We start from the raw sequence: 70,619 nt of genomic DNA on the forward strand, positions 1-70,619 counted from the left end.
TCATCCATAGAAGGCCGCAGTGGAATTTTCCACTGAACCTGAACTAAAAGGGAAACTTGAGAGAGAAGTGGAAGTAAGGAGGCAGGGAGCCAGGACCACCAACTTTCTTTTGGATCTTAGGAAATAAGAGGAGAAATCATTTTAGACACTGGAGAAAGAAATGAAGCAGCAGAGTCTGGAAACAGGGCACCCAAGAGAGCACATACTCCAGCATTCAGAGAGAGATGGGCTCAGGCACTCTGCACAAGAGAATCCTGGAGAAAGATGGGCCAAAGGGAGTTGCCATTGTCTTTGCTAAGATACACCTCTCAAAGTACAATCTGTATGGTCTGTGGTGGGTCTTCTCTAGACAGGTATATAAGAATAGGTCTGCTCAGTTCACAGCCAATGAAAGTATATGCCTTTAAATGTTCACTTCGATAGGCACCAAGAACGAAACCGTGATGCCTGGATTTAGAGTCAAGTGGAATCCTGATCTGAGCACTCACTAGTTTTATGACCTTGGTCATAAAATTTCTCTGTTCCTTAATTTCTCTACTCCTCCATTTCCTCGTCTGTAAAATGGAGAAAATGCCCTCTCTGTCTACCATTTAATGAGTTTTCTACTGCCAGATACCACGCGGTCTAATAATCTTTACTCTTCACTACCACCCCAAGAGGTAGGTGTTATTATCTTCTGTTGACAGGCGAGGAAAACAAGGTTTAAAGAGATTGCAACAACTTGTCCAAGGTCACAGAGCTGCGAAGTGTTGGAACCGATACTCCGTCTAACTTCAGGGTCTGCAGCCTCACGCTGGGTGGCATTGCCCGTCCAGTTGTCCCAAGACCATGGAGATGAATGAAGAGGGAGGTTATCCACATTTCTGTTTAAACACAGCTGAAGGAGTACCCCTTTCCCCCATCCCAGCAAGATCTATAGAAAACAGGGGTCCTCTCCTGCTTCTTTCTCAGTTAACAGATGGCATGGAGGCTTTTCTTCTAGCTGGCTTTGTTTTGGCTTAGTGGCATAGATCGTTCTAAACTTAAGGGCTGGGAAACATGAATCTCAGCCCCAAGGTCTCCAGTGAACAGAATTATTACGAGGAATTGCCATTTGTCAGGCTTCCTCATTACCCTCCACAGGGCGAGGGCACTGCTAAAGCATGGACCCTGTTTCTATGGACCATAGGCAACTACAACCTTGGAATTCAACCTCTCCAGCTTATTAGGACAACAAATTACCCAGGATGAGAACTGCAGTGCATTCAGATGGAAAATGGTGTCTTCTTTTTAATGAAGTGATTTAATTAGGAGCCATTTCCCATCAGCTGGGGTGTCAGAGCACAGCTCGAGCAGCCACTGAGAAAAGCACCAGGCCTCTGCCTTGCCGGCTCCCTCCTTTCTGCTGCCGCCTCTCGGAGAAGGAGGAAATTGAAATCACTTTAGGAAAGCACAGTTCAAGCTGGGAAAGGAGGCAGATCAGGCCTGAGGGCCATGTTGTACAGTCTTCGAGAGAGTCGATTGTCTCAGGCTGTGCTTCTCCAATCTGTAGCGCCCTTCTCCAGCACAAGGATTTTTCAAGCTTTTTTGCTTCTTGTGCTTCTGCATTCTGCTCCTTGCCCCTAGTCATGACCTCCTGCAGCTCTGGTGGCTGAGAAAGCAAAACAATTCGCAAAGAGATCCTTGCTGAAAGCCTATGACTCTGAAGGATGTTCAGGGTGGAGAACTGTGGGAGGTTGAATCAAGTTTGGTCTGTGCTGTCCAGAGCCTGAAAAGTCTCTAATGGCATTGGCAATCTAATTATAAGTACATATAAAAGCCCATGTTCCAGGCCTTCCCTGGCAGTCCAGTGGTCAGGGATCCATGCTTCCACTGCAGGGGTCACAGGTTTGATGCCCGGATGGGGAGCTCAGATCCTACGTGCCTTGTGATGCCCCCCACCCCCAGCCCCAAAGAAAGCCCGGATTCCATTCTGGACAAGCTTGATTTGCACATTTTTGGTGCACTGCCATTGTATTTTCAGCACTCAAATATGCAGAATTTGTATCTTTAGGCTATGTCATTCTGCATCATCCATCAGAGTCTCCAGCCGTCTCTCACAGAGCTGGGAATAAGCAGGGTGAGAATCTCCCAAACCCCAGTAGGAATTTTGTTTTCTTTGCAAATTCCTAGAAGGAAGAGGATAAAGATGAGGTTTAGGATTAGGGACCGCAAAAATGTACAACAGTGCTGAGAGGCTCAGAGCTCCATGAGTTTAGTCAGGAAAGAACTCATGGAGAAAGAGAGCTTTGAACGTGGTTTGAAAATCTTTGACAGATCTGTGGCTCCCTTTATGCATATTTAAACTTTTTTTTTTTTAACCTAAGAAAACCCAATAGTCCCAATTCTTTTCTGCTCACTTATGGAATGTGGCATACACATGTAATCTTTCAAAGGGAAATATTTGCTCACACTGTTGTAAGAAAGTATTCCTTTTTGTTCGATGTGCAGCTGTGATGGCTTCTGAGTAATGCTGTCACCTAGAGCAGTGTTTATCAAAAACTGAGCTGAGCTGAGACCTTTTAGTGGGTTGTAAGGTCAACTGAGTGGGTCATGACCAGCACTCTTTAAAAGGAGATAATCGAATGGAGGAGAAAAAAATAGCAAATAGTTTAGGACTGTAGGTGCGCTCTTGCACAAATACTGACTCACATTATAAAATGCACTTCTTACAGCCTAAATTTGGCATCAGAAGACCTAGGTTCTAATTTTGGTTCTTCTATTAACTGGGCTTTTCTAGTGGCTCAGCTGGTAAAGAATCTGCCTGCAATGCAGGAGATCCTGGTTCGATTCCTGGGTCAGGAAGCTCCCCTGGAAAAGGGCATGGCAACCCACTCCAGTATTCTTGCCTGGAGAATCCCATAGATAGAGGAGCCTGGCGGGGCACAGTCCAGAGGGTTGCAAAGAGTTGGACACGATTGAGTGACTAAGCACAGCATTTACTCTGCAACCAGAAGCAAGTACCTAATATCCCTTCCCTAAACTTGACTTTCAGGATCTGTAAAATGAAGGGCTCTGGTAAAATTCTATGCTTCAGTAATTCCATAAATAGGAAGAATAGAAATTTATTCCTGCACAAATGTACTACAGCCCAAAGTCAAGTAGAAATGGGTTGAAGGTTGTTTTTTTGGAGTATAGTTGCTTTACAATGTTGTGTTCATTTCTACCGTACGGCGAAGTGAATCAGCTATATGTATATATATCCCCTCTTTCTTGGATTTCCTTCCCATTTAAGTCACCACACAGCACTGAGTAGAGTTCCCTGTGCTATGCAGTAGGTTCTCATCAGTTATCTATTTCATACATAGCAGCAATAGTGCATATATGTCAATCTCAGTTCTCCCAGTTCATCCCACTTCCTTTCCCCTCTTGGTATCCATATGTTTGTTCTCTTTATCTGTGTCTCTATTTCTTCTTTGCAAATTGGTTCATCTGTAACATTTTTTCTAGATTTCACATATATGCGTTAATATACAGTATTTGTTTTTTCCTTTCTGACTTACTTCACTCTATATGCCAACCTCTAGGTCCATCCATGGCTGCAAATGGCACTATTTCATTTCTTTTTATAGCTGGGCAATAGTCCATTGTATATATGTACCACATCTGTTTTATCCATTCATCTTTTGATGGACATTTAGGTTGCTTCCATGTCCTGGCTATTGTAAATAGTGCTGTAATCAACATTGGGGAACATATATCTTTTTGAATTATTATTTTCTTTGGGTACATGCCACCCAGGAGTGGGATTACTGGGTCATATGGTAGTTCTGTTTTTAGTTTTTTAAGGAAGCTCCATCCTGTTCTCCATAGTAGCTGTACCAACTGACATTCCCACCAACACTGTGGGAGGGCTCCCTTTTCAGTAGCAAGTGTTTTTAATTATCTGCACGTGGCTCCTTCAATGACATCTATATGGCCACTCAAGATTGGCTAAGATAAGCCTTCAGATCCATCTAGCCACACTGTCCAAGGAATGCTAAACTTACTGCAGGTTTTATGGAAAGATATCAAATTATGATAACATTTTAAAAATAAGTATGTCAAAGACAGAAATCCTAGTACAGGATTGCTTGTGGTCTAAGCCTCTCCTCTACCAAAACTTCATCTCCCTGAAAAAAGAAGTATAACAAGAAACGCAAAGCTTTGTGGAGCTGGAGACCATGCCGTGTGAGGGCTGATACACTCCCTGTTGGTCCCCTTTCACATGCAATGTCACGGATGCATTCTGGAATGAGAGCTTCCCTTTACATGTTCTGCACCCCGGGCTCCTCCTCAGTTCTCTGCAATTGACCAAGAGGCTGACTTTCACCGTCACTGGCGACCCCCAGGCCACAGTTTGTCAACCCCAAGTCTAGGTGATCCCCAAAGTCTCTTTAAGTTTCAACAGTTCCTTTAGGTTAGAAGTGAATTACTTGGATACCAGATACACAATACATTAAATGTAAGATCCTAGATGTAAGAACGCCAGCAGTTTACTTGTTTTTTAGATCGCTTTTTTCTCTGGCTGTCAGTCAGGCCTCAAGTGCAATCCGCCACGGCATTGCTCTGTGGATCAGTCCTAGCCTGAGTCAGGATTTTGCTGAGAATTCATGACCATCAGTTCTCACAGGCACACATTTCAGATGGCCCAGCCAATTTCCTGTATATCCTACACGTAGAGCATTGCAATGTCCTTGAACCTGTTCCCCTCTAACCTCTGAAAATGAAATGTAATGGAACTTGATTTAAGTCCACATAGTTGATTACAGCACAATAATTGTAATGTTTTGTAATTATGTAATTGTTTATCTCTTTCATTACACGGTGAATAACTTGAGGTGCACAATTTTGTCACTCTATGGTGAGATTCCCCTCCAGCAAGAGCAGCTCTGGGCACATTCCAGGCTCTCAATAAATGCAACTGAAACTCAGCTCATCACTGGGAAGAGAAAAAATGGGATCTGAAAGAACAAGTAGACTACTGGAGTGCCTACATCTGGGATCTTACGTTTAAATGCATTGTGTATCTGGTATCCAAGTAATTCACTTCTAACCTAAAGGAACTGTTGAAACTTAAAGAGACTTTGGAGATCACCTAGACCTGGGGTTGACTATGCCCTGGGTGTCAAATTCAGTCTCCCACTTGTTTCTATAAATCAGGTTCTGTTGGAACACAGCCATGCATTGTCCACAGCTGTTTTGTCCTACAGCTGCAGAGTTGAATCATTACAACAGAGACCGTATGACCCACCAGGCCTGAAATACTTATCTGGCCCTTTACAGAAAAGGTTTGCTGGCCCCTGATCTAGACAGAACACCACTCTAATTTTACATGCAAGGGCACTGAGGTCAGGAAGAGGAAGTGACTCATTAACAGCACGCTCTGTGTCTCCACACCCCTGTGTCATCTTCTTCATTATCTCACTCTTCCTTCACCTGAATAACAAGAACTCACTTGGGAGATTTGATTCAGAAGAGCCAGAAAACTGTTGTGAGTTCCTCTGCTTTGCCAAGGTAACATCCCTGAGCCTCTCAGAGCTGCCATGTGATGTCCTCTTTTCCCACGCGTGTCCATCTGAAGCAATGGTAGGGTTTCCACCTGAACCTGAACTCTGTCCACCCTGGATTCAGACAGTGTGAGTTTGGAGAATCACAGCCCTGGGCCTTCTAAGAGGGCTTAGAGTTTGAAGAATCATAGCATGGCCTCCCAGAAGAGAGTTCATCTTATGGGCTTCCCAGGTGGCGCTAGTGGTAAAGAACCTGCCTGCCAATGCAGGAGATGTAAGAGTCGTGGGTTCCATCCCTGGGTCGGGGAGATCCCCTGGAGGAGGGCATGGCAATCCATTCCAGTATTCTTGCCTGGAGAATCGCATGGACAGAGGAGCCTGCCAGGCTACAGACCATAGGGTCGCACAGAGCCGAACACAACTGCAGCGACTTAGCATGCATGCATAAGGAGCAAAGGGTAGAGTTGCACAAATCTGGGTCCACGTGGGAGGAATAGAAAACACAGGTGTTCTTCCCTCCAGGTACTCAGGACACCTGCCCGAGCTCCAGGGAGAAAGGCTGCAACAAGGAAAGAATTAAAACTAAGTGAGCAAGATTTCCTTGGTAGTCCAGTGCTTAAGACTCCATGCTTCTATTGCAGGGGGCACAAGTTCGATCCCTGGTCTGGGAACTAAGATCCCATATGCCACCTGGTGCAGTCAAAAGAATAACAACAACAACAACAAAACCCCTAAGTGAGTGGTTCCACAGCGCCTGGCAGGGCACCGAGGGTGTAAGACAGACGGGATTTGTGACCCCACTGCAGGAGGCTGTGGCACAACGAGTGGTGGTGTGGTTGCCTCCAGGCAGCTTCATGGGCACATGTGAGCTCTCTCACAGAACCCAGCCCAGCAGGCTGGGGCAGGACTGGAGAAAAACTATGGATGTTAGTGATCACCCAGCGGACTCTTCTATCTGCGCACATGAAACGCCCCTTGGGGACCCCTAGAACCATGGCGGGGACTCTGATGAGGCTGGAGGGTTCATAGCAGCAAATGGGACTAAAAAGGTGAAATGCTATTGTTTCTATCCCTGGCCAGAAGAGCAGGTAGCACTGAGCGTGACTACTGCCAATCCCCCAACCTGCCCCAGCTGGTGTGAGAGCGCCTTAGAGGGCGAGTCTGGACTCTTCCCAAGTCATATCTTCGGATGTGGACAGTTAAGCCTCCCGAGCTCTGCTGTTGAGTTCATTAACCCTGGTTCAATAGGGCAGGGATAAACTCCAAGTCATCTAACAAGCAATTGCCTCACTGTCAGTTGCCACTGCCTATAAATATAGTCAATGCAGTTGATGGTATTGGCACAGCCAACCTAAACTTGAGTGGGATCCAAAGGAAATGCTGTTGGCCTGTGAGGGGAAAAGCGAAAGGGAACAAACACTTGCTTAACAACCGTGATTCCCATTTATAGTAGGACATATTGGCTCATAAATAGCGCTTAAAATAAGTTATTCACTCCACTTGAGTTTTTACTGCCACAAACTAAAGACCATGGAGGGAGGTGTAAAAATGGCAAGACTGAGGGCAGGGAAAGCAGGCAGCGTCTGCAGTTTGGGTTAGATATAATTTCTTTATATAATGCCTTTATATATATATACATACGGGCTTCCCTGGTGGCTCAGCTGGGAAAGACTCCACCTGCAATGCGGGAGACCTGGGTTCAATCCCTGGGTTGGGAACATCCCTTGGAGAAGGGAAAGGATACCCACCCCAGTATTCTGGCCTGGAGAATGCCATGGACTGTATACTCCATGGGGTCATATAGAGTCAGACATGACTGAGAGACTTTGATTAAGTCTTATCTAAGACTTAATGACTTGCTTTATATATAAAGAATGTATGTTCTTTAGATATTCTTTATACATATATTTTATATTAAATAAAATATTTATTTAAAATATAGACTATGTATTTGGCTGCGCCTGGCCTTAGGTGCGGCACACGGGATCTTTAGTTGTGGCATGTCCAGATGATCTAGTTCCCTGGCCAAGGGTTGAATGTGGACCCCCCTCCACTGGGAGCATGGAGTCTTAGCCATTGGAACACCAGGGAACTTCGGGTTGGATAACTTCTGGGAACGATTTTCTAGGCTTACCCATGATCATATGTGGTGAGTGTATTTGTATGCAAATGATATGAAGAAAAATTACCTAAAAGTTGGAAATAAGACAAAAAATATTACACGTGCCCTTTAGTGTCATGCCATCACACTGTCTAACAAGCCGACCTAAGGGCCATCTGATGCTCGAAGAGAAGTAACCTAGTTAGACTTACGAATTATTAATGATCCAGGCCCAGATTCTCTAGGAGACATTAACTTCAGAATATTGCTAGGCTACAAATGGCTTGTATTCAGTAGAAATGCAAATGAATTCTGTCAGCTAGAAAATGTAACCTCAAAAGGTCTGATCTTATTGCCACACGTGACATTAACTAGCTTTATCTACTGTGCAAACTTACTTCCACATCCTTTCTTTTAAGGATCAGATGAAACAGCCCCTTGTATTCCCCTGTGATTGGGCTTTGTCATCCTGCTGATTCTCTAATGAATTATATAAATCTTTGACTATATGTCTGTATGAGAATCTTGGTTTTTAATCTATTTATTTTAATTGCAGGCTAATTATTTACAATATTGTAGTGGAAAATCCCATGGACGGAGGAGCCTGGTAGGCTGCAGTCTGTGGGGTCGCTGAGAGTCAGACACGACTGAGCGACTTCACTTTCACTTTTCACTTTCATGCATTGGAGAAGGAAATGGCAACCCACTCCAGCGTTGCCTGGAGAATCCCAGGGACAGGGGAGCCTGGTGGGCTGCCGTCTATGGGGTCGCGCAGAGTCGGACACGACTGAAGCGACTTAGCAGCAGCAGCAGCAGCAGCAGTGGTTTTTGCCATACATTTTATAGAACCGCACCCCCCCCCCAAAAAAAAATCACTGTGGGCTTCCCTGTTTGTAATTATCCATCTTACTCTTGGTGCATCATAAATTGGACTCATCTGGCTTTCATTTCTCAGCTGGCAGTTTAGACAAACTGTTTTTTTGTTTTTTTAAAAAATGAAAGTTCCTTTTATTTCTACTATGAAGCTAATTCACTTCAGCAGGTTCCTTAGTGACCTTTTGGGCCCAGCGTTGTACTGGTTACTCCATGAATTACAGAAGAAAGGTCAGAGCCCTCTCCTTAGGTATCTCACAGATCAGTTGAATAGATGAATCTTATGCATTTTTAAATAGTCATCAGCGTTGAGACATGCCTGTGATAAGCTCAGACCAACTAGCTACCTTGAGCTCTGAGGCTAATCTAATTTTACTCAAGGATCCAGAAAAAAAGGTAGCAAGAAAGATGAGTGTGGCTGTGACAAGTTTCTGCCTCTCTTGGCTCTCGCCCAACTCATCGGCCTGGGAGATTGATTTCCCCTCCAGCCAGCATCTTGTTCAGCATTTCTGCTCATCATGCCCCTGGCACTGCTTCCTCAGAGGACTGTCCATCATCCCTAAACCATCACTGGTCCTCTTGATAGATCAGCAGACAGATGCTGGGGATACAGATGGAAATTCAGAAAATATCACCTGATTCACAGACTCATTCCTTCCTTCTTGTTACTTTGCTTGGCTTCTGACATCAGAGAGAATCATCAGGCAGTCTGGCAGTGAATCAGGAGGAGTGTGTGTGTGTGTGTGTGTGTGTGTGTGTGTGTGTGTGTGAAAGATAGGGATGGGAGCACCTGGACCAAAAGGGAGAAGATTCCTGGTATGAATTTGAAGGAAGAAAGCTTCTAAATGGGGTGTCCTCTAACTTCTCTGAATTTTTATAAGTCCCTCTTTTAGAAAGGTTTTAGAGAATGAAGCTGACAGTACAGTCTCTTCAAGGTCAGAAACAAAGGCCAGTGTGTTCATTGTTGAATCAAACAGAGAAGGGGTGGAGAGTGGGCTTCGGCACCCACATGTCCATTGGGATGAAAGGATAAGAACTGGGTGGGGTTAAGTGGGGAGGAGGCAGAGATACCACAGACACTTTTGGCCAAACTTCCATTAAACAACTTTATCAATGAAACCTAGCTGGGGTCTCCCAGTCCCTTCAGATCCAGATAAGGTCTGTTTGAAATGTCTGCATTATTCCAAAGTGGGAGCCCCCTCCCAGATTTCTGTGAACTATTAGGGGCTGTATACGATCTCGCCCATCTCTGGCTCTCACTTTCTGCCCCTGCTGAGTTCGTGTTGTCTACCTACCTCTTATGACTGTTCCTTCATTTCACCCGGCTTTAACCCAAACATGGAAGCAGAACTTGGTCCCCTTTCCATAAAATAACCATTCACACAAGGAGATGAAAGAGATTTACAGGCAGCAATAGAAACTATTTAAAATTGAATAGTGAAAGTCCCTTGGCCACACTGCCCTATTGCCCTGCTAGCTCCTAAATCCTCTTGCTCTCTTATGCAAGGCAGTGTGGTATAGTGGTTTTAGGGACATGAAGGCTGCCTGCTGGAGTTCATATCCTAGTCTAACCCTCACCAGCTCTATACGTTAGGTAAGTCCCTTCACCTCACTGTGCCTCAGTCTTATCATCTGTAAAATGGAGATAATAATCCACTTACTTCATAAAGTAGTGAGAGCATGAAGGAAGATATATATGCGAAAGCACACTGAAGAGTGTATGGCATCACTGGGTACAAGATAAATGTAAATCAAAACCACAAGGAGCTGCTACTTCATACCTGGATGGCTAGAACTGGAAGTTCAGATAATAACAACTGTTGGTGAGGATGCAGAGAAATCTGATCACGTTACATCCGAATGTGATGTGAGATGGGTCAGCTGTTTTGGAAACCAGTCTGGCAGTTCTTCAAATGGTTAAACGTAGATTTACCACACGTCTCAGAAATTCTACTCTAAGAGAAATGAAAACACAATAGCTTGTACCTGAGTGTTTGCTGTTTAGTTGCTAACTCTTTGCAATCCCTTTGTCCATGGGATTTCCAGGCAAGAATACTCGAGTGGGTTGCCATTTCCCTCTCCAGGGGATTTACAGAAGCACTATTCATAATAGCAAAACGTGTAAACTATCTAAATGTCTATCAGCTGACGAGTGGATAAACAAAATATGGTATAACCACATAATGAGGTATTATTCAGCCACAAAAAGGAATGGAGTATTGACACATGCTGTAATGTGGAAGAATCTTGAAAACATTATGCTACACAAAAGAAGTCAATCACAAAAGCCCACATGCTGTATAATCTTTTCAAATGAAATGTCCAGAACAGGGAAATCTCCCGAGAGTAGATTAGTAGCTGCTTAGGGCTGAGAAGTGGTGGTTGCTAAAGGAGTTTAGAGCTAAAGGATATGGGTTTTTTTGTAAAGTTGATGAAATGTACTAAGATGACCACAGTGATGTTTCCATATAACCATTTATATTCTAAAAAACAACTGAATTATATACTTTAAGTGTGTGAATTGTATGGTATGTGAACTATATCTCAATAAAGTTTTTTAAAAAGAAAAGAGAGAGGATGTACATTTATATTTACAGCAGTACCTAGCACATAGGAGGGGCTTCCCTGGTGGCTCAGATGGTAAAGAATCTGCCTGCAATGTGGGAGACCTGGGTACGATCCCTGGGTTGGGAAGATCCCCTGGAGGAGGGCATGGCAACCCACTCCAGTATTCTTGCCTGGAGAATCCCATGGGCAGAGGAGCCTGGTGGGCTACAGTCTGAAAGGTTGCAAAGAGTCAGGCACGACTGAGCGACCAAGCACAGCACATAGGTGAGTCCTGAGAGGAAACCACGCAAACATTCAGATGAGTCGTGTGTGTGTGTGTGTGTGTGCTTGGAATTTTCCAGCTAAGAATACTGGAGTGGGCTGCCCTTTCCTTCTCCAGTGGATCTTTCTGACTCAGGGATCAAACCCATGCCTCTTGCTTCTTCTGCACTGGCAGGCGCATTCTTTACCACCGCACCACCTGGGAAGCCCCAGATGAGCCCTGAAGGACGGATTAATGACAGGTCAAATCCCAAAGACGTAGAAAGGGGAACTAACCAGGTGGGGTGTCCCGTGGGCAAGAGGAGGGACTCCAGAGAGTGAGCTGTAGCAGCAGAGGGTGGCCAACAGGAGCTGTGGTTTTCAGAGCCAAAGCAGCCGCTGCCTCCCAGCAGCCCACCAGGGAGAGTCTGGGAGAGGGAATGCTTTCTCATGGTCACTTCCCATCTGCTGGGACTCCCCGTCATCGGCACCCACAGGAAAGCCTGAGACACCCGCTGAGGAGACCACAGATGCTGTCCATCCAGACTCAACCATGTGGACCAATTTAGCCTTTCCCCCTTTCCTGGTGCCCTCGTAACAACCCCACCCTAGGACCCATCTTTTAGGACCCAGCTTTTCCCACTATTGGCTTAATAACGTAGTTTCTTAATGATTGTTTTCTTACTTGGCTACTTTTCTGCAGCAAAATACTTGCTGCCTTTTGCAAACACAAACTTGCTCTTAGAAGAGTTAGAGAAAGGAAGCGAGAGCGTGAGAGTGCTTCTCCCGGGCTAATCTCGAAGAGTGGGGCGGGGGTCGGCGGACGGAGACCGACAGGGCTGGCTGCTCGCCCACCTGGAGGCCCAGCGTGCTAAGTCGCCTTGGTCGTGTCCAACTCTCTGCGACCCCGTGGACTCTAGCCCGCCAGGCTCCTTTATCCATGAGATTCTCCAGGCAAGAATGCTGGAGTGGGTTGCCATGCCCTCCTCCAGGGGATCTTCCCCACCCAGGGATAGAACCTGCATCTCTGATGTCTCTAGCTCTGGCAGAGGCATTCTTTACCACTAGCGCCACCTGGGAAGCCCATGGCCCAGTGCAGAAGTAGCAAGCGTACCTGTTGAAAAGAGACAGATTCTCAACTTCCCCTTCTAGTAAGGGTACCTACAGAGACCTGTATTTATGCTTCCCAGGGGCTATTTTCTCCTGGAGGTGTGGCCCCTTCCAGGTAGTCTGGTGAATCTATATGTGGATTAAGGTCGGGGCAGAAAGTGGGTATGACTACCTGCTATTGCTACGGGCTGAATTGTGTTTCCCCTTTAATTTATATGTTGAAGTCCTAACCCCCTTGTCCTTTACAATGTAACTAACTTGGAGACAGAGACTTTAAAAAGCTGGTGAAGGTAAAATGGGTTTTATCAGGGTGGGCCCTAATCTACTACATTTACATCCTTATAGGAAGAAGAGATGAGGACATCGGCACAGATGGGCCGTATGGAGTCACAGAGAGAAAAAACAGTCACCCAGAAGCCCAACACAGAGGCCTCGGAAGAAACCAACCTGAAAACACCTTGATTTTGGATGTTCAGCTTCCAGAATTGAAAATAAATGTCTGGGTGTTTTTGCTGGGTTTGTGTTTTTGGCTTGTGATGGGTCTCCATGGCAGCGTGCGGGCTCTCTAGCTGTGGCTCACGGACTCAGTAGTTGCATCACGTAGGCTTAGCTGCCCCATGGCATGTGGAGGCTTAGTTCCCTGACCAGGGATGGAACCTGCTTCCCTGGCAGAAGGCAGATTCCGAAGCACTGTCGGTCCCTCCTGTCGGCCTTCATCCCTGCCTCTAACACACGCGCAGTGCGGACGCCTCACTGTGTCATCTGTTTGGAAGGCTGTTCCTTTGGCCCCTGTATATCTGCTCCCATTCTCTTCCCTCTCTCCAAGCCACCTGAGGATCTGCTACCCTCAGACTGGCACGTACGGTAGTTACTCGGAGTGACAGGATCAACTTTCCTCTGCGCAACCTCCAAGGAGCTTTTCTTGGGGGTGGGGGGTGGTTTGGAAAACGCAACGAGGAGTAAGACAGTGGTTGTCCTCAGCCTCATAGAGAGGCCATGATTGAATCTGATAGTGAATTGTGATGATTTCACTGAGATGATCATTTGAAGGGGGCCTTCAAAGAGGAGTACGAGTTCAACAGTGGTGACTGGGCATTCTGTGCAAAGGAAACAGGATGGCCAAAGATCTCAGCGCTTTGACCTTGCTCCATTTTCTTCCAGCCACCACCTGAAATTGTATTTTAATCTAGCTTCTAGTTGTTTCTTTTCTGTCTCCCGCATGCACTCTAATTCCCTGAATGCAGGAAGCAGGTCTGTCCTACGCGCCCCAAAGAATTTCGGGCACATGGTGGGTGCACGGTGCCTACGTGCAGCATGGATGAATCAACAGGCAGTCCAAGCAAAAGGGAGGGAAGAGGACTTTCATGAGATCTACAAGTACTTACGTCATTTCATCTGCGTAATTCCACTCCCGAAGAAAGACGGCATTATCTCCATATTACAAATAAGGAAACGGAGGTGAGACAATGGCAAGCAACTTGCCAAAGGTCACACACCCAGTAAAAGGTAAATCTGGGACTGAAGCCTAAGCTAGCAGGTTCCAAAGTCTGGGCTATACCAGGAAGAGGCTAACAGAGGCCTGAACTAAGTAAAAATGTGGGAAGGGAGTTGCGTTCATGCTTAGGAGGTGTTGCGCTGACAGAGTGGACCAGACATGGCCACTGGCTGGAAGAGAGAACCCTCTGCAGTTTCACCTCCATCTGAGCCGCTGGCCCTGGCCTTCTCAATCGCATGGGGATGACAGGGAAAACCCGTGGCGTTGGCCACTAAGCTGGTTCACTTTGGAAGACTTAGATATCCACCTTCTCAATGAATGTTCCCCCACAATATGGGGACAGACACCAGCTTTACAGTTGTTGTGAGATGATGCGGGTAAAGCACCCAGGCCAGTTCTTGGCCCACAGGAGGTGTTCAATAAACATTAATTCCCTTCTCTTTTCCCCATGGCCTCCTGCCATCTTTTTATCTCCTGAGAGGAGGACCAAAGAGGGAGGACGTGTAAAGAGCACATCTGCTCTGGGGCGGGTGGGGAAGCGGGCAGTCTCAAGAAGGAAGGCAGGGACAAGCCAGGCCCGGAAGAAGTAGGTGGATAAGAGACCAGGAAAATACCCCGCGGTTTTCTCTCCAAGGAAAACTCTTACCCTCTAGAAGGAAGACTCCAACAAGCCACCAGAATCCTAAATCTTGTGCTCAATCCTCCAGAGCCTGCTGCAGGAGAAGCCGGGGACCGTGTGACCTGGGCCTCATATATACAGATTTGGTTGTATTTCCAAAGGAAGTTACTCGCCAAGTTATTATAATTTGGGGTTTGTGTTTAAAATGTTAATTTTTAACAGTTTTATTTGTGAGTTTAATTATGGATTGCACCTGGCAGTGATTTTCCATTTCTTAAAACATAATGTGCACTGCTCTATAAAACCTAGTTCCTGACATAAATATGCTATTTGTGGGATCGTTTTTAAAAGGTGATAACTCATAATCAATTAAATTATAGCACAAGATTTTGTAAAATTGTTTTTGAATTTCCATATTTCCTCTGTGTTGGAAATGTTTTTGTTTTTTTAAAAAAAAAGAGGCCTGGGTTTTTCGTCTCACAGGACAGCAGCCTCTCAGAGGCCGAGAGGGGAGGCCAAGAGCCTGTTACTGGGCTTGTTTACAGCGCCACCTGGTGTTTATAACTCATTAAGCTCTAACGCCCCCTCGTCCTTAAGCCCTGAAATTTGCTGAGTAAAATCTCCACAACGACTTTTTGAAGCATTCCCTCTCTCAAAATTTTTAATTTACTTAAAAAGAGTAAGGGTTGTAAACCAAAATGACAGCTGATGCACAACGACTTTTGTTTCCTTCTAGCTGACACCCCACTCCAGTACTCTTGCCTGGAAAATCCCATGGATGGAGGAGCCTGGTGGGCTGCAGTCCATGAGGTCGCTCAGTTGGACACGACTGAGAGACTTCACTTTCACTTTTCACTTTCATGCATTAGAGAAGGAAATGGCAACCCACTCCAGTGTTCTTGCCTGGAGAATCCCAGGGACGGGGGAGCCTGGTGGGCTGCCATCTATAGGGTCGCACAGAGTCGGACACGACTGAAGCGACTTAGCAGCAGCAGCAGCTTCGTATAAAAGTGGGAGGGAAGGTCTGTTTGTACTACAAGTTAAGACTGACTGAGCAATGACTATGTGCCAGGGAGTGTTCTAAGTGTGCTGCATGGATTAAGTAACTTCACTATTGTAACAATTCTAGAGACAGGTATTATTATTAACATGCCCATTTTACAGATGCCACAACTGAGACACAGAGCATTTAAGGAATTTGCCAAAAATCACACAACTAGAAATCAGCAAAGATTTCAGGTCAGGCAGCCTTGTTCCACTGCTCATGATTTTAACCACTTTTCCATGCAAGTGCATGTTTCAAGAAAAGGTATCTTCTTAATTTTTATTTGGCCTGATATTAAAAATTTAATTTCTCTGGGTAAAGTTTGATGGACCAAGGATAAACAGAGAAACAAACAAGGTAAAAAATAATGCCTTCAATAATCCTCTGCTATATGAGATATTAAGCTTCTCAGAAGCATAGATTGCCCTTTAGAATGTCATGCAATCCAGAAGGATGGTATACAGAACAAGTTCATTAGTGTTTGTTCATAACACCTCCCTGCACCCCAGTTAGGAAAGTATTATATTCTCCTCAGTCTTTTTAAGAGTTCAACAATTTCAAATCTCTCCTTTAAAAGGGTAATAATAATAACAATAGATAGTGTATTGAGTGCTTTTTCTTGGTTTTTGCTTTAGAGAAGCAATGATCTAGTGAAAAATGATGTGGATTTGAAGGAATCGTACTATCTGGGCTCAAATCTTAGCTGTTATTGACTGCACAAGTTCCTTCACATAGCTAGGCCTTAATTTCCCCTACAGAATAGGGAAAATGATCGTGCCTGCTTCAGAAGAGTGTGTGAGGATGAACTGATTTAATTCATGTAAAGAGTTCAGAAGAGTTTCCAGCACGTAATGTGCCAGGCGCCATGCTCAACAGACGGGTGACAAGACCACCTTTTAATGCAAGGGTCTCTCTGTATAAACTGTTGGCTGTTAAAATTATTAATGCAGAAAGGAAACTGAGAAGAAACATACCAAGATGGTAATCGCTGCCACCAAGTGGGTGTACTTTCATTGGTTTTCACTGTTTGACTTGTCTGCCGAATAAGCGTGGGTTGTTTTCTAAAAAGAAGACCAAAACTAAAGATTAACGAAAGAAAAAAAAAATTCATTGAAGGAACTTAGGATAATTGACTGGGTAAAAAAAGTCTCATGGAGGACACAGTGTATGTCTTCAAATCGTCATTTCACTTCAAACTGAAACGTCTTCAAATTGCTGAGAGGTAACAAGTGGAAGAGAAAGACCTGCACTTCAGAGCGAGGACCGATGGGTGGAAGTTTCAGTCCCTAGTGAGCAAAGGGGACTGAAAAGCCACAGGGAGTAGCTCATCCTTGAAACATTCACCCGAGGCTGAGAACGCCTCTAAGAGACAAGGAACAGGCAGGCAACTCACGGTCAAGTGGCAGACTGGGTCATGAGACCTCTCTAGTCCTAACCTTTCATTTCCTAATGTTGCTCTGAAACACACCTGAAGAAACGAAACACAGGCGATCACCAGCTCGCAGAGAGCTGAAGTCTGCGTTCTTGCCAGGTATTTGTGTCCTACCATGTCTCCATAAGCCCTGTGAGAAGACACGTGTCTTCCCTCTTTCTTAAGGACCCAGTTGGATTGGAGAAGATGAAAGCGATGGCCCCAAACCAGCGACACCTTAGTGCCCATATCCCACCAAGTGCCGGACACCAGCCCTGAAGCACAGTCCCTATGCTGGTTACTGCAGAGACGAGATCAAGAAAAGAACAGGCAGGCCTTTGGCCCCCGGGACTCATGATCCCATTTCTGTCCTCTGCAGCAGTTAGGAGTTGTGGACGATAGAGCCTGGCCTCGGCGGCTGGAACAAACAAGGGTTCAGGTTTTCACAGCAGAGGCTGCAGGGAGGAGGACACGCAGAGCTGTGATGGCAGCTTTGGGATGCGGCTGGGGAGCCAGGCTCCTGCTGCCTTTCGGCGCCACCATCTGCTGGGCACAGAAGATGGGCACAGGATATCTTCCTGGGGAGCTTCGACCGTCACTTCTGTGTTCCAGGCAGGAAACAGGAAGCACAAGCGGCAAAAGAGGTGTTCTTCTCAAAGTGCTCTCCTAAGAATCTGCTCCAAAGTTGAATGCTTGCTTCTCTGGCCACACCTTACCACCACGGGGATCGGGCACTCTGGTCACCCAGTAAAACCCAGGGTCCCATTACTAGGGAAGTAGGAGGCAAGCACAGGCCAAATAGAAGCAGTGTCTGCCACCGTCTCTCTCATCCCTGTCAGGATGGCAGGGCTTGTCCCCCACTTTACAAAGACGAGACAGCTGAGAGGCAGCCAGGAGGACCTGTGCAGAGCTACAGCAGGGCGGTGGTGGTGACGGTGCTGGCACCCAGCTCAGGGCCGCTTTTGGAAAAAGACGAACACAGAAGGCAGAGACTCACGAACATCTGTGGACCAACAGCAGGTGTGAGCCCAGGGCCATCTCCCTGCGGGGAGTCCAACTGGCAGACGAGAGGGGCTGCAGAGGGCAGCGAGGACAGGGGCTGCAGGACTCCACGCTCCGTGTCATCCCCTGGTTGGCAAGAGCTAGACAGCTCTGGCCTTGGATCAGCTGGGAGAACAGATGGGCAGGGATTCAGCACAGCTTCCAGAGCAGCCAAGCGGCAAACCTGCCTTCCCTCCGTGTCAGCCGAGGTTACGGTTCCCACTGGGTCCCAGCCAGCGGCAGAGGCTCAAGCCTGAAGACCCTGACAGCTGGGCCAGGACCGTGCCATTCTCCGCCCACCGTGGAGGCCAGGACGAGGGCCAGCGAGTGCAGGGGCTCCTCCGGCAGCAAGGGGGACGCACCTGGGCGGAGAGGCTCACCAGATTCACATTTCCCTGTGCAGGGTGAGCAAGCCTGCAGCGATCCAATCTCAGCCCTAACTCCTTTGGGGCCCGGGACTCCAACCATGGAGATGGCAGCCCATTTGTGTGGCAGAGGCCTGGAGCTGTTCTTCCACGTGTTCTGGTGTCCCACAGGAAAGACGGCCATGGGGCCAGAGGTGTAAAGGGGAACCCAGGAATCAGTCTGAAAAGTCAGCAGTGCGCATCTGAAGAAAGGCGGGTCCTCACAGAAACAAGGAACACCATGAGGGGATAGGAACACATGTCCAGCTTCAGGGAAGAAAAAGACAGAAAACGCACCGCATAGAATTTTATTGCAGCTCTGGCTGGAGCGTATCGTGTAAGAGGAAGAGACACAAGTCTTTAGAAAGACATGAACTTCCTGCTGTCAGCTGGACATGGTGGATGCATGTGGAAGGAACGACTAGGGACGAAAAGAGGTGTGTGTGTGGGGGGGTTCTTTCATATTCCACAGACGACATCAATGTGGGATTATCTGTGTTACCTACTCCCAGTTCACCGGCTCTGACACTAAAAGCGGACTGAAACTTGTTTAGAATTCTGTTTAGCTGGAAAAGCTTTTTTGCATGAGACTGAAGTTTGTTTAGATTTCTATTTAGCCAGAAAAGTCAGAAAGGCTTTTTTGAATGGTATGAAAATGACGACCAGAATGCCTTTGAAGAGAGCAGCTGGGGAAGAGATGGGAAGGAGAGGGGGGGCCAGCGGCGGGCCCCACGCAAGAGGCGGCTCCCTGCAAGAAGCAGGCTGTGCATTTCCATCACACTCTTCCTCCGGGAGGTTGGGCACCCCGCAGCCACCTGCAGACTACACAGTGAGGCTCTTTGGATGGTTATAAAGAACTCCCAACCCTGTTCCCTTACCCCTGGCCTTCTGTCATCTCGAGATTCTGGACTCATCAAAGTTACGCCCTGCGGCCTGAAGGTCTGCTCGTGCAGCTGAGGGCAGGCTGGGCAGCAGGCGGCCAATCGGGCTCCCACCCCGCCCGCCTCCCCCTCTGTCCTCAGCAGCCCCGACGAGGGCACCATCAGGGCGGAGGCTCCACGAGCCCGCCTTGGCCCTCTGGGGTGAGAGGAGTCAGCAGGGACACGTACCCACCCTGCCGGGGCCATCTGCACTCAATTACAAGCCCTTTGGAAGCCGGCAGAGGGCTGTTTAGCTGCCGCTGGTTCTCTATGATTAGCTAGTTCTTGTCTTTTGAATACTGCATATGGTGCAGCCAGCTGTAGAGGGCATTCATGATTCAAAGCTCTTTTCCCCTCAAAAAGAAAAGTGCTAAGCTAGTTTTATTACCACGGGAAGAGAAAAAAAGTTTAGAACTCTTACTTTCGGGTTAAGATCCTTTTCCTTCCTTAAAATTCTACCTCTCCCCAGGATTGGGACCATTCCATGTTCTACCAGCACGATACAGGTGCTCGTTTGCTCAAGGTGAGCCTTGTGAGGAAATATCAAGATCGTGTATAATTCCAGCTTAGGCGTTTTTATCCACAGTTCAGTAGACTCTCTCCTCTCCCTTATTTTTTATGGGAGACCTGATGTGAAGGTATCCTTGTAATGAAACCACTCCAGATTCCGCCCTCTGCAATCAACTGAGGAGCCAGGGCCACTGCACAGGCTTACTTACCTTCTTTCGCAGGTGCTGAACCAAGAACAGAAGCAATACGGCTTTGTGCACACTTGATACTCTCGGTGTTCTCTGTGGGTAAGAAGCAGTTAGCTGGCTATAAGCCAGCATTAAAGTCAGCAGGAAAGCTTAATAAAATGTGTATTCCGGGGGCTACATCACAGACTCGAAATCCGGGCTCATGTGTGAGTGGAGATCCAGAGAAGACGGAGATTTGGGAGTCTTGTGACTAGTGATAACGAAAGCCACGGATCGGCTACAATTCACAGGGAAAAGAATGTGGAAATAGAAGATGAGGGTAATCAGAATCTCTTCTCCCTCATTTCTCTGAACCAGGCAAATAATTCTTTTCTCATAATACACAGGCTGTCCGGTAAACAGTGGCACAAATATGCCAGTGACCACAGGGCACTCTATGGATAAAACAGCTCTTTGTAGATAAACGTGCATGTGTAACTGAGTCTCTCTGCTATACACCTGAAACTAACAAAACACTGTAAATCAGTCTTGTGGCTCAGCTGGTAGAGAATCCGCCTGCAACGCGGGAGACCTGGGTTTGATCCCTGGTTTGGGAAGATCTCCTGGAGAAGGGAAAGGCTACTCACTCCAGTATTCTGGCCTGGAGAATTCTATGGACTGTATAGTCCATGGGGGTTACAAGAAGTCGGACACAATGGAGTGACTCTCACTTCACTTTTAAATCAACTATACACCAATAAAAATTTAAAATATATGTCTTTAAAAAAAAAGTTCTCTGTAGTATGAGTTTGGCTGGCTTAGGACTATAAATTTGCAAAACTTTAGGAGCCCATCTATATATGGAATGAATAGTTGTACTCTCCATATTGGGGAAAGAGAGACATAAAAATGCCTATATAAATATTTAGCAGTAAGAGTACCCCTTACTCTTACTAATTTTACTTTTTTTTTTTTTACTAAGAAATTTCAAGCAGGTCCAAGAGGAACAAACTGTTCCAATTGTGGACTGTTCCACTGAGGACAATGGAGCCACAAGTCTCACTATCTGAGAAGAAAATTACAAACGTGGGAAGGGAGAAAACAAAAGGCACCCTGTGCTGTCAGTCTGAAATGGAGGTTCGGGATAAATTCGTGGTTTTCAATATGGATACAGAAATACATTTAGATGTCATGGGCACACAGGTATGTGCATACATGTACTCACACGCAAATATTCCCAAACTCTGACCGCTGAGATGACCTGGGACCAGTGGCTCCACAATAGTATTGAGCACACAGCCCTCAAATCTTAGTTTTAAAACAGTGTTCCACTAAGGAAAGTAGCGGTAAAGCATCTGCCTACAATGAGGGAGACCCGGGTTTGATCCCTGGGTGGGGAAGATCCTCTGGAGAAGGAAATGGCAACCCACTCCAGTACTCGTGCCTGGAAAATCCCATGGACGGAGCAGTCCATGGGGTCGCAAAGAGTCGGATACGACTGAGCGACTTTACTTCAAGGGAAGTAGGGCCAGAGTAATGACAAGTACGAGACAAAACTGCACTGGCCTGCAGTGTCAGAAGATAAAGAGAAAGGCCACGTATAGGGGAGACATGTTGAGAAGACAGGAGTCAGCTTGAAGGGGATCCTGATGGCCACACCTGAGATGCTTAAGCATCTAAAGGAATAACCGTGATAATCAATTATAACTCACTGGATACAGAAATGATTCCATACTCGTTATATAGTATAAACTAATAAATACATGGGGAATGAGTGACCCTATAGTGACCACGGCTGGCAAGCAGCACCTTAAGCAAGTGGCTGGTCAGTGTCACAGTGACGAGACACGCGGGAGCCACACGCCACACAGCGTGCGGGGTCTGAGTCCCCACACGGGACCGGACCCGGGCCACGCCAGTGAACGCACCGAGCCCTAACCACTGGATGGGTTCCCTAAAACTGGTTTTAAAAGTGCAACTTCTCAGTATAACAGACAAGTGACTACGGCAATGACGAAGACAAGTGGTGAAGATGAATTCATAGCATCAAGAGTGTCACAAAATTATTTCTTGAAATAGAGGAGAAATTGTTATTTTATAGAATATGATTTTTAGGTACGTATTTTAACAAAAACACTTATTATTATGAGTTAAAGAAAGATCAGTAGATGAATATACTCTTCTAGGTTGAATTAAAATAGAATATGTAAGGTTTAAAAAAGTTTGGCTGGGGAAAAATAACAGTTTTGCAAAACCTGTGCGATCCAAAAGATGACATTCAACAGCAAGAAGGATTCCAGTTTCTCACCACCAGTTCTCACAAGCATAGAAATGTATGCCTCAGCGTAAGAAGGTGTCAAACAGAAACAGGCAAATCTGACAGACTTTACCAAGCAGGATAAATCTGAGGTATAATCACAATAAAACAATTTACAGCTTACAAAAAGATTCACAAGTTGAGGATTCCTTCTATCGACTTCTCAGAGCCCCCACGAGCTCCTCCTGTTCTCTCAAAGACAGGCTGTACCAAAATCTGGTCTATGCTGAACTTTTCAGGGATACATGACCTGAAAAGGAAGAAGTGTCTGGGAAGACACTGCCTGGTGCCCCTTCCTGCTAGCAGCCCTTCTCTGTAGAAGCGATCAGAGTCGGGTCCAAGCAGTGCAGAGCATCAAGCATCACGTGTCATGCCAACACTGTTTGCTGTCCGGCCAGTTCTCATCTTTCTCCGGTAATGAAGAGATGGACGTTCTTCTTGGACTGCAGCATCTGGGCCGCCCGCTCCACCCCGACCACAGCAGCCAAGCGCTGGGCGTCGTACTTGGAGTAGAGGACGGTGCAGGTCCAGGCGGCTTCCTCACCCCTGCTGGTGGCTCGCAGCATGTTACAGACTTCACTGTAGAAGTGCGGGTATGTTGGCAGCTCATAGAAAATCAGGTTCCTGATGCCTTTTATTGTGTATCTGCCAGAAGGAGAAAGAGAGGCTATGTCTATGGGAGAAATTTATGGAGAAGCCACCTCGGGATTTTACAGGGACACAGTCACTCATACCATTTCGTGCTCAAGGAGGAAGAACAATAACAGACAGACCAAGGGCTACTCTAATTTGAGCTGGAAGGGCTCATTTTTTGTGACAACATGTTTGAATTCCTAATGTTTGGTTTAAGATAATGATAAAATGAATTTGCCTTTCCTGAGCCTGCTCTGAGGAGAATGAGGTAGGCTGGGGAAGAATAGAAGACAAGGGTTAAAAATCAGTCATCCAAAATTTAAAAAGTAGACAACTTCCAATTTAACACTATCCTTATAATCAGGGAAAACAATGTTCTGTAACGGAGATGAGGTCAGATCCAGTACATAAAATAAACTGCAAATGTTCTCCCATTAAGTCTTTCTTATCACTCTGACAACATGTTAACTCCATGGCAGATGTTCCAAGTTCATCCATTTATAACACTGTGCCCAAGGACCCATCAGGCATTCTGGGAAGGCAGTTAGTTTCAGGAGCTTCCTCACTCTTTCCCTGCCCCACAGGGCTGCACCGTGGTGGTGGGAAGGCACACCCTAGGGACTCGCCCGTGGTTAGGTCGAAGTCAAGCATTCCCTAACAAAAGATTCCACAGGCTGACAAGGTTCTGATTCCGACACATCTGATGTTAGACTTCCTCAGGAATTTTATTTTATTCGTGGAGGATAAGTTTTCCTGGTCTTTTTATCCCATGGCTCAGCCTTATCTCTCTGGAGACCCTCCTCTTCCAGAATATAACTGCAGTCCATTACTTGGTTCATTTTTCCACATCCCCTTTCTATAAAGGAATTCTAGTGCTAACGAGTGAAGTTGACAAGACACAGTTCTGCCTCAGCAGTTATCAAAACAAAAACACACAAACCCGGAGTTTCGCTTCTGCTTAGTATGTAGAAAATTCAAGAGAATACTGCTTCCATGCTAACAAGAAAAAGACCATCTACAACAACATTCCTCCTCTTGAGCCTAGACAGCTGATGTCGTGAAGTAAGCAGGTGAACTGATTCAGCGGCGCCCTGGTGTGTGTTTAACTCGTTCTCAGTGGGGGAGGGAAGGTGCTGTTGGAAGCACTTGCCAATTTCTGTGGTGTAAACCCTTCATTTCAAGCGACCAATGTCATGCTCCTGGACTTGGAAACAGGGAGAGATGTGTGACCAGATCTCAAGAGCAGGTATGAGCCAGCTTCAGCCCATCACTGACTGAATTCCAGAGCAACAAGCTCATCTGAAGAAAGAAAGGGCACTTCACCTTAGGCAGAGCGCAGTGGGAAAGGGGGTGGCTGCCATAGAAGTGGGAAGGAAGAAACAGCCACACCTTCAACACGTTCTCAAAGGGCAATCATGGGTTTGCATGAGAGTTCAGGATCCCTGGGATTTCCGGACGCACCTTTACTTCATTTTTACGAGGTCCTTTCCACAGGCCTCCACTGGGAGCCCTGAAGACAAGGCAGAAGACCTGAGAGACCCTGCGGGCGGCGCAGACAGGAAAACTCACTCTTTCCCCAGACCCATACTGTGTCTGAAGCTAAAGCCTGAAGCCAGTGAACAGGACAAAGGTCAACTGCTGGGGTGGGGTCAGATGAAGCAAAAATCCACTACCCTAAGGGAGCGGGGTTTCCCTCGTGGCTCAGCTGGTAAAGAATCTGCCCGCAATGCGGGAGACCTGGGTTCAATCCCTGGGTTGGGAAGATCCCCTAAAGAAGGGAAAGGCTATCCACTTCAGTATTCTCGCCTGAAGAATTCTATGGACTGTACAGTCCAAGGGGTTGCAAAGAGTTGGACACGACTGAGAGACTTTCACTTTCAAGGCAGGGGCATTAACTCCTTCACCCCGTCCTTCCCCACAAGACTCACACCCAGTAAAAAGCAAGAGCAGTCTGTCCCTAAGCAAACGGCATGAAGCCTACGGAGCCCAAGAGCCTGCACTGATGTAAGCAGAGGTTCTCTGCCAGTGGGGAGAAGCAGGAAACTCTTTCCAAGACCCTCACAGAACAAGGCAGAGAGAGGTCTGCCGCTATGCAGGGTGGTGTAGGAACCCTGAGAAAGCCCAGGGTGGAGAGAACCTGCCTGCACCTGAGCTGGACGGGTCAGAGGGCCCCTGCCCCACTTCAAGCCTGTGTGGATGAGTGATGTGGATGTGTGGAGTGGGGGAACCGGCAGCAGTGCAGGGAGAGGCTCTCCCTGGGCACAGGGGTGCACGGCTGGGGGAAAGCTGAGAGGGGAGCCAGGTCCTGAGACAAGACCCTCCAACAGGGCCCCGCGCCGGGCCACTGTCTGCTGGAGGAACTGCAGTCTGTGGTACCTGGACAGTAACCATGGGAACAACCGAATCCTCACTAGGCTCCCAACCCCCACTCTAGTGGCCTAATGCAAGAGGTGTGTCCAGGCCAACCACCCACTCAGGAACTCCACTCAACTACATTAAAACCATGAGGTATCATTTTGACTATCAAATTACTGGCAACAGGTAGGGTTTTACAGAGAGAGGTTAATGGAGTATAAGTTATTGTATGTATTTTGGGGGGGAAAGGGAGAAGATGGGAGTTGCAATGTACAGCAAACATTAAATTGTGTACAGTTTTTGAACAAACAAGTTTTCCTTTCCATATTTATCCCAAGGAAAACACCTAGGCAACCAGGCCATCAACTACACAGATGGATGCTCATGGCATTATTGTACATAATAGCAGAAAACAACATGCCTGTTAAAAGGAAACTGGGTTAATTATATACCCATTCAAAGTACATAACACTAAGTTACCATTAAAACGGATACTATGTACACCTCAGAGATTACTTACAATTAAAAAGAAAAGGTATCTTTACAAGGCAGAGACCTAGCAGAACTACCTTGACCAGGGGATTACATTTAGCATCACCCAAAATGGGATAGACTGACACCCTGTGCCTTCATGTAGAATTCTTACCAAAATAATGTTTAAATCTGTGATTCCCAAACTTGGACGCCTGTTGAATCACCTATTTGTTTTTAAAAAATATCTATTATATAATTGGTCCCCATCTCCAACACTATGATTTAATTGATACTGGGGTATGACATGGGCATTCAGATTTTTTAAAAGCTCTACTAGGGGATTCCAATGTGTGGTAAAGTTTGGGAACACTGATCTAAATAATAAGGAAACAGGCAAATCCAGACTGTGGGACATTCTACGGGAAACCGGACTGGACTTTTCAAAAAAAAAAGTCAGTATCATGACAAAGAACAAAAGGAAGAGAATTATTCCAGATGAGGGTTTCTTAACCATAGTATTACTGACATTTTAAGCCAGATAATTCTTTGTTGTAGGGGCCATCCTGTGAACTGAAGGGTGAGTAGCAGCACTCAGGCCTTGACCTGTATGAACCACTAGAATAACCTTCCAGCTGTAACTACCAAAAATGTCTCCAGATATTTCCAAATGTCCCTTAGGGAGCGAAACTATTCCCAGCTTGAAAACTGCTAAAATAAGAAGCATGTTAACCAAATGCAATGTATGATACTCAACTAAATCCTAAATCCTGGACTTCTGGTGGGGGACAGCTGTGACAGTCACTGGAAAGCAACTAGGAAAATCTGAACGTAGACTACATTTTAGATGATGTTATTGCAATCATGTCAAGTGGAATGTCAATAAATGACAGAATTTTGTTTCTAGCCACTTTACATGCTGAAAGATCTAGAAGTTAAGTGTCATGAAGCCGCCTATAATTTACTGTCAAATGGTTCAGGAAGAAAAAAATAAGATGTGGGAGGAGAGAGAGGAGAGACAGAATGTTAGTGCATGTGAACAGGGCAAAATGCTAATAGCCGGCCAAGTCTACGTGGAAGGAGTTAGAGATGTTCACTGGGATGGCTTTACAATGTCTTTTGAAATGAAATCTTCCCAAATAAAAAGTTGGTGGTGGGGAGGATGTGACAGAACCACATATAGACTTAAAAAGACTTAAAAATCCATATCCATAACACACAAGTATACATGCCAAAATGCTAACTTGTTTTTCTTCAATGAGCACATAAAACACTTAAGATAAAAGAAAAAAAAATCCCTATGTGTATATGGGGATCTCAATTTTGGTATTTTTTAAAAATTGCCTGTGTCTGTGTGCATGTACACAAGTTTTTTGACATTAAAAAGTCAGGGAAGAAATATACCAAAATGAGTATTTGTATCAGTGGGATTATAGGTGATTCCATTTTTTTAACCTAGATTTTCCAGGTTCGCTAACAATAACACTCTTACAATGAAAGTATTTTTAAAACAAAATAAAACAAAATCGACTCCAATAGGTGTTATACTTAAGAACTAAGAAAATCTCTTAGTGCCAATTTGTCTACAATGCAGGAGATGCAGGTTCAATTCCTGGGTGGGGAAGATCCCCTGGAGAAGGAAATGGCTACCCACTCTAGTATTCTTTCCTGGAAAATCCCATGGACAAAGGAGCCTGGCAGACCACAGTCCATGGGGCCTCAAAGTCGGACACGACTCAGCAACTAAACAGTACAACAAAGAGAGGCTAGGCATCTTCTGGAAATAAGAGAACGTGAGCAGGGCCTCTTCAGAGGGGCTGCTGCTGCTGCTAAGTTGCTTCAGTCGTGTCCAACTCTGTGCGACCCCATAGATGGCAACCCACCAGGCTCTGCCATCCCTGGGATTCTCCAGGCAAGAACGCTGGAGTGGGCTGCCATTTCCTTCTCCGATGCATGAAAGTGAAAAGTGAAAGTGAAGTCACTCAGTCGTGTCCAACTCTTCGCGACCCCATGGACTGCAGCCTACCAGGCTCCTCCGTCCATGGGATTTTCCAGGCAAGAGTACTGGAGTGGGGTGCCATCACCTTCAGAGGGGCAGTCAGTACCAATTCCTGTAACCTTCTGCACCCCTTCCCCTGCCCTCCTCCTCTCCTGTACATGTTTTGTGTCTTCAATGACCCCAACAAATATGGTCTAACACTCTGACAGGACCTAAAATTAAGGACATTCCAGGTATCTATGCTACCTGCCAACTGTCAATGATAAATGAGGCACCCACAACTGACTTGAAAGGCTGGTTCTCCGTAGTCTATAAAGACTCGATCTGCTACTTCTACAGCTGGGGTTCTCACTGGGGCAAGGAGAACCCGGAAACACCCTAGGCGGCCTTTCCCAACTCTAGAAATCCCACCTCCAGAGCTTCTGAGTGTCAATCCTTCATGCTGTGCTTTCCCACTGATAATGCTCAGAGAAGGAGCTGTGAACTGTCCTCACCTCAGGAGTATCATGACCAAAGGCCAATCCAGCCCTAAGATTCTACTGGTTTCATCTCCCCAAAGAAAACAAATCTTCAGGTTGAAAATTTTTCATTAGCTCACAAATGAACTGCAGTATTTCTAACACTGTCTACTTCCTCAGAGAATACAGACACAGAATTTTAGAGTTGGTTACTAAAGTTGAAAACACATGTACTTTTCCCCACGGTCAAACTAAAAAAATCAAATCACAAAGACACTGCAGATCAAAATACCTATCATCACCTTCATGACCTCTCAAGCAAAAAACTCTACAGCAGGGAACCTTGAGACAACTGGCAGTTGCAAATTACTCAGATTCACATTTAAAACCCAATAACCGGATAAGGGTGTAAAGCAAGCGGCACGTGTCAGGTCTGTCTTTACCGTGACTTTGGGAACAAAACCGTCTGGTCAGTAAATGAACGATGTAAGACGGGAGACTGTGCCACCTACCTAAGAGAAGGGGCTCCTCTTAACACCACGCCCTCTCCTTGAAGATCTGCTCTTTGAGAGAGGTCCTCATCCCAGCTTAATTCACAGTTGTGAGAGACCATCAAGTTGGGAAGTTTTCCAATTCATCCACTTCATTCAAAGGACTTGCTCTGATGTGTCAAGCTTTTGGAAAACTAAGGGCTCTTAAGACCTGCTGAATGCAAATTCCCTCCAAAATACCACTTTCCAATGCTAATGAAAACAACAACTCCCTGGAAGGAAGCAAATAATGATGCCGGGAAGCAGGCATCTGTTAAAACTCTTGGGCCAAACAGCCAAGAATGAAGCCCCATCAACACAGATGCAGTCATGCCTCGCCTCTCCGCTGGCAGATAACCGTTGTCAGCAGAATGCCAGAGGTCATGCCTTGCCAGCCTGTTTCACCCGGCAGGCTGCTGGGTCTTCCTGGTGAGGAGAGGGTTTCTGGGGAACACCATCCAATACCAACATAAACTAAAAAGCAATGCAATGCCAAGGTGCACCAACTAATAAGCTCCAAAGCCTAGAAGATTTCTGGCTTAGCTGTTAGAGATTCTCTGAGGAAATGTGTCCCTCAGTAGTCTATGACTGAAAATTAATAAGACAGTAAAGTCAGAACTTAAACTCACTGAACATTACTGTGAATCAGGAAAGAAAAGGTTATAGGATGCAATTTCCATCTCTCTAGCTAAGGGCTTAAAGGAGGCTTTTACACTTGGCAGTAGAGAGAATTAGCAAAACAAGAAAATCGCCGAGCTCTGGGTGCACGAAGGGCTGCAGCTATCCCAAACAGTAACAGAAGGATCAATATTACTAACACTCTAATTAAAAAAAAGGTCAACCCAACATTTTTGTCAAAGTCACATGGTGGGGAAGCTAAAGCAAATGCTGAAGCTCTTAAAGATTCACCTTTAAGGCCCTCGCCTTTTGCTCTTCATAAACATCAAGTGTGCACACCATCTCTGGACACATGAGAACTTCCTGAACACTGACACTGCACTCAGCGTCCATCTCCACACAGTCCCCAATATTTCATCTGTGCTTCTACGACAGGCTCCATCCACCCTTTGCTGTACTCACTTAAGTTGTCCCTGTCAAGAGCTGCTCAACTCTGTCACATCTTCCTTGAGGGGCATACCCTCAAGAAAGCTACTTAGGAAGTACCCTAAGTATGGATCCACTCCACATCTATATATAACATGCTGCAGTCACTCATTCATTTCTACAACCTTTTCCAGCAACACCCATTTTGCAAGAAAACCAAACAACCCATCAAGAAAAGCCTGTCCAGCCCCTAGAACTCTGGCGTCTCTCCAGGAGGTGGAATAGGGAGGACCACAGCACTGCAAAGCCCCCCGTACACTCAGAAGCAGGCCCTCCAGAGAGGATGCTCGAAGCCCAGCCCTACTTCTCACCTTTTGTAGAAATGGAAGCGCTCGGTGAGCAGCAGGAACTGCTTCTCCCCTTGAAGGAAGAAGTGTCTGGCCCTGGAGACCCCAGACTTCTGGGTGTACTCGCAGATGTGAGCAAAGTTCAGTTCCTCCTTCTTGAAGTAATTTCGGAGACGCACAAAGTCAAAGTAGGAGGGGACATAGATCAGCGTGTGGGACATGACTGCATCCCGATACTGAGGCAAAATCTTGTTCACGAAAAAGTTGAACCTGATTTGGAAAGGCAAAGGGCAGAGTCAGTGGTCTGGAAGTGAGCCCGTAGGGTCACTGCTAACCGCATGGCCCTGGGCAAGTCGCAGTCTCCCTCCACCTCCGCTAAGAGGCCAATCCGGCCTACTGCACTGCAAAGAGATTAAACTTGTTCAACACGTTAGAAAGTAAGCGCTAATACTACGCATCATAAAGTATGGATGTGACACTGGTACATCCCAGAGAATTATTCTAGGAAGTATATAACCATATCGCTCATTCATTCAGTTGTCAGTCAGTCAACAAACAATTACTGAACACCTACCATATACTAAGCACCATTCTGCTACCAAGGGTCCCCTGACTAAACACAGTGAGCAAACAGGAGAAAATAACATAGAGAATTAGAAAAGGAGTTCTTGCCCTGAAGGGCTTACAATTAAGTTGCTGACATGCAGCATTAAGCAATTAATGTAATTTTAAAATGCCACCGTCTAGGGGAAAGACCCGATTCACCAACTCTGCCACTAACTAGATATCAGAACTAGGATGAGGCATCACCTCTCTGGGCTTCAGTGTCCTCCTCTGTCAATGCCATGATGGAGGGGAATCACCTCATTTCATCTGGCAAACAGTCATCGATAAAGCCAACATGGAGTCCAATTCTAAGTTTGAACGGCCAGATAAAAGCCGTGTGACTCCCAGGGTCCAGTGGGAAGGGTGGAGGATGTGGGTACCTGGCATCAATCACAGAAGCGAGGCTTTCCACTTGCATCCTCTGGAAGACGTGCGGGAGCTGCACCAGGACCCGACTGATGGAGCCTGTCATCGGGACGCTCCTCACGGCCACCTGCCAGGAGTCAGGGAGAGCATCAGGAGGTGAGCCATCCCTGCTGCTGCCCAAATGTAATCCTCCCCTTCTGCCTTGTGACCCAAACAACACCCGACACTTCCCGAAGGTTCAGAGAAAGGGGAGACCCCACCTGGCCTTGCACATTGACGCAGTACTTGTTGAACACGGAGTTGATCTGGGCATCCTGCAGGGCCCCGAACAGCAGGGTCTGGCGATAGTACTTGGACCAATTGTTGAGGCTCCACATCCGCACTCGAGAAAAGTCCACCCCATGTGAATCCAAGGGCAGCAGGTTCATGTGGTTCATCAAATGCTGCGAGCAGGAATACTACTCCATTAGTGCTTACTGAGCACTTCCCTGGAGGGCATTGCTAAGCGCTGCATAAGCCTTTTGTCTTACTTAACCCTGAGAAACGCACACTATCATCTCCCAAGTTACAGCAAGAAAACTGCGGCTCAGGCGGGAGAGTGACTTGTCCATAGTCAGGTAAACATTCCCAACACGAAAATAAAGCTCAAACTGGCTACCTCCTGGATCTTTCAAAAAGGACTGAGATAGTATCTATACAGTGTATTTCTGAAATGCCACCCTGGTTACTTTATAAGCAACCTGGCTCCAGACTTGGACAAGAAGGAAAATGACACAGAAAACAGAACTGCTGTCCTTCCGTGACCTGGTTCTCAAAAAAGCTAGGAGATTCCCGGAGTGACTACATGTCAACAAATTAAATATGACTCAACCATTAGCTTCCCTCGTAGCTCAGTCGGTAAAGAACCTGCCTGCAATGCAGAAGACCTGGGTTCAGTTCCTGGGTCGGGAAGATCCCCTGGAGAAGGAAATGGCAACCCACTCCAGTATTTTTGTCCGGAGAATCCCATGGACAGAGAAGCCTGGTGGGCTAAAGTCCATGGGATCTCAAGAACTGGACACAACTTAGCAACTAAACCACCACCACAACTATCAACATGCCTTTTCTATGTTAATCATATTTTTTACCTTGTATACTGAAGGGTAACAAATACTATAAATTGATTCCTTACTTTATAAGTACTCCCCTTTATTTGCTGCAAACTTACTCTAAGTCCTGGAGTTGTAGAAAAGGTAAGTTCTCACTTGCCTTATACTGTCAAAATGAACCTATGGTTCCATGATGGGGACTGTTCCAAAGCACAATCCTAAACTCAAAGACACTGCAGAGTATGTGGAGAGGGAGAAAAAAATCACAGCACTAATTATGGTAGGAGGACAAAAACACCTCACATTTATCAGTAAAACATCACACATTAAGAAATCATGAGCAATCTTTTCCCAAACTCTACCAAACACTGAACAAAAGCAAATGAACATAAACTGCAGGAGGAATTATTTTAGATAAAGACATCCTTGGTGAGGAGGGATTTCAACCAACCAACCACATTAAAGCAGCCTATTAGTAGAAGCCATCTTTATAAGGGGAAGAACTCTTATCTGGTGATTTGAAAAGATCGACAAGAATTTATCTTTCTGGATACTGACCAACCTGCAGCTAGCAGGGGGGACACTTCTCATTTGCAAACTGGAAAATGTGGAACATTTCCATTTCCAAACTAACTGAGTTTTAATCTGGACTTGACTAATCCTTTCAGACTCAACCCACTGAGCTTCTTGTCTCTAAATGTGAATGACCAACATTACCAGGACATGCTCCCAGTTCTGCATCAAGTAAATGTCAGCTTGATCAATGATGAGCAGTTCGATAGAAGACAGAAAGTCAAAATCTCTCTTCTTCTCTCCTTCTCCACCAATGATGGTCCTCAAGCCCAGAGGGGAGGCGATGAGGATGTCCGAGGAGTAGAAGGGGGCGTAAAGTCGGATGCTCCTCTGCAGAATCGCCACCCCTACACACGAAACAGCCAAGGACACGTCAGTTCTTTAATCACCACAAGCCACCAGCTTCCACCTTCTCAAAGTGCCGCCCGCCCTTGCACCTTCCACAGCTCCCCCTTAGCATATAACTGGACTCAAATTGCTTTCATTATTAAAATCATCACCCCTCTTTGCTTTGATGGTCCCTTCTAGCCCCCACTCTCTCTTCCTTTTCTTCATTGGCAGATCTTCTCAGAAAATCATCTCTACTTTAAAATCTCCTCTTCACTCCTCAACACACTGCAGTCTGCCTCTGATTCTCAGGACGCCACTGACATGACTCTTGCTAAGGTCACCAAAAGCTCTGGGTTACCAACTCAATGGCTCTTTGTTGTTTCTTGTCATTAATGCATAAGCACGTTCTCCTTGAAATGTTTTTTTCCTTACTGGTGGTTTCCATGACTTCAACACTTACTTTTTTTATCACTGACCCGGTCCTTATCTATCTTTCCAGATTCAGACAGCTCTTCTACAAATCCCTGGCTTCACCTGCAAGTTCTCTTTCACTCTGCATAAAGCTCTGGATAAATATATTCACTAATGATGGTTTTAACCCTACTGTCACAAAATTTTATATTTCCTGCCCACATCTCATTCCAGTTTGTAAAGAGACCAAAGCGTACGTGAAGGAGACTGACTTGCCTAACTGAAAGCATGTACCAGAGGGGCAGAAGACTGCTGGGGACTCTCTCCGGGGGTGGAATGCTGATGGAAACCACTTTTACAAATGCCCTCTACCCTGATGACACGGGTGGGCACCATTTCTGCACGCTCAGTCTAAGCTGCCCACAGTGGCGGGGGAGCGCCCCCCAGCCCACCGCCTGCACTGCTTGCGGGCCGCGCTGGCAGACACCGACAGCGAGCAGCCCCGCCGACCCCCTCCCACGCCACCTGCAGGGCACCACCAGAGCCAACGATCTCGTGCAGCCCACACAGGGGACACCCCTTGAGCGCCAGGCTCAGGCAGATGGCGGGCAGACTGCGTTTCTGGACTCCATGGGAGTGAAACAAGCAGAGAGTTCGTGGGACAACCGAGAATTAGGAAAAGGTTAAACAATACAGTTCATCTCCCACACAGAGCCACTCCTTCAAGACAGGGAGCCATAACTGCTTTGCATAATACACAGAAACAAACAGCCAAGCAAAATGAGGAAGCAGGGGAACGTGTTTCAGCTGAAGGAACCAGATAGAACCCAGAAAAAAACTGAATGAGACCGATGTCAGTAGTTTATTTGATAAAGAATTCAAAGTCATGGTCATCAAAATGCTCACCAAACTTGGGAGATTATGAATAAACAAACATATTGAGAAACTCAATAAAGAGGAAATATTAAGAAAGTTCTAAAAGAACACACAGAGCTGAAGAATACAACTGAGCTGAAAAATATACTAGAGGGAACCCACAGACTAGACGATACGAAAGAGCGTCAGCGACCTGAAAGACAGGGTAGTGGAAATCACCCCGAGAGAATGGCAAAGGGAAATAAAAGTTTTCTTTAAATGAGGACAATTTAAGGGGCAGCATCAAGGGGACTATCATCAGCGTTAACGAGGCCCAGAAGGAGAAGAGAGAGAGAGTCACTAACATCTGCATTATAGGGGCCCCAGGAGAGGGAGGAGGAGAGAGAAAGGGGCAGAAAACTTATTTGAAGAAACAATGGCTGAAAATTTCCCTAACCCAGTGAAGGAAACAGACATTCAGGTCCAGGAAGCACAAAGACATGGCATTTTATGGAGAAAACCCCAAAGACTCCACCAAAAAACTGTTAGAACAAATGAATTTAGTAAAGCTGCAAGATACAAAATTAACATACAGAAATCTGGTGCATTTCTACACATTCATAATGAACTATCAGAAAGAGAAATTAAGAAAACAATGCCATTTACAACTGTATCAAAAAGAATAAAATACCTAAGAATAAATCTAGCCAAAAAGGTAGAAGACTTGTAGTTGGAAATTATAAGGTCTTAAAAGAAACTGAAGACGACACAAACCAATGCAAAAATATACCATGCTCATAGACTGGAAACATTAGTACTGTTAAAATGTCCATAGTACCCAAGAAGACTACAGATTCAATGCGATTCCTATCAAAATACCCATGACATATTTGACAGCACTAGATAATCATAAAGTATGTTTAGAGCTACAAAACACCTTGAATATCCAAAGTGATCATAAGAAAGAAGAACAAAGCTGGAGGTATCCCGCTCCCTGATTTGAAACCACACTACAAGTCTATAGTATTCAAACTGTATGGTGCTAGCACAAACAGAACAGAAATAGAGAGCCCAGAAAGAAACCCATGTTTGTATAGCTAATTAATCTATGAAAAGCAGGCAAGAACATACAATGTGGAAGACAGTCTCATGAACAAATGGTGGTGGGAAAACTGGAGAGCTGCATGCAAAAGAGTGAAAATGGACCACAAGCTTACACCAAGTACAAAAATCGACTCAAAATGGATTAAAGACTTGAACATAAGACCTGAAAAACCACAAAACCCCTAGAAGAAAACATAGGCAGCAACGTTCTTGACATCAGTCTTGGTGATATTTTTTTTGGATCTGTTCCACAGGCAAGGGCAATGAAAGCAAAATTAAATGGGGCTACTTCCAGCTAAAAAGACGCTGCGTAGCGATGTTAAATGGGGCTACTTCCAGCTAAAAAGATTCTGCATAGCGATGAATACCAACAGCAAAACAAAAAGGTGATCTACTCAACAGGAGAAGATACTTGCATATGTGGTAAGGGCTTGATATCCAAAACATATAAAGAATGCATGTGACTTATTATCAGAAAAACAAACAATAAAACTGGGCTGCGGATCTGAACAGACATTTTCTCAAAGTCATAGGGATGACCAACAGGCATATGTAGAGATGCTCAACATCACTAATGATCAGGGAAATGGAAACCAAAAACCACAAGGAAAAAAATCAACACTGCAATGAGGTACTATCTCACTCCAGTTAGAATGGCCATCATTAAAAAGCCTACAAACAACAAGTGCTGGAGAGGTGTGGAGAAAAGGGAACCCTCTTACACTGTTGCTGGGAATGTAAGCTGGTACAGCCACTACAAAAACAGAATGGAGGTTCCTCAGAAAACTCAAAACAGAATTACCATATGATCCAGTAATCTTACTCCGGGGGATATATCTGGCCAAAACTATAATTCAAAAAGACACATATACCCTATATTCATAGCAGCGCTATTCACAATAGCCAAGACGTGGGAACAAGCTAAATAGCCATCAACAGAAGAATGAATAAAGATGCGGGGTGTGTGTGTGTGTGTGTAACAGAATACTACTCAGCCATAAAAAGAGCACAATAATGCAGGGGGTGTGTGTGTGTATATATATATATAAATAAATATACATAATGGAATACTAGTGTGTGAGTGTGTGTGTGTGTGTGTGTGTGTGTGTGAGATGCAATACTACTCAGTCATGAAAAGAGCAAACTAATGCCATCTGCAGCAACATGAATACAACCAGAGCTTACCATACTAAGTGCAGGATGAGGAAAGTTAGAAAGAGAAAGGCAAATACCAGACGACCTCACTTACATGCGCAAACTAAAAGAAGGCACCAATGAACCTGTCTACAAAACGGAGAGAGACTCACAGGCACAGAGAACAGACTTGCGGCTGCCGAGGCGGAGGGACAGGGAAGGCCTGGAGGTTTGCAGTTAGTTGATGCAAACCATTACACTTAGAATGGATGAACAACAAGGTCCTCATGCATAGCCCAAGGAACTATATCCAATCCCATAATGGAAGAGAATATTAAGAAGAATGTAAATATACCTGAGTCACTTTTGCTGTACACAGAAATCAGCACAACATTGTAGATCAACCACACTTCATTTTTTCAAAAAACAAATAATGGATCAGGTGGCTAATAAGTGCGATGATCAAAATGAAATAATATAACAGACTATGACACTGGAGTTATAGAATTCTTATAGCCATCATGTAAGTTGGTATTATCCTCATTTTACATTTGAATAAATCAAAGCACAGAGGAAAAGAGAAACACAATGAAGTATCACCTCACACCTGTCAGAATAGGTTTTATCAAAAAGACAAGAAATAACAAGTGCTGGCAAGGATGTGGAGAAAAGGGAACCCTTGTGCATGGTTAATGAGAACGTAAATTGGTGCAGCCGCTATGGAAAGCAGAACAGAGGTTCCTCAAAAATTAAAAATAGGACCATCACCAAAAAGGAAAAAAACAGAACCACAACACAACTGAGCAATTCCACTTCTGGGTACTGATGCAAAGAAAACAAAAACACTAATTCAAAAAGATATATGCACTCCTCTGTTCACTGCAATATTTATAATAGCCAAGATATGGAAGCAACCTAAGCGTCCGTAGGTAGGTGAATAGATAAAGCTGTGGTATACAGATATACACACACACACATATAATGGAATATTACTCAGCCATAAATGAGTGAAATCTTGCCATCTGTGACAACAAGGACGGACCTTGAAGGTATCACCATAAGTGAAATAAGTCAGATAAAGACAAGTATCAATACCATATGGCATCTCTTAGATGTGGATCTAAGAAACAAAACAAAAAAACTAGACTGATAGATACAGAGAACAGACCAGTGGTTGCCAGAAAATGGGGGCGGGGGGTTGGAGGGTGGGCAACATGCATGGGGGGTGATCAAGAGGTACAAAACATTCAGTTATTAAGTGAACCGGCCACCAACATATCCAACATATGAAAAGGATCCAACGTATGCCAAAAGAGAATATAGTCAATAATATTGTATGGCAACAAATGGTAACTATACTTACTGTTGTGATCAGTTTGTAAGGTATATAGACACTGAATCACCATGTTGTACATCTGAAACTAGCATGTCAGTTATACATCAATTTAAAAAAGAGTGACTTATCAGCTGCTTGCTGGCCACCTGCACATGTTTAAAACTACACATCAACTCTCACCCCCTGCACCTCACACCAGCCGTGCTAAAGCCTCTGAGTCCGAGGTCATGCTGTTTATTCATCCTGATGTCTCTGCAGTTTCCTGTCTGAAACTTTTTCCTCCACTCAGATCTCCCTACTTCATTACTGGCTAAATCCTATTTGGGTTTCAACTTAGTACAGACAGTACATCCATCAGTAGATCTTCCCAAACAGTCCTGTGTCCACTCTGAGTAGGGATATTTGCTTTAAATACTTAAAACGGCCACTGCATCCTCTAACCATAACACATCTTTTATCTCATACTGTCCGATTTGCCTTTAGGCTGGACTTCCTTAACAGTAACTTTTAATCCTTCTAATCCTATATCCCCAGCGACTTTACAGTGCTTAACATAGTAGATGCTAAATAATGAGCATATGTGACAATAAGTAGTCTTCAAGAACTTTTGCAATGTACAACCAACCAAATACATGGGAGCTGAATGCAACAGGCACACACGTGAAAAGCTGGGTGGAAGTCAGTAAGTCCGGAGTAGAGACAGCTCCCTATGGAGGCCGGAAGGAAGTCCACTATGCACAAGCCCTTCAGTTAATGCATCCTCCCCAGACTGACGCACTCTGCCCCTTCACCTCCAACTCCCTTAGGACCGCTGCAGCACTGACGATGAGCTACCAGCTATGGGTGAGCCGAGACATCTATTATACATGTACATATGCTTTCCACATATGCCTTTGGAGACGCTCCATTTCATTAGCCAAGCGTCCATCCAATTAGCCAAGGCAAGGCTCTCCCCTGGCAGAAGAGATGTCTCAAACACACCTGGTTCAGCCAGGAGTCTACCAGTGACCCTCTGACAGAATGTCTAATTCCAGGCTTCTAGCTCCCAGTTATGTGTGCCTCACACCCCAGGTCCCTCAGGGTTTCAGTCTGGACAAGGAGGAATTACCGATCCTGAAGTGGTCATCGATGTTTCCGACAAACACAGCTTCATAGTCCTCAGGCCTCTTCAGGTTGGGTGGTCTCTCCTCAGGATCGGAACCGTACTCTCCATTAAACCTCTTTTTGTTGCTGACAATGATTTTCTTCTTGCTGTCGCCCTCCAGGAGGCTGATGAAGAGCTGCACCACCCGCAAAGCAGCTTCCCGGAACGGCACCACAATGAGCACCTGACAAGGCAGAGGCGGCGGCCTTGGAGGGGCAAGGGGAAGGACGGGCAGCGCGAGCTGAGCCCGCTGGGGACCCGGAGCTGGCGAGTCCCCTGCTCCTCGGCCCCGGGCCAGGGATCACATCCGTGTCACCCCCCTTACACGGGCCTGGCTCAGTACTGCAGGCTGAGTATCTTTCAGATGCACAGCTGTGTCCTATGGACTTCCATCTCATGGCCCCTGGGGGACATTCTTAAGCATAATGTGGAAATACCTTTTAGGATAACTCAATGCCTTTAACAGAGATATCTACCAGCAAAAGCCCATGGACATAAACAGACAAAGTTCTCTGAGGACAAGAAATGTTACTCATTTCTGTCTCCTACAGAACTAGTTCAGCATTGTGATTCATAAGAGCCAAGGAATATGCTGAATAAATGAATTAGATGTATTGGTAGAGAACAAATAACCTATCATTACTTCTCTAGTACATTTCCTGGTACACTTTTCAGAAATAATGATAAAGTATTTCTAAAGTAAGATCATATTTCAATGGGAAATAGATGATTCAGTTTTCCAAACGTTTCCAAAAATGTTTAGTATTAACTGTTAAGAAACAAAAACAGAAGATGCTTAACAAATAATTTCTAACTACCCTTGTGTACATGGGTTTTTTTCCTAACTACACTTGGCTAAGGCTTCCCTGGAGACTCAATGGTAAAGAATCCGCCTGCAATGTAGGGGTCATGTGCCGGGAGCCGGCATATTGCATATTGAGTGCAGCACTTTCCACAGCATCATCTTTCAGGATCTGGAGTAGCTCAACTGGAATTCTATCACTGCCGGTAGCCAGTGTGAGGTACTCCACCCATGACAAAGGTCATGAGGAAGGAGGCTCGGCACACGCAAAGGCGGGATCGAGCCTCAGGAGTCCCCCTGGAAATTCTCGAGCATCTACCCCCAAAATCAGAGTCTGCCTACTTTCTGCTTTGTGCTTTCACCTACACCTCTGACTTTATGGGGGGCTGTCCCCCACTACCTCTCTGAAAAAAGAGTTAGCTTACAGCTCCAGTTAATAATTCCTGGGTGTGACAGTGTTTAACCTACAAACGCCTTTGGAAATCCTCTAGCCTGCCTGAATAGGTTTTTCTGGCCACATGTGATTGTTCAGAGCCTCCCAACTGTGAGAGGCAGGAGATGTTCTAAACTGTCAAAACACAGATTCTTTTGAGTAGTTAAAAGATTGATTAGAAATTGTATTGGTGAAGGGATTTTCACTTGTTGGGCCAATGTTTGCTGCTAAGTTTCCATATCCCTTACCTGCTGTGTCCCTGGCAGTGTATTGATTAATATAATTGGTGTAAATAGTAGCTTTAATGTTTGTAACCTGGGACCCTTGAGTTAATTCTTTTTCTTGTTGTAGCCCACCACACCTTTGCTCTGTAGGAATGCAACTTTATCTAATGCTTTTGGAGGGTGGCTCCTGACCAATCACCTTTAGAGAAAAATAAGTTTTCTGAAGAAAAGGTCTTAAAATGTTAACAGGCCTCCGGGCCAGAAGATGATGCAAATCACCTAAGCTTTTGCATATGATAAGTTTGCAGGAAGAAAGCCTGGCTTGCTGCATGACTCTACCCCTTCCCCCATTATCCTCTATGCATAACTTAAGGTATAAAAACTACTTTGGAAAATAAAGTGCGGGCCTTGTTCACCGAAACTTGGTCTCACCATGTCGTTCTTTCTCTTACCTTCTGGCTGAATTATTCAGCCTCTTTTCTACACTGAATTTCCTCACTGAGCTATCCTTATTTCAACCGCTTTTCTCCACTAAATTTCCTCACTGAGCTATCCTCATTCTATTACTCTTTATATCCTTAATTAACATTTAATTAAGCAATTGTCGCCTGATCTTCGCCTACGCCGTCTCTCCTTTGAATACCCTGGATCAGCCGGGGCTGATCCCCGGCAGTCATGGGTTCAATCCCTGACTTGGGAAGGTCCCTTGGAGGAGGAAATGGCAACCCACCACAATATTCTTGCCTGGGGAATCCCATGGAAAGAGGAGCCTGGCAGACTACAGTCCAAGTGGACACAAAAGAGTTAGACATGACTTACTGACTGAACAACTCAAGCCTTGTGTAAACCATACAATCAGTGGAAATAACCCCAGTCAGATCTGGCAGTTCACCAAATTCTAAATTGCTTCATTTGGGTGTTCTACCTCATACTCTGTTTGGCAGTTCTAAATGGAAACAGATAATCTTTTTATCCTGATGTTCAAGATTCTGAGGTGGTTTCCCAGAAGGGCAACCAGCACAGCCAGAGGGGTGCAGTGACTCAGTCTGGTACAACTCGGGGATGACTGATCACTTTTGAAGAAGGCCAAGTTACTGTCCTGCTGGGACACTAAGAGTCTGGTGGTTTTCCCCAAGCTATCAAACAAGAGGGCTGGACTAAGAAATCTCTTAAGAGCTGCGTCATCTTAATAGCTGAGAATCCTATTAAGCTCAATGAGAAGTATCTAAGAAGAGGAGGCTTCTTCAATACAGAGACACGGGTGAGAGGGTTGGGTGGGATGGGAGGTACAGTATCTAGCTACACGACATCATGAAAAACGTGGCAAGTCCGAAGACATTTTCTGTGTAAGCCCTCAATCCACTGGCGCTTAAGCCTATGAGCCCACATAAATGTAATCATCACTTTAAGTTGCAATAATGATACAATGGGAAAAGAGGGGTTTTGTTTTCCAAGGTTTACATATTTACGTGGCTTAGTGAAGAGAATCCTTGGTTTTAGTCCTGTCTGTGCTACTGTCTCCCTGGTTCTCTTTAGCAAGGCCCTTTATGAATCTGGGTCTGTGTCCACAGATGTAATATGTAGGGATCGAACAAAAAGTTCTTTAAGGACCTGTCCAGCTCTGACAGTCACAAAGAAGAGATTTACAGTGCAGTGCTACTTACACAGAGGATCAGGGTTTATCTTTAGGGAGAATTATCACGCAGGTGCCTCCTACTCAAGTTTCAGGCAGAGCCACTGTTAGAGACAGCCCACTGAGCTGTCTGCTGCACTACTCTAACACCACCCGGCTGATACGCTCAGTCTTGGACTTGTTCTTTACTCCAAGCATTAAAGCACCTGAGAACCTTCTAAGTGCCAGGGCCTAGATTGTGGTGCCTTACAGCCTCCTTGAGGGCAAAGTTCTGGGGCCACTCACCTTGGGCCTTGTCAGCCCTTGGTCCCTGAAGTCGTCATCGTCACCCACCCCAAGTTTCTGGCTTCGGCGTCTGCTGTTGTTGCCAAGCACCTGGGCATTGGCTTTGAGGACGTGATTTATCACATGCAGGCAGTACACGTGTCGGATCTCTTCCCCATTCTTCAGGGCCGTCCTTTCTGGGTAGAACAGGTCCCGGTAAGAATTCATAATTAAGAAGAGCTCTTTCTGGAGGGGTGTGAAGGGGCTATTTGATTTTTGGGGACCAGAGAGGAATTGGCTGTTGGTCTTGATCCAGGTGGATTCCAGGGGCTTTTGAAGATGAACTGACTTTAAGTCAATGTCCTTTGGGGGTTTAAAGGTTTCCAACTTCTGAAACTTGGATGAAAAGACAACCTGGCCCAGGATGGGCCACTGAGGGAGAAAAGAATCAAGAAGTTAGAAATGAATGACAGTACCTTACATTCATACAGTACTTCATAACTTACAAAGGCCTTTGATGACTTACAGGTTCTCTCACTTAATCCTCACAACAACTGTGCAAGGTAAATGCTATAATGCTCTTCTTACAGTTTAGCAAACGCTGAGATTCAGAGGTTACAGGATTCAGACAAACAAGAAAGAACAGAGCTAAGGGTTAGAGCCCCAGGTTTATGACTTTAGAAAACTTGTGAGCTCTTCACTCAGTGGGTCACAGACTGTGCTGTGGACCACACTGTAGGAAGTCAAAATTTATTCTAGACAAAAAAAAAGGTACAGGTACCCAATGGTCAAGTAACTTTGAAAACACTATAAAACCTAATCCCCCTCAGGGAGAGTCACAGCAGAATAGATATGAAGGTTCTGCTGAGTCCTGTAACAAGGACTCTGTTCCATTTTGTTTAACCCAGAGTTTTCCAAATTTACCTGGGCACGGAGCAAGGTTTTTTTTTTGAACAAGGTTTTTGTTTGGGATTTTTTTTGGGGGGGGGAGCGGGGATGTTTGCACTCTAACAAAACTGCTGATCTTAGCAGTAAAGGATGACCTCTGTGATAAAAAAGAATTAACTACTAAAGATATGCCAACAAGTAGGATGAATTTCCAGGGAACTGTACTGAGTGAAAAAAGCCAATTTGTATCACTGTATTTCTAGAACACTTTTGAGATAACAAGATGACAGAAATGGAGAACAGATTAGCGCTTATTACCAAGGGGAAGGGAGGTGGGTACGGTCATAAAACAGCTCCAGAGAAGAGGAGGGATCTTTGCAGAGCTGGAAATGCTCTGGCTGTTGGCTGTAGTGGTGGAAATGGGAACCTACATGTGATAAAACAGTGCAGAACTAAGTAACACACATAAATCAACAGGGGCAAAACCAAGGAAACCTGAACAAGACAAGGAGACTGGCTCAATGGAAACTTCCTAACTGCAATACTGTACTATAGTTTTGCAGGACATTACCACTGGGGTGAACCAGGCATCGAGTACATGGGTATCTTTGCGTTATTTCTTACAACCACATCTGTAAGAACTATCTCAATAAAAATTTCAACGAACACGGAGCCTGGAGGGCTACAGTCCACGGGGTCGTAGAGTCGGACGTGACTAAGCGAGTGAGCACACGCCCAGGCTCTTCCAGCGTTCCTGTGTCCTGCTCCCCAAGTCATCTGCCACTGGTGTGTATCACACATTTAGGGAGATCAGTAGAACCCAAGATCACCGCTCCTCCCCATCTGTGACTGTGATGATGGAATGACGCTTACTTTTAGCTGGTGGGTAGTTTTGGGGTTTGTGGCAACAGCCTGGATTTCTTTTTCTTTCAGTTTTGTGTTCACATGTTGTACAAATGGATCTAATTCAGAAATAAAGAAGATTAGAACAGTTAGAGCAAATGACAGGGATTTTTCGGTCTTCCCTTTTAATGACATGATGTTCTTCATGATGTTAACTCGATTTTTTCCTCCACCTACTTCCCCCATCATTTATCCCAGTCCAGAGCTTAAAAGTTTCTGACACGTTCACTTCCCTAAAGCATTTCTTTAGTCACGTTATTTCCGAGCTCAAAAACCTCTGAAGAAAATTCTCAGTCTGAAAATCAACACACATCTCTAACCTACTTCTCCAATGTAATTTTTGAATGACATGGCTCTCAAATTCTTCTGCCACTGTGGTTTTCCTTCCTTTAACTGAAAATTCTATCCTCTCCTTCACCTCATTTTCATATATCCAAACAGGATCAGTTGAGTGTTACCCCTGACTCATGGTAAACAACTACTTCCCAGGAGGTTCCTGTGTCAGGACAGCGCTGGCTCCACGAAGAGGCCACCTCTGGTCCCCTACAGACAGTCATCACTCTCCAGACCCCCACCATCCACCCCAACACACGTGTGAATGCCCTACCTCATCTAATTAGACCTTAAGATCCCTGCGGGCAGGTTTCGTGTCTGATTTAACTTGCACTGAAGACACCTAGACATGCTCAACACCCAACCGAGGCGAACAAAGGCTCCGACGGCACCACCTGCTCTCGGGGTCATCCTCAGCGCTCTGCTCTGGCACCAGTCTGCTCTTCCAGTCCCACCCATTTCAGAAGCAAAGTTCAACGACCTATTCAGGACCCAGGCAGTAAAACCTCAAATGCAATGCACCTAACAACAAAACCTAAGATAAGGGTGAACAATAGGAAATCAGAATTCAAGGTGCTAATATATCTGTACAGGCAAAACCACAAGAGAAACTTTATGATAAGCTTCCTTATGAAACATAAGGGTTTTTTAAGTTCAGAATGGGGTTCGTGCCCAAATTCTCCCTGCTATTTCTCCCTCTTCTCCAGAAGAGCTAACAGAACCAAATGAGGCCTAAAATTTCAACTTCAGTGGCAGACCTGGTTGAAGAATGGCACTGAGACCAAAAAAGGCAGTCAGGACACGGGACTGAGACCAAGCTGACTTGCCCATCCAGGCACACGCAGAGACACGGACCCCAAGAGATGGCAGAGACCTGCCTCAGCCTTCCACAGGCGGGTCTTATCCAAGAGACTGCCACAGGGGCACAGGGCGGTCAAGAGGCCGAGAGAGACTGAGCGGATAAGGCAGAGGGTGCTGGCTTCCGAGGTGCTCCCTCGTAGTAAGGACCAACTAGATCAGCCACCCCGGGGCTCACAAACTGTAAAACTGCTGCTTACAGGAATTGAGAAGTGACGGGTAGAGAGAAAAATGCAAAGTACTATTCTCCTCCTTCTCTGCTCAAGGAAAAGAAATCAGGATCTTCCCCTGATCCCAGCTGCGAGAATGTCAGGTCTGGGGAATGGGTCTTCCCTGCTATCATTCTTCAACTGTTTGTTCTCCTGAACACCCTCCCACTCCCAACAAGGCCTCAGCCCTGAAAACCAGAAAATACCTTGGAGAAACATTTCTTCCCAGTTCCACTTCTGGCCGCTAAACTATCTGTTTTTATTGCTGCCCATTCCAGTATCAGGAGATGTAACACACGTTAGCCCCTACTTGGAGAAGGCAATGGCACCCCACTCCAGTACTCTTGCCTGGAAAATCCCATGGACGGAGGAGCCTGGTGGGCTGCAGCCCATGGGGTCGCTAAGAGTCGGACACGACTGAGCGACTTCACTTTCACTTTTCACTTTCATACATTGGAGAAGGAAATGGCAACCCACTCCAGTGTTCTTGCCTAGAGAATCCCAGGGACGGGGGAGCCTGGTGGGCTGCCATCTATGGGGTTGCACAGAGTCGGACACGACTGAAGCAACTTAGCAGCAGCAGCCCCTACCTAGCATCAGGTGAATTCAAACAATGTACACCAGGCTCTGACCTTGTGATGCTTTCGGAGAAGAGTCACCGCCACTTTCCTCTTCGAGAAAATTGGTTTCTAGGCTGAAGAGTGACTCATGTTTTGCATCTGTAAACTCCTCGGGGGACTCCTCTGATGTGCCGGGTGGCCCGTGCCCGTCTTTTCCCTCAGGGTCAGCAGGTGAGGCCACACCTGCAATTTTGGGAAACATTTTATAAAATTATTTACTGCTCTTGAATACAATTACACTTCTGTTGACAAATGAAATCTAATTCCTCAGTCTATACTGACACTTGGAGAAGGCAATGGCACCCCACTCCAGTACTCTTGCCTGGAAAATCCCATGAACTGAGGAGCCTGGTAGGCTGCAGTCCATGGGGTCGCTAAGAGTCGGACATGACTGAGCGACTTCACTTTCACTTTTCACTTTCATGCATTGGAGAAGGAAATGGCGACCCACTCCAGTGTTCTTGCCTGGAGAATCCCAGGGATGGCGGAGCCTGGTGGGCTGCCGTCTGTGGGATCACACAGAGTCGGACACGACTGAAGTGACTTAGCATAGCATACTGACACTGACACCCACTGCCATCATTTACCTTTAAGCCAACTCAGGTTCGAAGACAGAAGTTTCAAAATTACACTGGACTGTTGACCCAGTACGTGTAAGGATGTTCAAAGCAGCACTAATTATAACAAATAACTGGAAAAATTATTTCATCATTTCTATTGATGGGGTACTAATTAAATTATCTTACAGTATTCACAATGGAATACTCTGTGATTAAGCTAATGTGAATCCAGAGTTACAAACATTATTAACAAAGAATAGGAAGTTACAGGAATACATGAGACCATACTCACAAATATATGTATAGACTTGTATTCACTCATATATCCATAAAAAGTAGTCTGGAAGGCTATATACAATGTTAAAGGTGTTCATCTCAGGGTGGTACAAATACGGGTGAACTATATTATATTACCCTCTTCAACTTTTACAGTAAATATATATTACTTTTACAATTAAAAAAAAACAACCAACTTTTCATCTGTAAAAACCCAAAACAAGAAAGAAAGCTGAAAAAGCAACAAAATTAAACAAGAAATCCCTAAGTCTAAGACAATGATTTATTTATCCCAGTACAAATGATGAATTAAAACACTAAGACTGGTGTGTGACACCTTAAAGTATAGAAAACAATAGTCAGGCAAACAGGTATTAAGATAATAGGGTATAAAAAGCTACCCAGACATATTCAGACAATGGACTACTACTCTAGCAACAAAAAGAAGTGAATTAATAATATGAACTACACGGATGAGTCCCAAAAACATGAGAAGCCAAAGAAGCCAGACACAAGAGGGGACTTATAGTATGCTCTCATTCATAAGAATTTCTAAAAAAGACAAAATTAATATATAGTGAAAGAAAGCTGGTCAGTGGTTGCCTGAGGCCAGCCTGGGAAGCTGACTGCAAAGGGACAAGAAGAAAACTTTTTGTAGGTATTGGAAACATTCTGTATCTTGATTTTGGTGGTGGTAATACAGACATATACATTTGTCAAAAGTTACTGAATCACATACTTGAAATGGGTATACTTTATTGTATGTAAATCATGCCTCAATAAAGTTGATTTTAAAGTTAACTTAAAAAGTCACCTAGATGCCTGAGTGAAGCAGAGTCCCTTTGGGTTTTCAATCCCAGCTCTTCTCTGAAGCCTTCCCTCATTTACTCTGGCAGCAAGTGACCACTCTGTATCTCTTCACCACCTGGTATCTATCTGTTCCACCTAGATCTGCTGCTTGAAATGTTTTGTATATTTCGTGTCTATCTTCCAATACACACAGTTCCTCTAAGGGAGGGGCAGTAATCTCTTTAATAAATTGAGACTGTTAACAAAAACAGAATTATGTTCCCTTTCCTGACAATCACGGGAACTTTAACCAGGACTGAAGTCTGGAAATCATGAGCAAAAATGTCACTTCTCCATGTTTATGGCCAGAGGGTCCTGTGTTTTCTGTCAGACCTCAAAGCCCAGACCAAGCCCAGAAAGGTTAAGAATCTCTGCTTTGAATCCATGTGCTTTCACCCAGCTTGTATAGCACAAGGCACCATAGCCCTGGGGCAATCCGTCTGTGGTCCCAGCAAAGATCTTAGACCCACACCAGAGACACTTACTGCTCTGCATGTCAGTAGACTCTGCTGCCATATCTTCCTCCTCGCTGATGTCACTATCACCATCTTCAAGATTCATTTCTGTCTCATCCATAACACTGTCTTCTTCCTCTTCCTCCTCCTCCTCCTCTTCCTTGGAAACATTCTTTAATGTGGCAAGTAATCGATGGTAACCAGACACTTGTTCTGGTTCACTCTCTGCTTCACTTTCAGAACTTGAAGTATCTGAACTCTCTGACTGGAAGGAAAATAGGGATTTTAAAAAAAAGAAGTATACTGTTCTCATGACTACCCCATCACTATCATCAGGTCCACAGGGGAACAAGTTCAGATTTTTCTAAATTAAAATTAGCTTTTCTGTAAATATGCAATATCTTGCACCAAATTTATTTAAAATAGCTAACCTAGCTATGCTTCTAAAAGCTCTTCCTCTTCTTTGAACTGCTAATCTTCTATATGGGAAGAAAGCCGACTAAAGACAGTGAGCGTTAGGTTATAAGGCAATCTCACCTGGGTCAGATATTTGGCACTTTTAAAGGAGCAAGAGAAAAAAACTACAATGCAACAACAACAACAAAAAAAATGTAGCAATTTTTCTGAGTTTGTTTTAATGAGTTAAGACCTTTGATGATTTTCCACTCTATTTTATGTTAAGTATACAAGATATTTCCTCTTAGGATTTACTAAGAGCCCTCTGGTATGCCTCCTTAACAAGTTCTAAAATGCTAATCTCTCAGGACAGTTTCAAACTCTGTACTGTATTAGTTATCACGGTGGAATTTCAACACACATCCGCATTCAGAACTAAGCAATATTATGAAAATAATAGCTTACATCTAAAATCAAAGAGCGGAAATGTATTCAAACTTTATTGTTATATATAATCTCAGAGAAGTAACAGCCCAGAATCAACTATCATAAGGAAGATATAAAGCATTACCAGTTGACAAGTCTGTGGTTTTGCTTCCTTTCTGGAAACCCTGAGAAGAAACAGGTAATGTTAAACTCTAACTACTGGTATGTAACAATTAGGAAAAAGTCTAATGATACAACTTTAAATAAGCATGGCAGACTAGCAATACATTGTAACATAAATACAGTATAACTATACATTACAAATACATTATAACCATAGTCATGTAAAAACTCCATATGCACTTGGACAGGGATTGCAAGAAAATGCCAAATAGATGATAATCGACAAATGTAAAAGTTTAACAAGATCACAGGACAAATACCCCAGTCACACAGTAACTAGCTCTCATCCGAAAGATAGGAACGTTTGGCAAATAAAAGCCCTTGGAGTTCACACTTTTCTAGCAAGTTTCTTAATTACGCCGTCCCTCTTAACTTTTTGATAAAGCGGCCCGAAGTGGCGGGTAAGAACTATGATCATAACTGAGAGTCTGGACACTTACAGAGAAAACCCACATCTACCCATACATCAGTTTCCTCACGGTCACGGAACAGACCGGTGATGCCGAAGGCCCCAATGTGAAGTCGCTCAGTTGCGTTCGACTCTTTGCGACCCCATGGACTGTAGCCCCCCAGGCTCCTCTGTCCACGGGATTTTTGAGGCAAGAGTACTAGAGTGGGTTGCCATTTCCTACTCCAGGGAATCTTCCCGACCCAGGGATGGAACCCGGGTCTCCCGCATTGCCGGCGGATTCTTTACCGTCTGAGCCACCAGGGTAGCCGCAAGCAAATCTTTATAAACATAAAAAACAAAACGATCTCAGAAAAATCTCTGACCATACAAAAATCAACCCCGACACCCGCCCCACTTTAGGTGTGTAGGGTCTGGCAGAAAGCGACCGGCTCAACGAAAGGCAGGCAGACGGGAGAACACCGCGTCTCGGGCGGGACGTCGACAGGACGCCCAGCCCTGGCGGCGGGGGCGCCCTGTCACAGCCCCGGGGCGCGCGCGAGCCCAACGCCGGGACACGCGGGGTCCCTCTGGGAGAGGGGGTTGGCAGCGCGCGTCCCGCCACGCCCCTCCACACCTGTCATAGAAGGGGTGCTCCTCGCCGAAATCCCGAAGATGCTTCTTCTGCTTTTTAGTCAGGGAGCCGAGCAGCTGGCTCTGGCTCCGGCTCCCACGTTTGCCCATGGCGAGGACCGCAAGTCCGCCCACCTCCACTAGCTTCACGCCTGGTAGTAGACCTGTCGACGCATTCACGCGCGACCGCCGGCGGCGCTTTACGGCGGCAGGGGCGTGCCATAAAGCAGACCCGCTTTACGTCGCTCTTGTGCGACAGGCGTTGGAACTTCCTGTTTCCCGTTTCGCCCTCTAGCGGGGTTCTCTGGAAGCACGTGCTCGCCTTCCCGTCTCTTCTGGGCTGTAAAAGAAAGATAGGCCAAAAGTAGGCAGGCAGGCCTCTGGCTTCCCCAGATAGGTCAATGGATGGATGTATTTTGTGTATCTCTTGTGGTTGTGAGAATCAGCCTGCGTGAACGTGCAGTAGCGGAGATGGGTGAATGCAGTGTTTTATATTCAGTTCAGTTCAGTTCAGTTCAGTCGCTCAGTCGTATGCGACTCTTTGCGACCTCATGAATCGCAGCACACCAGGCCTCCCTGTCCATCACCAACTCCCGGATTTCACTCAAACTCACGTCCATCGAGTCAGTGATGCCATACAGCCATCTCATCCTCTGTCGTCCCTCTCTCCTCCTGCCCCCAATCCCTCCCAGCATGAGTCTTTTCCAATGAGTCAACTCGTCGCATGAGATGGCCAAAATACTGGAGTTTCAGCTTTAGCATCATTCCTTCCAAAGAACACCCAGGGCTGATCTCCTTTAGAATGGACTGGTTGGATCTCCTTGCAGTCCAAGGGACTCTCAAGAGTCTTCTCCAACACCACAGTTCAAAAGTATCAATTCTTCGGTGCTCAGCTTTCTTCACAGTCCAACTCTCACATCCATACATGACCACTGGAAAAACCATAGCCTTGACTAGACGGACCTTTGTTGGCAAAGTAATGTCTCTGCTTTTGAATATGCTATCTAGGTTGGTCATAACTTTCTTTCCAAGGAGTAAGTGTCTTAATTTCATGGCTGTAGTCACCATCTGCAGTGATTTTGGAGCCCCCCAAAATAAAAGTCTTCTACAGTTTCCGCTGTTTCCCCATCTATTTCCCATGAAATGATGGGACCAGATGCCATGATCTTCATTTTCTGAATGTTGAGCTTTAAGCTAACATTTTCACTCTCCTCTTTCACTTTCATCAAGAGGCTTTTTAGTTCCTCTTCACTTTCTGCCATAAGGGTGGTGTCATCTGCATATTTGAGGTTATTGATATTTCTCCCGGCAATCTTGATTCCAGCTTGTGCTTCTTCCAGCCCAGCGTTTCTCATGATGTACTCTGCATAGAAGTTAAATAAGCAGGGTGACAGTATACAGCCTTGACGTACTCCTTTTCCTATTTGGAACCAGTCTGTTGTTCCATGTCCAGTTCGAACTGTTGCTTCCTGACCTGCATATAGGTTTCTCAAGAGGCAGGTGAGGTGGTCTGGTATTCCCATCTCTTTCAGAATTTTCCACAGTTTATTGTGATCCACACAGTCAAAGGCTTTGGCATAGTCAATAAAGCAGAAATAGGTGTTTTTCTGGAACTCTCTTGCTTTTTCGATGATCCAGCGGATGTTTGCAATTTGATCTCTGGTTCCTCTGCCTTTTCTAAAACCAGCTTGAACATCTGGAAGTTCTCGGTTCCCTAGTGTTTTATATTAGACTGTAATAAAAATACTAACCAACAGTTAAGGGTGCTGGCTCGTCTTGATTCATCCTCATAACAGTACACAAATGCGACATGTTAATAAACCTGATATTGGAGATGAGAGAGCTAATGCTTTCAAAAGGTTACGTGTACACTAATAAGCGAGGAGATGGAAGCCCAAGTCTGTGGGATGTGACCACGGGCTTTCCCCACTGGGACCTGAGACACGCCTGTGCCGTGTCTTGACACAGGGACAGTGGGGACACGAGGCTGAGATCCTTGCCCCTACCCTAACCCCTCCTTTTCTGCAAGTATTGCAAGGGCCCCTGGTAACAAATCTGTTCTGACTTTTTTTCATGTTCCAAGAGCAGAAACACATCCAGAGAGGTAAAAAGACTTTGCTAAATCACCCAGAGAGTCATGATACAGAAAGCAGTAAAAATCAAGAGCCTCAAAACCGAATTGGGGCAAAGCAGGATGGAACACTTTTAAAGGTGAAGTAACTTTTCTCCACCTGGATCACGGGGTTGGTTACACCTTGTATACAATTACCAAAATTTATCAAACTGTACATTTAAAATGGGTCCATTTTAATGTAAGTAAATAATAATCTCAATAAACAGGAAAAAACGAAAAGCTCAACTGGACTTAATACTCAAGAGACATGCAGCGTATATGCAGAGCTACTTAAAAACCACTTGATAAAAACAAAGAGGTGCTTTTTTCCTAATGGTAACTTAAAATGTCAGTTATAAGCCACAGCATTCGCCTGAATGTTTAAGGTAAAACAGGAGTCATTAAAGACAGTGTTCACTCGCTCTGTTATTACTGACGCTTCAGTGGGAGCATTTGAACTTTGTACAATTCCATGTCACACCTACAGAAGTCGCACCAGAACTATTAGAATCCTATTCTTGTGGTTCTAAGGACCATCTACTACTTCTAATTAAATTCTGGGAGGCTGGGGTGAGAGGGGTGGGGATAGGAGGGAGAATCAAGAAAATATGCAAACAGCAGGTAGAACCAGCAGCTGACCCAGCCAAGGAAGCCATAAACAAACAGACATCTGTCTTCTGTCTAATTCCAAGATAAAAAGTACAGTCACTTATGTCAACAAAAGGCTGTTTGCAAAATGTCATCATTTAGTTTAAGGCACTAACCACAGTATAACCTGGCTATAACAATAAAGTCATACTGTTTTTTTTCCTCCCACCCTATTCCAAGTGCCCCAGCTTCCCTCCCCAGAGGCAACCAGTTTCTTGGTGTTCTTCCAGAGATCTGCTATAAAAAGGTATACTCTTGAGCACTTCAGGTGACTCCTTACTCTCTCCTGGTTTCCACGTCATTGCAGTCCTATGGACAGGTCCAGACTGTTCCCAGGTCCAGAGAAAACTGTGTCCTAGCTCCACCCAAGCGGTCTCATCATTGGCTCAGTGAGCCTGCTTCTGAAAATATTTATTTATATTAGCCTTTGACAACATAAAAGGGGATGCTTTGTGCAGTTTTAACCCGAGAGTTCAGAACTGAAACACTTTTCCCCTAGCCCCCAGTGCAAGTTCCCTTAGTAAAACCCACACAAAGAAGATGCGTGTGCCAACAAGTGAGGGCCCTGGGAAAAGTGTAACGAAGGCAGAGTGTGTTCTTCCCCTTCGTCTTCCCACACTTGACTCTTCTTCCCCCTCCTCCAAGGTTTCTTTTACCCTTCCCCTCAGGCTCTCAGTATTTTCAGTGGTGAAAACAGTGCAGGAAGTAATCTTTTATCCTAGTTTGTAAAGAGAGCTTGATGAATCAGTGTCACTTCTCCCCGGGTCCTTTCCATTTGGGGAGACTCCCTGGGATATTGATCCTTGGGGGTAGACAAGAATGACTGCCCCTTAGGACAAGATTGTTAGAATATTCATAAAGGTGTTCATTTTTCTTTGTTTGAAAACCTTTTCTTTGGAAAATTTCAATTAAGTGCTAAAGTAGTCAAGACAGTATAAGACACTCCTGTGCTTCCTTCTCTCAATTTCAACACAGGGCCATCTTGTTTTATACAATCACCCACCCTCTACCCCTGACCCCTCCAACCCCCATCCCGTTATTATTTTTGAAGCCAGTCTCTGACATCATATTATTTCATCTGTAAACATATATTTTAAAATATCTAAATGATAAGGGTTATTTTTTTAACACAGCCACAATAGTGCTATTTTACCTAATAAATTATTTAGTACCATCATATATCCAGTCAGTGTTCAAATTTCTCATAAATGTCTTTTTTTTACACAATTCATTTAATATATTCTTATGTTCTCTGGCATCCGGTCCCATCACTTCATGGGAAGTAGATGGGGAAACAGTGGAAACAGTGTCAGACTTTATTTTTGGGGGCTCCAAAATCACTGCAGATGGTGACTACAGCCATGAAATTAAAAGATGCTTACTCCTTGGAAGGAAAGTTATGACCAACCTAGATAGCATATTCAAAAGCAGAGACATTACTTTGCCAACAAAGGTCCGTCTCGTCAAGGCTATGGTTTTTCCTGTGGTCATGTATGGATGTGAGAGTTGGACTGTGAAGAAGGCTGAGTGCCAAAGAATTGATGCTTTTGAACTGTGGTGTTGGAGAAGACTCTTGAGAGTCCCTTGGACTGCAAGGAGATCCAACCAGTCCATTCTGAAGGAGATCAGCCCTGGGATTTCTTTGGAAGGAATGATGCTAAAGCTGAAACTCCAGTACTTTGGCTACTTCATGCGAAGAGTTGACTCATTGGAAAAGACTCTGATGCTGGGAGGGATTGGGGGCAAGAGGAGAAGGGGACGACAGAGGATGAGATGGCTGGATGGCATCACTGACTCAAAGGAGGTGAGTCTCAGTGAACTCCGGGAGTTGGTGATGGACAGGGAGGCCTGGCGTGCTGCGATTCATGGGGTCGGACACGACTGAGCGACTGATCTGATCTGATGTTCTCTCTATCTCTCATGAACACATTGTTGGATCTAGAACTTGGATCACACGTCACTGTAGCTGGTATTTTACACTTCAATCAGGAAACATACAACATCTGGTTGCCTTTCATTTTGCAATAGTGTCGGTCATAGGTAATCGGTGTCTAAATTTGTTAATTCATTAGAAAAGTGAAAGTGAAGTTGCTCAGTCGTGTCTGACTCTTTGTGACCACATGGACTGTAGCCTACCAGGCACCTCCATCCATGGGATTCTCCAGGCAAGAGTGCTGGAGTGGGTTGCCATTTCCTTCTCCAGGGGATCTTCCCAACCCAGGGATTGAATCCAGGTTTCCTGCATTGTAGGCAGACGCTTTACTGTCACCAGGGAAGTAGAGGTCACATTCTAATTCTATCATAGGGGGTGATATTCTAATTCTATCGTTTCTTCTTCACTTCCTTGTTGGACTATTTCTCTGAAAACGGGCTTTTCCTTTTCCTAAATTTTGTTTACCCAATGGTGCTGTTTGTATCAGGGACTTCTCCAATGAGCCAACTATTCGCATCAGATGACCAACAGACTGGAGCTTCAGCTTTAGCATCAGTCCTATCAATGTATTCAGAGTTGGTTTTCTTTAAGATTGGCTGGTTTGATTTCTTTACTGTCCAAGGGACTATTGGGGGTCTTCTCCAGCACCACAGTCCCAAGCCATCAATTCTTTGGCACTCTGCCTTCTTTATGGTCCCTGATGCTGGGAAAGATTGAGGGAAGAAGAAGAGGGCATCAGAGCATGAGATGGCTGGATGGCATGACCAATGGAATGGACATGAACTTGGGCAAACTTCAGGAGATGGTGAAGGAGAGGGAAGCCTGGCGTGCTGCAGTCCGTGGGGTCGCAAAGAGTTGGACATGACTGGGCGACTGAACAACAACTGTTAGCATAGGAAAGGCAGGAAAAATGCTTGATTCCCTCCCTTCTTTTACTAATTTTAAACATAAGGAATCAATTCAGTGCATCTTCTAATGCTGACCAAGTTGTTTTTTTTTTTTTTTAATTTTAAGTATTATTGTGAACTCATGGAATTATACAAATCGATGTGTTTAAATCCCTTGTAAAGATTGTGGTGTATACGGTTGGCAAGAGCTTGTTTGATATATAGTGATGTGTTGAAAAGGCAAACTATGTTGTAAGGCAAACCACACAAAGTGAGCAGGAGTCTGCCCGAGATTCTCAACAGAGCAGGAAGGGGAGGCTGCTGGGGAAGCATAATTTGAGGACACAGATCAGATCCTGGCGATGTTTGGGGTTTGAAATTTATGTGATAATACAGTGATAAGAAGGGCACATGGCTTCAAGATGTATTGACAGGGAGCCATACCAAAGGTATGACTCTAATGATGAAAGCTCCTACACCTCAGCTACTGATTTGGGAGGATTCTGGAGAAGGGGAGTGTGCCTCCTCCCGGAGGCCTCAAACCAGATGGTTTTCTACATAGACCGGCTTCTCCACCACGTGTCCACACACATGTCTATTTACAGCCTAAAGCAATCTAGCCTCTCCCTGAGAGTGCCGGCAGGAATCAGTCTCTCGCTACCCTTCTAATGAAATGAGCTTGTTTATTCATTTTTAAAAGTGTACTAAACACCATGGGCCAGGTGCTGGGCTAGCAGCTGAGGCTGGGAGAAAGAAGAGGGTGCATGCCAGCCTCTTCAAGGAGTTCTCAACCTCAGCAAGGCATGGATAAGTATGCAGACCATTGCGATACACAGTGATTAATGCTGAACTGACAGATGCTGGGTGCTAAGGAAGCAGGTAGGTCGGTCTTTCGGGGCCCGTGGGGGTCGGGGGCCGGGGGCGGAGGGTCACTTGCTGCTGTTGAGCATGTCTCCGTCTGTCACATTCACTGAACGTCAGTATTGAACTTGAGATGACTCTAGGTTCTAGATCTTAGGCTGTAGGAGTTGTTTCTGCTGACTTCATGAACAACATGTGTGTGTGTTCAAGACAGGATATGAGGGATATAGGGCAACAGGAAATTAGAAAGCTATGTAGTCATCGGATTCCTCAGCGTTTATTGTGTAAGAGCAATGAGCTCTCTAGGTGGAGCATATTTTAGAAAACAAGATTATGTCTGAAAAAAGAGAAAGCTTTGTGATGCATTTCGGTGCACTCCACATAACTTGAAAATGTAAAATACTACTGTATATAGTGTCTACCCTTTCTATTCATCCGTACCCATAAGAACTACCCATTATCAAACACAGAGCCTGGCACAGAATGACCTTTAAATATGCTTCCTCAAGCTTATCGGAGGTTGATTTATATTAGACCTAGTCTAAAACTGAAATGTTTTATCAGATTACACTCATTTATTGAGAACAAGGTAAAATGCTCCTCTAGAGGGGATGGAGGGACTTCCCAGGTGGCTCAGCGGTAAAGAACCCGCCTGCCAATGCAGGAGACACAAGAGATGTGGTTCAATCCCTGGGTCAAGAAGATCCCTTGAGTAGAAAATGGCAACCCACTCCAGTATTCCTGCCTTGAAAATTCCATGGACAGAGGAGCCTGGAGGGCAATAGTTCAGGGGGTTGCAAAGAGTTGGACAGACTGAGCTCGCACCCTTCAAGGGGATAAAGTTTTAATTCCTCCCTCTAGTGGAATGTTGGTATAGCTACACTCTTTTTTTTTTCACATTTTCTGGCAAAGGCTCGGCAGGCAAACATTCATTCATTAATCATTTTCTAAGCAGTTACCATGTTCCTGTTACAGCATTAGGCATTGAGGATTTAAAAAACTCAGATCTCAGACTTTTCCCTTGAAGACCTCACCATCTAGTTGGGGAGACAAAGCATGGGCTAAAAGCTGGATAAGAAGGATGCACAAAGGATTTTGTTAGTTGCTCAGTGGACTCTTTGTGACCCCATGGACTGTAGCCCGCCAGACTCCTCTGTGCATGGGATTCTCCAAGCAAGAGTACTGGAGTGGGTTGACATGCCCTTGTGCAAAGGGTTTTAGGAACCCAGAAGACAAAGAAGTTCATCCTGCCGTGGAGGAGAGAGGAAAGGTCATGGGAAGTTGCACAGAGGATGCAGTGAGTCAGAGTTTCCTGAGAAAGGACGTTCCAGGGAGAGGGGACAGCACGAACAAGGTGGGAAAGATGTGTTTGGAGAACTGCTTGTGGTTCACGGTGCTGAGGGGGGGTGCATGGGAGGGGAGGGGTTGGAGAGATGGGCAGGTGAGAAGTCAGTCTTCTAAACTGCTTGCTGGGGAGTTGAGGCCCAATTTCATGCAGAGGTGAGGGGCTGTTAAAGGATTTCAAGCATGGGGGTTATGTGATCAGATGTGGATCAGAGAAATCACAATGATGTCTGTATGGGTGGCGAGGACGTTAAACCTTCCTCTCCAACGCCTTCCTGGAGCAGTTAGTGCGCTGTCTTTTTTCAACGTTTTATTAATTTGTTTTTGGCTGCACTGGGTCTTTGATGCTGTGTGCAGGCTTTCTTTAGTTGTGGCAAGCAGGGGCTGCTCTCTGCCGTGTGTGCAGGCTTCTCACTGTGGTGGCTTGTTGCACAGCACGGGCTTGAGGTGTGGGGGCTTCAGTCGTTGTGGCTCACAGGCGTAGTCTCTCTGCAACATGTGGGATCTTCCCAGACCAGGGATCGAACCCGGGTCCCCTGCATTGGCAGATGGATTCTTAACCACTGGATCACCAGGGAGGTCCCAGTTAGTTCACTCTTGATGCTGCCCACCTCCAAAATGCTTCCTACCACTTGTCAACGTTTCTCGAACCTAGTATTTCTCGTCTCTCCTGATCGTCTCTCCTAAGCTGAGACTGTAGTGAATTCAGTCTATGAAATCCATGCCATCCACGCTAGTTCCTTGCAGGGTGTGGATACAACATGAAGGAATCTTATGGTGCAAGCTAATGGGCCCTGCTCCCTATCACTGTTTAGCTGTTTCTGTTCTCCCTCTGCTTGCTCCTGTGGCTCAGAGATCCCTGTATCCATGCTGACAGATACTAAATGAATGTCTGGGTCAATATTACCTTGATGAGAACATTTTTTTTTTTTTTTTTGCATTCTCACAACTGTAAAGTTTCCTTTCCCATCATTTTAGTGACCGATAATCCTACTGTAAACGTATTTGGTTTTTTGAAGCTCATAGAGTGTTAACATAATGCTGGAGCAGTATGTAAACTTAAAGTCATAAACAACGTCTATGCCCTTGGTAGACAAAAAAATAAATGTCAAGATCATTCAAGTCACACATTAAGCCTGAGGTTTCTATTGGACGTCCAAGTGGAGAATCCAGGAGGTGGATACATGCACGTCTGGGACTCAGGTCGGGGTGGAGGGTGGTAGTCCAGGATGCCAGGAGACCCAAACGGGAGTGGTCAGCAAGGGAATGAGACTGAGTGAGATCCCATTGTGTAAATGCAGCCTGAGAACTGAGCCCTGGGGCCTTGTAAATTTCGGGGTGGGAGGTAGATGAGGAAGAACCAGCAAGTGATGGAGAAGGGGCAAACATTTGGGGAACAGGAAAGCTGGTATTGTCTCCCACTTACTGATCAATCCCTCTCAAGAAAGGTATGTTTGCAAAGGGGTTAAGCCCGAGGATACTGGACTCAGCTGTGTCAGGATTCAGATCTCAGTAACCATGTAAGTACAAAATGAGGTTACGCTTCATATATGCCACTAGGGCTAGTGTAGGACCTGGAGGGTATTTATTGGTTGAGTAATCATTGATTGTGCCCTCCTGCACACCGGGCATGAATTGAGTGCCAAGGGAGTTGATGAGAAAGAGTGAAACAAAGGCCCTGGCCTCAGGAAGCTCGGAGTCCAGAGGGAAGGGGAAGGCTTAGAAGCCAGTGATTCTCCGTGACATCACAACACGATACATTCTTAAATGAAAGTATGAGCCATGCACTGAGAGAACAGAGGAGGAGTGATTAATCCAGCCGGCAATGGCCTGACTTAAATGTGATGCATTTTTTTTCTCCCTCATCTTTTATGTGCCATTTTGCCTGTGAAATTCACAACTCTTCTAAGCACCGGTAATTAACCTACACGACAATTTGAGAATGTTTTTCTTTAGAAGGAAAGAAGTGGGGAAAAATCCTCGGGATATAGACTATGGTCCTACTTTGAAAAAAAAAGAAATTACCATCTTGAATTAAATTGAATTTATAATTGCCTATTAGTCCAAACCAACAGCAGCTGTTATGTTGTCCCACTTTTGACTGTTAGCAAATCATTCCCCACTGTGGTCCTCCCATCACAGGCTTAATGGCGGAGTCTATTCCATCTGGTGCGGGAGGCTTCAGTGATCTTCATCTTTTTCCTCGGGCAATGGTTTGCCTTTCATTTGAGGGGCAGCTTTTCTTCTTCACATGGTGAAGCCCCACGCGTGTCAGGCTTTCCCATATTTAACTACCATAGATTTCTCATGAAGAAGATTTTCTAGCATCTTCTTGTGCTTTCTATTTGTCCTTGTTTTCCTCTCTGTGCATTTATCTGACTAGAACTAAAAAACTTAAGAAGTAAGGTTTGCAACTAAAGATGTCCTTCATGAGTTTACCATAAATTCTTGCATTGAAAATTCCACAAAGGCAGATTGCAAAGCTGCTTGTAAGTTAATACCGAGGACAGTGGGGGACTACCCTCATTCTGCAAACTTAGAGCTCCTCCAGCCCTGCCTGGACAGGGGATTTTTTTGAGTCAGATGCATGCTTGCATCATTGTGTCCTCTGATCCTAAAGTGACGGTAACTGCAGTCCCTTTGATGACTGGAGTGGATGACATGACTGTATTTGGGATAAGGAAAGGAGATGACAGCAACATGGGTGAGTGTTGAGCATTGTCAGGTGGGATCCACAGAAGACATTCTCCCAGGAATGCACCCAAGAATCAGTGTTTGTTCTTCTGAAAGCAAAAAGACCACAAAGACGCATTAAAATAAAAGAAAGTTAGAGACTTTCGTAGCCCTATTCAAAGATGAAGAAAATACTAGCCTTTTCTTTTAGAAAAGATAGTTAAGGTTTATTTTCTACAAAGGGTACATGTTAATCTGGAGAATAATTGTTCTTCAAAGTTGTCCCTGTGATTCTGTCTTTTAACTAAAGGGACTGAGTCTCTTTTAAAGTAGGTGTCTGATGACACTGAGTCATTTCGGTTCAGTCGCTCAGCCGTGTCTGACTCTTCGAGACCCCATAGACTGCAGCATGCCAGGCTTCCCTGTCCATCACCAACTCCCAGAGTGTACTCAAACTCATGTCCTTTGAGTCAGTGATGCCATCCAATGATCTCATCCTCTTTCATCCCCTTCTTCTCTCACCTTCAGTCTTTCCCAGCATCAGGGTCTTTTCTAAATGAGTCAGTTCTTCTCATCAGGTGGCCAAAGTACTGGAGCTTCAGCTTCAGCATTTGTCCTTTCAATGGATATTCAGGACTGATTTCCTTTAGGATTGACTAGCTTGATCTCCTTGCTGTCCAAGGGACTCTCAAGAGTCTCCTCCAACACCACACTTCAAAAGCATCAATTCTTCAGTGCTCAGCTTTCTTTATAGTCCAACTCTCACATCCATACATGACTAGTGGAAAAACCATAGCTTTGATTAGACGGAGCTCTGTCAGCAAAGTAATGTCTTTGCTTTTTAATATGCTGTCTAGGTTGGTCATAGCTTTCTTCCAAGGAGCAAGCGTCTTTTAATTTCATGGATGCAGTCACCATCTGCAGTGATTCTGGAGCCCCCAAAAATAAAGTCTGACCCTGTTTCCACTGTTTCCCCATCTATTTGCCATGAAGTGATAGGACCAGGTGCCATGATCTTAGCTTTTTTTAATGTTGAGTTTTAAGCCAGCCTTTTCATTCTCCTTTTTAACTTTCATCAAGAGGCTCTTTAGTTCCTCTTTGCCTTCTGCCATAATGGTGGTGTCATATGCCTATCTGAGGTTACTGATATTTCTCCTGGCAATCTTGATTCCCGCTTCTGCTTCATCCAGTCTGGCATTTCGCATGATGTACTCGGCATATAAGTTAAATAAACAAGGTGCCAATATACAGCCTTGACGTACTCCTTCCCCAATTTGGAACCAGTCTGTTGTTCCATGTCCAGTTGTAACTGTTGCTTCTTGACCCGCATGCAGGTTTCCCAGGAGGCAGGTAAGGTGGTCTGGTATTCCCATCTCTTTAAGAATTTTCCCACAGTTTGTAGTGATTCAGATTCACACAGTCTAAGGCTTTAGCATAGTCAATGGTACAAAGGACTGAATGCTTGTGTCCCCACCCCCCACCCCTCATTCCCATACCTAAAGTGAAAGTGAAAGTTGCTCAGTTGTGCACAACTCTTTGGGACCCCATGGACTATACAGTCCATGGAATTCTCCAGGCCAGAATAGTGGAGTGGGTACCCGGTCCCTTCTCCAGGCGATCTTCCCAACCCAGGGATGGAATCTAGGTCTCCCACATTGCAGGCAGATTCTTTACCAGCTGAGCCACCAGGGAAGCCACAGCACCAAATTCACATGTTGAAATCCTACCCCCCAGTGTGACGTTAGCAGGCAGTGGGCCCCTGGAAGATGATTCGATCCTTATAGTGGAGCCTTCATGAATGGGATTGGTGCCATTTTAAAAGGAACTTCAGAGAGCAACCTCACCTCTTACACCGTGGGAGGACACAGCAAGAAGATGGCCTTCTAAGAACTTAGAAGTGAGTCTTCAGGAGACATCAAATCTTCCTGGACTTCCCAGGTTCCATAACAATGAGAAATAAATGTCTTTTTTTTGTAAGCCCGCCAGTCTGTGGTATTCTGTTACAGCAGCCCAGACGGATTAAGAGACCAAGTTTCTCCATGAGTAAATTAACAAGAAGTCCAGTCTTCCCCCTTGTTATGGCCAAGTCTGTCAATGATGCTGATCCAGCCCGAAGAGACACTCCTGGTTACATTCATTAGCGGTCACTGCTAAAGCCTGGCTGTGCTCCAGGAGACAAGAGCAGACATTCTCCTTGGCCTTCCCTGTGCCCTCCCCACGGCCCCCCTCAATTTTTTATACTCATTCTCGGGCATGCAACTAGCTCCCAGTGGAGCTCTTTAGGGTCCAGATTCTTCACTTGACAACAGCAGAGTCGTTTCCCTCGGCATGCCCATAAGTCAAGGTGGGTGGGTTGGAAGGAGGCTTCAGCAACAGCCTCAGGCTCTTCCTAGAGCCAGCTCTTCCCTCTGAGGGGCTCCGGGCCCTAGGTCATCACTGCCTTGTGGTGAAGGTCATTGCAGTGGCCTTGTCACAGCTGTCTGTCACTGAGCCTCTGTCAGGCCCCCTTTATTCACCTGACATGCTCCTGTGACTCTGAATCTCAAAGAGACTAGATCTACAAAGCTCAGGGTGAGCGTCCCTGTTGTTGAGCATTGTTTACTGTCTAAGCACAGGTCCCTGTTAAACTGAATGAAACAGGGTAGGGAGGAGTTGACTCTGCTGCTCCCAGGTGAGTGTGTGTGTGTGTGTGTGTGTGTGTGTGTGTGTGTGTGTGTCTCTGTGTGTGTACATGTGTGTCTGTCTGTATGTACATGTATGGGAGAGGAACAGGCTATAAAGACCAGGCACTGACACCTTATTCTTCTGAGGTCTAGGACTCTAGTTTTCCTTCTTGTGATCTCCTAAGAGAGTCTGGGGTAGGACAAATACAAAATTTTTGAAGTCAGGTTTGAGGTGATAGGAAAATTTTATAACCTCTCACTGATTTGCCATCATCAGAGTCAACTGTCTAAATTCTTGAAGCTTCAGCCGGTTTGGGCAGAGGGTTGTACTGTCAACAGTAACAGCAGAAAACATTTCTGTAAGTCTTTACAATCATATAACAGGCCAGATAAAAATCATACGGTAGGTATGCCAGGAAACCCAGAGCTAGCTGCTAAGAGCCCTGGGAATTCAGAGCAAGGCAGACATCCTTCTCTGGTTTATCACAAACTTTAATTTGGCACAACCCAATTCATAATGCTGAGTCTCTCCTCCGTGCTACACCTTTAGAGAATGAAACGCTCTGGTTCTTCCTGTGCAAGAGCTGATCACCTCCTTGGGGAAAGCAGAAGGGTGCACTTCTAGAAATAAATAATTAAGACAACATACTCTGGGCATGACCTCTAGCTGCCCTGGTTACCACTGTATGACTAGTTACCTTCAGAAGGAAACGCTTACACACCTCCTGTGTGGTCACGTGGCACAGCAAGAACCTAATTCCTAGAATCAAAAAAGAGTTTGCTCCTAGTGGTCAGGGCTTTCGGGTTGGGAGGAGAGATGGCAGCAGCTAGCACCCCTTCTCTCTGGTCCAGAGCTAGAGTAGCTAGCTCCAGGCTTTACCGATCATCAAAAAGGCACAGACATCTCCCCAGAGAGGCTGACTACTGTGCAGGGACAGTCGGGTGTCTTGCAGTGAAAAATCATCTGAACAGGTAAAAAGATGAGTCTAAGTCAGGTTGGGTCTTCCCTGGTGGCTCAGTGGTAAAGAACCCGCCTGCCAATGTAGGAGACGCTGTTTCAATCCCTGGGTCGGGAAGATCCTCTGGAGGAGGAAATGGCAACCCACTCCAGTGTTCTTCCTGGAAAATTCCATGGACAGAGGAGCCTGGCAGGCTACAGTCTATAGGGTAACAAAGAGGCTGCCACGACTTAGCAACAAAACAAAAATGAAGTCAAGTTAGGTGGGAGCAGGGACTGGGGCTGGCAGGGACATCTACCCCAACACTGGATTGGAAGAGGTTGGCCATTTCCTGGGAGAGTGAGGTATCGAAGTCCCCCAATTTCCTACAGGGCTGTGAGCAAAATTGCTTTTAATTACGTTAATTACAACAACCGAGCATTTCTCAGAAGAGCTTTTCATCTTCAAAGGGACTCCAGGATGCTGCATACCAGTTGACATGAAAGGCCCTGGAGTTGCAGAACTACAGTCTGAAGTCCGAGGGGCCCCAGCTCTGTGGGAAAGGCAGGGCTCAAGGAAATCTCTCGCTTCAGGGTGGGGAGCAGGGATATGTGTCCAGACACTGGCCCTGGCCTCCCTGAAATTGGAGACCCAGGGGCATGGAGTGTCAACCTCAGTCTAGTCCTCCTGAACCCTGCCCTCTCTATTGGAGTTGCCAGATAAGTAGAGGACACTCAATTAAATCTGAATTTCAAATAAGCAAAAAGTGCATGGGTTCACTAAACGATTATCTGTTGCTTACACACACACGCGCACACACACACACACACACACACACACACACATATACTCACAGGCGCATGCATGTGCACATGCAAACCCGGCCCGGTCATATCAGAGGCTGGGCTTCCTACCCCCAGAGACGCCTACCGGAGAGCTCAGCGAGCTGGGGCGTGTTCCCCCCGGGCCGTGGGATCGGGGCTCTCCAGACCTGCCCAGACCTAGCCTCTCCTGTGGGAAGGTCCTTCTTTTAGCGATCCGAGGCGGGACTCAGGGTTGGGCCGTGGGGCAGGCAGACAGTCCAGCCTTCCCAACTTCTCTATTTGCCTTGGATTTGGGGATGAAACAGCCTCAGGGATGGAATGTCTAGAGCTCCCCTTCCCTCGATGCCCTGCTATCGACCCCAGCCCTCCGTAGCTTGAGGGAGAAGCCCCGTGGCCACCCACCTGCCCGCATCGCCCTGAACGGCTGGAATGGAAATTCCTTTGTGACAAACCCCAGAAAGAAATGGTCCCTGGGCACTGAGGAGCGCCCTGCCTCGGCAGTGGAATCCAGGCCGCCGGGACGGGTCTGGGCCTGAGCTAGAAATACCTCTGGTTTCCCGGGCTGGGCGGGAGCCGAAGGCGAGCTGGCACTTGCCACAGTGCAGAAGAGCACCTGGGAGGCTGCCGGGCCTACTCCGAAACTCCCGAAACTCTCGGGGCCTCCAGACACTGACGCCCTTAGAGAGAGGTTCCCAGGCCCCTAGAAAGCCCCAGATCCAGCCCACGGGTTCAAGTCATTCAGGGTCAAGGGCAGAGCCTCTCGTGCCTTCTTCACGCCCCCAGGACAGACAGATGGTCCAGGAGATCACTCTGGGCCCGTGGAGGAGATTTAACATTCGGCAACTCGGGTTCCCTTCTATGACCTAATGGAAAGGGCACGAGGTCAGACAGGTCGGGCCTGGCCAGCTTCCTACTCACCATGTACCCCAGCTGAATGACCTCGGAGAAGAAAGTCTCTTTTAAAAATTAAATTTAAGAAAACTCCCCCCTTGAGTGGACTTGAAAATAAATCCATTTAAGGAAAATGAATGTGTGCAAGATGAATTGACTGGCAAACAAGGCAGCAGAAGGGGGTTCTGGTAGGGAAAGCAGAGCACTGAGCCGCGACTGTGCTTTCAGATCCGAGATCCTGGAAGGAGTCCAGAAACTGGCGGATTACTCTAAGAATTGTATAGGGAACAACAACAGCTTTCCCCTGCCAACTGTAATAGTTGGTAAAACATGCTAGTGTTTCCTTCTCACGTTATCCTTAATAAACTAAAAGTGAATAAAGTGTGACACACTTAGGTCATGGGCATCATTCAAATGATTACCTGCCAATTATGGGAATTTGTTGAACACTGAGGCTATGGTTTTTCCAGTGGTCATGTATGGATGTGAAAGTTGGACTGTGAAGAAAGCTGAGCACCAAAGGATTAATGCTTTTGAACTGTGGTGTTGGAGAAGACTCTTGAGAGCCCCTTGGACTGCAAGGAGATCCAACCAATCCATTCTGAAGGAGATCAGCCCTGGGTGTTCTTTGGAAGGACTGATGATAAAGCTGAGACTCCAGTACTTTGGCCACCTCATGCGAAGAGTTAACTCATTGGAAAAGGCTCTGATGCTGGGAGGGGTTGGGGGCAGGAGGAGAAGGGGACGACAGAGGATGAAATGGCTAGATGGCATCACCGACTCGATGGACATGAGTTTGGGTGAGTTCCGGGAGTTGGTGATGGACAGGGAGGCCTGGCATGCTGCGATTCATGGGGTTGCAAAGAGTCGGATGTGACTGAGCAACTGAACTGAACTGAACTGATCAATAAGTGTTCCTTGACTGAATAACCAACCTATGGTCTGATTTGATGAAGGGAGGAAGAGAGGAAGAAAGAAGGGAAGGAAGGACTGATTTTATGTCAACTGAGCGCGTCTTAGCAGAAATCCTGACTCTGATTTTAGAAGCCTCCAACACTGATATTCTATTTCCCCAAATTCCCCTTCCCTGGCTCTCCTGTTTTCCCACCTCCTTTCATTTCTATGTATGCAGCAGCTCTGCCCAGCTCTGCTGATAAATGTTTGTAAATAGTGATCAAGAGCAGGAAAAGCCTTGAGGCTACCTGGTACCCTTAGGGATTTAGTCGGCCAGACTCCTGGCCAGCAAGATCTGATGGGTCCTTGTTTGGATTTGAAAGGCCCCAAAGAGACTGTTACTGCTGGCAACTCAACATTTTACAGATGTCAGTGGGCTGAGGAGGGACAGGTGGGGAATGGGCTGCCTCATCTCCGATTCCTAGGTCTGAACAAGAGAGAGGGAAAACAGTCCCAGAGAGTGGGATGGGGAGTTCCCCAGCGGGGTTGAAATCAGGTGGAGGTGCGCGTAGGACATGGGGCTGTCCCCACGACCTGGGTAGGGGCTGGGGGCTGGCGGAGGGGTCTGATGAAGAGCTGTTTCTACTCTTCTACTCTTAAGCCGTCTCTCTTACAAGACATTCTGCTGATTTCCAAGTTCAGAGATTTGGCCTTGAACGTGACTGTGGCCTTTCCCACACCATCTATTACCCTCCAGGAGCCTCAGTTTCCTCAGTGTAAGATGGGAATCCTAATACATAACCCATGCACATGCACTCAGCAAATGTGTTTGAACACTGACTCACTGCCAGGCCCTGTGGCAAGCTCTGAGAACACAGCGGCGCTTACTCACACCCCAGGCAGTAGTCCCCAAAGGGCAGCTCCTGGGGGGTGGTTTACAGGCAATCAAGATTTTTGAAAAACTTGTTGCAAACATATAAACTGTTGGAAGATTGTATGTACGCATCTGGATTTCCCAGTGGGCAAAACTGGGCCGCCTTTCTGCACAGCAACTACCAACCAGACTAGGGCTGTTTCCTTTCAAAGGAAATCATGCTCTCCAGGTCATCATTCCTTCCAAAGAACACCCAGGGCTGATCTCCTTTAGGATGGACTGGTTGGATCTCCTTGCAGTCCAAGGGACTCTCAAGAGTCTTCTCCAACACCACAGTTCAAAAGCATCAATTCTTTGGTGCTCAGCTTTCTTTATCATCCAACTCTCACATCCATACATGACTACTGGAAAGACCATAGCTTTGACTACATGGACCTTTGTTGGTAAAGTAATGTCTCTGCTTTTTAATATGCTATCTAGGTTGGTTATAGCTTCCTGCTTAATGCCTCCCTATAAATGATGCTGCTGCTGCTGCTGCTGCTAAGTTGCTTCAGTCGTGTCTGACTCTGTGCGACCCCATAGACAGCAGCCCACCAGGCTCCCCTGTCTCCAGGATTCTCCAGGCAAGAACACTGGAGTGGGTCGCCATTTCCTTCTGCAATGCATGAAAGTGAAAAAGGACAGTGAAGCTGCTCAGTCGTGTCGGACTCTTAGCGACCCCATGGACTGCAGCCTACCAGGCTCCTCTGCCCATGGGATTTTCCAGGCAAGAGTACTGGAGTGGGATGCCATTTCCTTCTCCACTATAAATGCTACATGCCAGCAAACTGCAACTTCCTGACCATTCTGTGTAGTGCTTTGTAGTGCTATTTTCTTTGACTAAAATGTCTTTTGCTTTGGTTTTTCTATGCAGATAATTGATGTTCATCTTCAAGGGTCATTTTAAACATCTTCCTCTCCCTTTGTGGGTCATTCCTGTGAGGCATTGCTCAGAAGGTCACACAGTCTGGAGACCCGCAAAGAAATCAAATGGTTCACTTGAGAACAAAGAGGTGTCGATGGTTCTCTATGTTATGATTGGGCCCAGGGACCTTGCCATTGGCAACAACTTGTAAAAGACCTCAGCTTTCCCAAGAAATAGGGACAAAATAGAAACATTAAATGAAACCATGTAAGTGAAATTAGACAACACTTAAATTGAATGGAATTATGGATGCTGGATAAGCAGCAGCAATTATTCTGGTTGTGACAATTATTTCAAGCAGAAGCTGCTTCATCAAGGGTGATAGGTCAGCAGCTGCAAAGTGTGTTTTGGGAAGAAGCATCGATTAGGGTGGCAGGGCAGTGGAATAGTAAGAGATGCGACTGGACAAACAGATGAGGGCCAGCAAGAAGCCTTTCAACTCATCTCTCTGGCCCTTTTCTCCTTTCTCTCCACCTGAAACACAGCAGCCAGACTGATCCTGCAAAACAAGTCACCCCTTGCCACTCTTCTGCTCAAAAGCCCCTAGTGGCCCCCTCCTCTCTCTCAGAGTGAAAGCTGCAGCATCAGATCTCAAATCTCACAGCCCAACAACCTCTGTTCTCTCCTCACTCTCTGCCAGCTTCGGGCTTCATTCCAACCTCTCTGCTCATCCTTTATTGGGCAAATGTGCTCTCACCCCAGGGCCTTTGCACTTGCCAGCCCCTCTTTCTGGAACCATCTTCCCTCTGCTATCCTCAGAGTTCACGATCTTAGATTTTTACTCAGATTGTCATCTTCTCTCTGGTGGGTCTATCTAAAATTTTACTTCCCCCTCACCCCCTCTTTTTCCTGAAAGTGTGAAAGTGAAAGTCCCTCAGTCGTGTCCAACTCTTTGTGACCCCATGGACTATACAGTCCATGGAATTCTCTGGGCCAGAGGACTGGAGTGGGTAGCCGTTCCCTTCTCCAGGGGATCTTCCCAACCCAGGGATCAAACCCTGGTCTCTCGCATTGCAGGTGGATTCTTTACCAGCTGAGCCACAAGGGAAGTCCTTTTTGTTTTTAGAACTTATCACCAACTGACTTTACTTACTGTATTTATTTATCTTGGTTACTCTGTCTCCACCACTGGAATATAAGTACTAGGAGAACAGAAGATTTTATCTCTCTTGCTCAATGATGTATCCCCAGCACCTAGAACAGAGCTTGGCCCACAGTAGATACACAGTAAACATTTGTTGGATGAGTGAATCAAGGTTCTTGACTCAATAAACATTGAGGAGTCACAGAAATGTTTTTAAACTTTTAATTTTATATTGGAACATGGCCGATTAGCAATATTGTGAGAGTTTCAGGTGAACAGCAAAGGGACTCACATCATACATGTACATGTTTCCATTCTCCCCCAAACTCCCCTCCACTCCAGGCTGCCACATAACATTGAGCAGAGTTTCTTGTGCTGTACAGTAGGTCCTACTTGATTATCTGTTTTAAACATAGCAGCCTGTACATGTCCATCTCAAACTTCCTAACTATTCCTTCCCCCTGGCAACTGTAAGTTCCTCCTCTAAGTCTTACAGAATGGTTTACGAGGAAAGTAAACCAATTAGAGCTCACAAAGGACCTTAGGAGAGATTAGGGTGGGGATGGAAGCTGGGGAGGGGTGC

The 70,619-nt window shown here is 45.6% G+C and overlaps 1 protein-coding gene across 4 annotated transcripts; it reads right to left on the reverse strand.

Moving 5' to 3' along the window:
- Positions 1-22,376: 22,376 nt before the first annotated feature.
- Positions 22,377-50,650, reverse strand: UTP25 (UTP25 small subunit processome component). 4 transcript variants are annotated; one of them, XM_070768660.1, is made up of 13 exons: positions 50,450-50,590; positions 50,122-50,153; positions 49,387-49,426; positions 48,450-48,684; positions 46,292-46,462; positions 44,230-44,318; positions 42,490-42,900; positions 39,077-39,296; positions 32,943-33,145; positions 31,398-31,580; positions 31,152-31,264; positions 30,190-30,435; positions 22,377-22,973 (listed from the first exon to the last, which is right to left on the reverse strand). In XM_070768660.1, the coding sequence occupies exons 4-13, from the start codon at positions 48,538-48,540 to the stop codon at positions 22,730-22,732; spliced, it is 1,971 nt and encodes a 656-aa protein (XP_070624761.1). In that variant the 5' UTR covers positions 48,541-48,684; positions 49,387-49,426; positions 50,122-50,153; positions 50,450-50,590; the 3' UTR covers positions 22,377-22,729. The 4 variants fall into 4 exon arrangements, with proteins under 4 accessions (XP_070624761.1, XP_019832216.1, XP_070624759.1 ...); XM_019976657.2 differs by lacking the exon at positions 50,122-50,153 and having other exon boundaries at positions 50,450-50,650; XM_070768658.1 differs by lacking the exons at positions 50,122-50,153; positions 50,450-50,590 and adding an exon at positions 49,865-50,097.
- Positions 50,651-70,619: the final 19,969 nt, after the last annotated feature.

Source organism: Bos indicus, chromosome 16 (genome assembly GCF_029378745.1).
Source record: "Bos indicus isolate NIAB-ARS_2022 breed Sahiwal x Tharparkar chromosome 16, NIAB-ARS_B.indTharparkar_mat_pri_1.0, whole genome shotgun sequence".
NCBI classification, from domain to species: domain Eukaryota; kingdom Metazoa; phylum Chordata; class Mammalia; order Artiodactyla; family Bovidae; genus Bos; species Bos indicus.

Excerpts from the sequence above, each read along its gene's own strand:
- UTP25 (XM_019976657.2), bottom strand. The coding sequence starts at position 50,556 with ATGGGCAAACGTGGGAGCCGGAGCCAGAGCCAGCTGCTCGGCTCCCTG. Across the intron at positions 39,297-42,489 it reads AAGGGCTGACAAGGCCCAAG|GTGCTCATTGTGGTGCCGTT; the intron begins GTGAGTGGCCCC and ends CTGCCTTGTCAG. Across the intron at positions 31,265-31,397 it reads GCGTCAATGTGCAAGGCCAG|GTGGCCGTGAGGAGCGTCCC; the intron begins GTGGGGTCTCCC and ends GACTCCTGGCAG.